At 37.7% G+C, this 62,156-nt stretch overlaps 4 protein-coding genes and 1 long non-coding RNA gene across 6 annotated transcripts; 2 read left to right on the forward strand and 3 right to left on the reverse strand.

Moving 5' to 3' along the window:
* The first annotated feature begins 668 nt into the window (after window positions 1-668).
* rusc2 (RUN and SH3 domain containing 2) lies at window positions 669-29,553 on the forward strand. Of its 2 annotated transcripts, XM_015010022.2 has the most exons (13): window positions 669-1,044; window positions 13,364-15,034; window positions 15,911-16,508; window positions 18,703-19,380; window positions 21,165-21,353; window positions 22,442-22,609; window positions 23,222-23,298; window positions 23,668-23,842; window positions 24,943-25,048; window positions 25,596-25,642; window positions 25,727-26,546; window positions 27,280-27,441; window positions 27,755-29,553. In XM_015010022.2, exons 2-13 carry the CDS (start codon window positions 13,529-13,531, stop codon window positions 27,960-27,962), a joined length of 4,734 nt encoding a protein of 1,577 aa, XP_014865508.2. In that variant the 5' UTR covers window positions 669-1,044; window positions 13,364-13,528; the 3' UTR covers window positions 27,963-29,553. The 2 variants fall into 2 exon arrangements, with proteins under 2 accessions (XP_014865508.2, XP_014865512.2); XM_015010026.2 differs by lacking the exon at window positions 21,165-21,353 and having other exon boundaries at window positions 671-1,044.
* Window positions 29,554-33,987: 4,434 nt separating this feature from the next.
* On the reverse strand, window positions 33,988-38,651 carry LOC106931735 (C-C motif chemokine 3-like). The gene is made up of 4 exons (XM_015010027.2): window positions 38,492-38,651; window positions 35,988-36,105; window positions 35,795-35,912; window positions 33,988-34,398 (listed from the first exon to the last, which is right to left on the reverse strand). Exons 1-4 carry the CDS (start codon window positions 38,553-38,555, stop codon window positions 34,366-34,368), a joined length of 333 nt encoding a protein of 110 aa, XP_014865513.2. The 5' UTR covers window positions 38,556-38,651; the 3' UTR covers window positions 33,988-34,365.
* LOC106931738 (uncharacterized) lies at window positions 38,537-43,300 on the forward strand. Its single transcript, XR_001421120.2, has 2 exons — window positions 38,537-38,626; window positions 42,228-43,300. It is a non-coding gene; the product is annotated as an uncharacterized LOC106931738 (long non-coding RNA).
* Window positions 43,301-48,200: 4,900 nt separating this feature from the next.
* Window positions 48,201-49,493, reverse strand: LOC106931736 (C-C motif chemokine 20-like). Its single transcript, XM_015010028.2, has 3 exons — window positions 49,346-49,493; window positions 48,607-48,724; window positions 48,201-48,514 (listed from the first exon to the last, which is right to left on the reverse strand). The coding sequence occupies exons 1-3, from the start codon at window positions 49,404-49,406 to the stop codon at window positions 48,406-48,408; spliced, it is 288 nt and encodes a 95-aa protein (XP_014865514.1). The 5' UTR covers window positions 49,407-49,493; the 3' UTR covers window positions 48,201-48,405.
* A 1,507-nt stretch (window positions 49,494-51,000) lies between these two features.
* On the reverse strand, window positions 51,001-51,962 carry LOC106931737 (C-C motif chemokine 20-like). The gene is made up of 4 exons (XM_015010030.2): window positions 51,819-51,962; window positions 51,607-51,721; window positions 51,411-51,524; window positions 51,001-51,318 (listed from the first exon to the last, which is right to left on the reverse strand). The coding sequence occupies exons 1-3, from the start codon at window positions 51,877-51,879 to the stop codon at window positions 51,416-51,418; spliced, it is 285 nt and encodes a 94-aa protein (XP_014865516.1). The 5' UTR covers window positions 51,880-51,962; the 3' UTR covers window positions 51,001-51,318; window positions 51,411-51,415.
* Between the last annotated feature and the right edge of the window lie 10,194 nt (window positions 51,963-62,156).

Raw genomic sequence — 62,156 nt, forward strand, 5'->3', positions numbered from 1 at the left:
CTTTTTACTTTTTCTTATTTTTTTTTATAAAGTAATTGCTACTCTTACATGAGTAAAATTTCTGGATTTTCTGGATTACTCACAATTCTCAAATTCACCTGACACAGACACACACAGTTTTTGTTAAAGTTTTTTTTTTATTAAAAAAACTGATTTGGAACATTTTTTAGTTTGCCTATTTTATTTGTTTGTTACTTTATGAATTATTGTCATTTATGTCCTTCAAATACCAACATTTCTACTTAATTTTATTTTTTTTCTTTCTGATTATGTAATTTTAAATATTAAATGATTGATAATTTGATAAGTTATTCAGTACTTGAGTAGCCTTTTTACGAAATACTTTTTTACTCTTACTTTAGTAATTTCTTGGCTACTTTTTACTTTTACTTGAGTAAAAATATGTTGAAGTAGTGATACTCTTACTTGAGAACAATTTTTGAATAGTCCACACACCTCTGGTTCTTTTAAATATAAATACATATATATATATATATATATATATATATATATATATATATATATATATATATATATATATATATATATATATGCATATATATATATATATATATATATATATATATATATATATATATGATGCTAGATATATGATGCTAGATTGGTGCGCTTGGGGGCTCCCTCGTGGTGTAGGGGCCCTAAGCAGCTTTGGGCCGGCCCTGGATAGAATTAAAAACCGTTGTTATCTTTGTGTAAAATCCCTTATTATTGAGTATAGAAGGTGAACTTATCCCTGGATGAGGCGACATGCTTGTTGATAGTCATTTGTCCCAGCCCGGGTCAGATAATCCGGTCTGGGGCCAAGATGGTGACCTCAGGCTGACGTGAGGCTCCGGGTCCCTCCCATCCTGCGATGCTCCTCCGCGGCTCTGCCTGCCTGCCTGCCTGCCTGCAGTCTGTCTCTCAGAGAGAAAACAACATTCCCACACGGAGAAAACTAGCAACCCACCAGCTCGGTCATACACCGCTACACCCGTTGGTTTTTTATCGGAAACGGAACGACCGAAGACTACGTCGGACAAGGTAAAGCGGATAAATGCTGATTTTTGTTGTTTGAACCGCGGGTGGGTGAGGAGAAAAGGCTCCGCTAACCATCATCGAGTCGGAGGTGAAAAAATAATATGATGCAGTCTGAACCGAAAAACACAGCTTCGGTTTCCCCGCTTGAAATATTTTCCGTCTACAGTGAAGTAATTGACGCTTTAATGGAAAGGTGACCCTAAAATTAGCTTGTGGCGTTATGTGTATGAAGGCTCGTTCTAACGGTTTGACACAACACCACCATCTTCATCGATGTTTAACTGTGTATGTTCGGATTAAATATGGCCACCATCTGCTCTGAATTAGATTGTAATTAGTAAGATTTATATTTATACAGTGTATGTTTGTTGGTGGCGCAGAGTTTGCCCCTTCAGCGGCCTTGTCCCCTCTGTTATCTCCATATTGATCCCACATTACTGGAATCATCCTCAGCAACACGCGTCACGTTCAAAAGAACGTACCAGTACGACTTCCGCTCTGGCCGTTCAAAATAAAAGCATGCCAACTTCTATCATTGTTTTTGTTTTTTTGGGAGGGGTTCTATGCTTCATTTTTGTTATAAAGATTCATATGAATTATTATCTTTGCGGATTTTATTTAAAGTGATTATATTAAGTAAAAGTACATTTTGAGCAAAGCAGCACACACCAAAGTAGATTTTAAGGTATTTTCTAACTTCCTTGCAGTATTTTGTAGATAACTGAATGACTGTGTACATAGAGTTACTATTAAAAAAACCTTAAAAAAATATGCTTTTTCATATATTTACATACTGAAGTGTGCTTTTTGAAAAAAAGCACACTTCATGGAACCAAAATCATAAGGCAAACAATCTCTACAATGCTATCAGTTTTTGGGATTCATTATTTGAATTTCATAGATGTTATTCGATAACATAAATCTCCATCCCTACACACCAATGTGGCTTTTACTGGCAGATAAAGATTTTTATTTTGACTTTTTGTGTCCTCAAAAAGGCAAGTTATTTCTACATTAAACACAATAAATACAGTATATGTGTTTTTCTTTTTGGCATGAACAACGTAGGGTTTCAGTTTTGATGTATTAAAGGTGCAAGCTAAACAAAAAAAAGAAAATATGTTACATTATCTGTCAATAATACAATCTAATACAATTTAAGAAGTGTATCCAACGGATAATACTTTAAGAGACAATGGCTTTGTTTAAAATTTATTTTTAAGCTTTTATCTTGAAGGCTGGAGGCCTGTTTTTCCTGTTATATCCCTGATGGTGTCTTGTTGTCTTTTACAGAGAGAGGGATGCAGATTACTCTCTGATCTAAACAGCGTTATGTTTGTGTCAGGGCTGCAGGATTAGCATTAAGCTTTGATACCTAACCTGATTCCCATCAGATGGATCATCTGTGTAAACTGCTGAAGTGATATTATTATTTTTCCTTTAGGGAGTGACTGTGACTGCTCAGATTTAATTTGCTGCTCTTTTTTAATCTCGGCTTTGTTTTGTTTTTTCCTAAATTATTTTCATAAAGCGTAGGAGTTTTGTGTCTGTAAAGCGTCTTATCCTGTTGCCTGTGTTACTCTGTACTGTTAAAGGCAATCAGATAATCTCAGGAGGAATGCAGAGGAATAAAAGGTGATATTGTTATATAAACTGTTTTTGTGCTGGGCTGGTCTGCATTTTGTAGCCCTTCTCACCGTTTGACATTGTTGCCTGTCTTTCATTGTTAGATAATTTTTGTTTGTCTCTCAAGTGCAAACCGAAGAAGCTCGAATTTCATTCTTTTGTATTATTTTCTTTTCAGGTTTTTGACCTTTTTACAGTGGCAATAGATGCACTTAAAACCATTTTTTAAATTTTAGGACAGCTTCTGAAAGTACATAAGCTACTTTATATATTAGTGTCCTGTTTGTTATTATATTGTATTGTTTTATATAGATTTTGTTTTAAATTTCTAGTATTTGTTCAGGATTTTCAGCTTTTTCAAGTTATTTTATTATATTTACTCACAAAAGACTAAATAAACTATTAGGTTTACATATCTCAGGCCACTCATTTTGTGATTATTTCTCTTTTTAGTTTAGTTCCTGACAGGATTTATATGTAAATATAGGGCTAGACAATAAATCAATAAAAATATATATTGCAATAGGTATGGTGATCAATATTAATAGATATTTTAGAATATTGAATGTTCAATATACAGAATATTTTCTGGACTTCGATCCAGAGTGATTTGGTGGAATCAACTAACTCTCTCAATCTTTGGTTACCTAGCAACAACTTGTTGAGTCACTTTACCACCTTTTGCCTCGTAACTGCTTTCAAATAAACAATGTTGTAGAGTGAAAAGTGTGAATAAAACAGGAAAAGTCATGCCACCAGCTTGGCAGTATTTCAGATATTTAAATAAAAAAATCTAATCAACAATTATCAATGAAACTCTTATATCGTGATACGTTTTTCAGTCATGTCGTCCAGCCCTGTTTAAATATAAACCCAAGTTCTTCCAGAACTAAAACGGGAATAAGGCTCCAGCTCAAACTGATGTCTTTTGACAGTGACTCAGCTGTTGTGCATCAGCTGCATATATGTCAGTCACCAAGCCCTGAGTTTGTGTCTGGGTTTTAATTAGCCGTCCTTCCAGTCTCCAACACTGGCCTGCTTGTTTAACCAATGACCATGTGGAGCAAAGTCTGTTGGCACAGCAGAAATATTACAACACATGCAATTATACTTTGCATAATTTTGCCAATTTGTGTCAAGCAAAGCTGAGTAAATTTATTGGCATCCTTGAGGCTGGAAATACACTCAAACTAACCATCCTAACGCAAAAAGTATGTTTTAACTTAAAAATTAAAAACAAGGGGCATTCATAATAATGGACACAATAAGCAATAAATCAATTAATCACATGTTGAAGGCAATAATTCCTATTTTCATGATTTATTGTTTTTCTCTTTTTGCTCATCCTACCAAAAACTGGAGGACAAAAATCTTCATTCTGGTGCTTTGGTCTCAACTAGCCCTTTTTTGAAGGACAGTTTTGTTTACAGAGACATCACAATTCATTTTATTTGTTGTTTTCTTTATTTATTCTGGATATTTAAAATGTCTTCCTGTTCCAGTGTTAAATGTTTGTTATAATTTAAAGTTTATTGATATCTGATAATGTGTTTGCATTATTACTTGTTATCATTACAGGTCAAGTAATAAGTACTTAGTAGTGTGACATTTCTGACATTTGAAATCAAATGCAAAATTACTCCATATATGTTATTTAAAGTTCAAAGCATTTTGGCTCTTATTGTGAAGGGCTGCTTACTTAGCATTAGCTGCTAGCAGCTGCTGGTGGAGGTTACATGATCTTCCTGCTTTGTCAGGTGGTAGATCCATTTTACTAGCTAAAAATATTGTCAATGAAAGAAAATAAGTCTTGGGTTGATTTTGCTATCTGAGACTGAAAACCGTTTTAAAAGGGCTTAATTATGTGTTTTACAGTCACGTAGTGCCATTTTATAGCATAATCAAGTAACTATGTTATATTTAGTTGTGATAAAAATCCTGTATATATCAAATATGACTTAAAAGAAATTTGATTTTCTGATTTAACACCTTGAAATCGGGCCTCTGTCTCTTTAAAAACTCCTACTCTTTCTGAAACTCTGCCTTCAGGAAGTCATCACAACATGACTCCTCAATTGACCCTTTAACAAAGTTTTTATCAGCGTTGCACTGAGGTGTTTGCTAATTGCTCCTGGTTAGTCTGAAGGAGCTGTGTGGGGGAAATGGTTGCCATAGAGATTAAAATACTTCTCAAACATGCATGAAAGAATCAGGTATGTTTTTGGTGAGGGAATAACATTATAACATGGTGTAAAGCTAAAAAAAAAACTTTGATTTTACATGATACTGCCCCTTTAAGAAAATCTGCACTGGAAATGTTACAAGCTGAAATGGGAATTCCTCAAAGAACAGATCCTTTAGTTTCTTCAAAATCAAATCAAACTGTTCTTATAATCATTGAATGTGTCCATTTCCTGTAAAATGTTCAGTATGTCTGCTTTGACCATCAGTGGCCGTCTGAACTGTGTTTTCCCCAACAAAGAAGTTCCTGTTCTAAATTGGGGCTGGTGGTACAGCCAGTTCTCCACTGGTTCTATAAAAGAAACCCACCAATGAACCACAACGTTGGAGCCAAGTCATTACGTCACTAAAAATGCCTCCAATGTAAATGTTAGATCCTTCCTCTTGGTACAAAGACACAGTTATTTAGATAAATAAGAGCAAATATAGATGCTGTTTTAAAGAGCAAGCAGGGATTGTTAATGCAGCATTATTTCTCTCAACCGTCCTGCAAACAGGAGGAACACACTTCAGTTCAAACTGAATTCAGTAACTCTTCCTTGAGATATTAAAGGAGCTGTCAGTGTTTAGAAACAGAGCTGTAGACAATGTTTATAGATGATGCGGCGAGTCTCATTTTATAGTCTTTAAGCCTGAAACTGTTTTGGCTGCAGCTTGTTAAATGTGAGAACGTTATGCTTTTGCTTTGGTTTTGATTATCGGCTTCATTTAAAATGCCATTTTTATAAATTAGCTTGTGTTGTGGGAAACAGCAGCTTATTTAAGCAAATGAAATATATTTAATTAGTATTGATTTACATTTTATGTTTTTATGTACCTATTATTTTTTAAAACTTTATTAAAAATAAAAGTAATTAATGTATTAACTTAGGCATTAGACAGTAAAAAATATCCTTAAATGAGTATTGGTTTAGTTTTCAATTTTATTACTTTTTTTTTTTTACATTTTTATATATTATTTTTTGTCTTTTAATTTATTAAATTCAATTTTTTTTTACTCATGAGTTAGTGGACAAAAGATTTTTAATTCTATAAAATATCATTGTACTGTCATAACTTGGAGCTGCGTAGCTTCCCAGCTCAGCTTCAGGAACCATTCGTGCTTATTTTCTGTTTCTCGGTTTGCGTTTTTTGGTCAAATCTTCCTGCGTCAGTGTCCGCTGAGCTAATCACTGTGGCGTTACAGGATTAGTGCCTCAGCAGCGTTCAGCCAAAGACCTTTTCCTGAACCACCTCTGCATCAGTGTGTCGGCCAACGTGCCTCCTCTCCACTCCGTTCAGCTGTTCTTCAGCGTCTCTCTGGTTATGTAACCGAGGGCCTCCAGAGGTTTGCATGTCTGCCTTCGGAAACGTCTCGGTGAGGGCTGCGATGTTAATCTGCAGTGTCAGGATCTACAGTTTTCAGCGCCACTGAGTGCAGATATGATTCATGCCCTGTTGCGTTTTTTATTTTTTCTCCTGAGGAGTGATTTTCTCTCATCAGCAGCAGAGGTCGGTGAATAACGTCTACGTCTGACTGAGTCTGGCTCCAGAGTTGGTAGTAAATAGTTACAGTTGCTCAAGCACATTTACTTGAGCAACTTTTTTGAAAACAATGTATTTTTAGGAGTATTTTTATTATACTTTTACTTGAGTATTTTTATTATGAAGTAATAAAATGTTCATTTAGTGGATTCTCTACCCACTGAATGAAAAACAAACATTTTTTTAACCTAAAGACACACAGACAGTTTTTGTTAAAGTTTCATAGGTTTTATTGAGAGAAACTGATTTGGAAACATTTTCTTTTTTCTCATTTTATACTTTGAGCTATTGTAATTTTTGGCCTTAAATTCCAACATTTACAATTAATTATACATATTGGCTCGTTTATGTAATTTTTAAATATTAAATGATTTTTAATTTGATCAGTAACCGGGTATTTGAGTAGACTTTTTTTTTTCTTTTTTTTACCAAAACCTAGTTTCATAAGAGAAAACAAGTACATAAATAAATAACCAAGAACAAAACAATTAGTTTTCCACGACTTTTATGTTTGAAAGGAAGCAGAAAGAAGTGAACACTTATTTAATCCTACCCCTTATCTCAATTTAATGAAATATATTCCTTACAGTCTAAAACCTTAGTGATAAAGTTCCTGAAGTAAAGGGATTTTTTTAAATGGGTCTTCCCAGTGTTTCAGTTCCTGATCATTCATGGAGCTTCTGTAGAAATGTTGACTGTAGACGCTGACATTAGCATTAGCGTCTGTGCTGCTGCTACATGTTTAGCATTGAGATGCTAATTTAGGGTTGAATAGCTTTGCTGATAGGCTAACTCCTTTTAGCACAACTTGAACACAGCAATTGTAATTTCCGTCATCCCATTAGATCGTTTTTAGGAGCAGAAATTAACAAAAAAAACGTCTTTGTCGTTAATCTCTGTTTGCAGCAGTTTGTCAGATTTACAGGCAAACCAGAAACACGAACATTAAGGAACCTTTGAATGTAAAAAAAAATATTAATTGTGTTAAAAAAATGCAATCTATAGCTAATTAATCAAACTGAATGCATTAAATCCCGTCTCCGCTGCAAATATATTTCTAGCAATGCTTGTTTTAAATATACTGTGGCTGAGATTCCTGGTAGCATCTATAAATCTAGAGCTTTCTTTACAAACAACTCACACAAATGAACAGGTTTTTCCCACCAGCTTTGAAGCTTAATTGTTTTCCTGAGTCTCTGCTTGCACTGTTGCTCTGATTTAAAGCTGCCCTGACAACTGTTTGGTGGCGGTGTGTGTGCGTGTGCGTGCGTGCGTGCGTGCGTGCGTGCGTGCGTGCGTGCGTGCGTGCGTGCGTGTGTGTGTGTGTGTGTGTGTGTGTGTGTATGTGCGCGTGTGTGTGTGTTTACGTGAATACACCCCGGCCTGCTCTGTATTTCAGGCTCGTTTGTCTGACTGAAGGAGAGCTACGAGCTGCAGGGACTTCATTAATAACCTGTTCACATTCTCATTGTGTTGTTCTGTGGAAGAGAACAGAACAGGAAGTTCACCTCAGTGTGCAAACTGTGCAAGTTTGAGAAACGGTGCTTTAAAACTTTAAATACCTTTTTAATTTTTATTCACCAATCAGTGATTACATAAAACAAACATTACAGACTAACAAAAAGAGGCATTGACAAATAACGACAACAAACATAAAATAACCAACTAAACAAACAAACAAAGAAACAAAACATTTAAACTGATATATTCAGGACAAAGACAAACAAACAAAAACAATGAACTCCTTTAACATGTGGGATATGATATACTTTCTTTTTTACTTTAATTTTGGCAGTTATTTACTGATTTACGTTATTTTCCTGTTCTCAAAAGCACGGTTTACTGTTTTCACTTGTTTTTTTAAATTTATATCATATAACACGCTGCAAATATAAGATTTGTTGTCTTCTGGCAACTGTTCAGATTCCCACTGAACAATAATAGTTGATCTACCATACTTATATTTTTAACAATCTATATTTTTAATGACGACTAACCCTTCATTTTCGGTTCATTTAGATGCAAAAGAGAGATTTTTGGAACAGTTAGAAATATTATGAATCAATTGTTTTGTTTTGTTTTTTTACAAAAATTCTGAGCTTATTCTCAGTTTCTGGCAGAAAATGCTACTTATTTTTCTCCATCTTTTTTTCTCCAGCTGACGTTCCGGGTGAGGGGTGGGGTCACCCTGGACAGATCGCCAGTCTGTCGCAGGGCAACACAAAGACACACAACCATGCACACACACACTCAGGGGCAATTTGGAGAGGCCAATTAACCTGACAGTCATGTTTTTGGACTGTGGGAGGAAACTGGAGTACCTGGAGAAAACCCACCATGCACAAGGAGAACATGCAAACCATGCAGAAAGGCTGAGAATCAAACCCAGAACCTTCTTGCTGCAAGGCAACAGCTCTACCAACTGCGCCACTGTGCAGCCCCTACAATGACCCTAATACACGACATTAGATGTTGTACGTTTACTGTATTAAATGAAAGCCGTGTAGTTTTCAGCTTCTTTTGGGGTCGACTGAATAAATGTACTTTCAGTAATAAGAACAGAATTTGGGTGACTGTCTTTCAAAACGGTCGCTATATTTAGCCAAGATTAAGAAATCTTGGCTGATTTTGTTGCAGCAAAGTCGGTGTTTCCATAAAAGTCTCTGGATAAACTTGGTTTTACCTTTTGTTAAAACTTGCTTATAAAAAGACAAATTATTTTTGTTGTACTTTACATTTTCCTGTTTAAGAAAATTATTTTTACCCTGATTTTTTAAATTAAAAGTCTCCATCTGCATTTCAAGGCCAAATTTAATTTTTGAATTTCAGCTGGGGGCGGCACAAAATCAGCCCAAGGGCCACAAAAGGCCCCCGGGCCGCACTTTGGATCTCCTGATCTAAAGTGATCTCCTGCTGAATGTGAGTTAATATCCTCGCCTGTTGGTGGCGCCACCACATGGTGGGCATTAGTTATGCAAGCTTTTGTAAGCTCCTCAAGTTCAGGCAGACAAACAGCAGAGGAGGGAAGCTGCCGTTAATCCTGGAGGGGAAAGCTGGGATCGAGGTCATGTTTTCACGCAGACGTCCCCGGGGTTGACCGGGATCTCTCAGGGTCGAGTTGTTTTCCTTAAGCAGCAACCAATCAGCTGAAGGTTTAAAGCTGCTGCAACTTTTATTTTAAGAAAAAAACTGCTAACTAGCCTGAGCATTTACATGTTATGCTAGCTGTAGCACAGTAGAGAGCAATTCGAAGGGTGATTGACAGCGCTAAGACCCGCCTCCTGGCTCTGATTGGTCGGTTTTTAGTGAGTACTGGGAGAAGGCAGAGAAACTACATTTTTTCACAGATTATTTGTCTCAGACCATACTGTTACACTACATTTTACATTACATTTTTTAGTATTAAAATAGTTTTAAATAAAAAGTATACTTCTTTAATTTAAAAATAATCTTTTTTATAATTTGTTTAAATAGATTTTGTCTATTGTAAAAAGTTTTTTTACAATAGTTTTTTAATGGTTTTTAAATTCAAAATCATTTCTACAACTATTTTCAGTAAAATATATTTTTATGAAAACAATCAAATAGTTTTTTAAATAAAAAAATATTTTTCTATGACATTTTTTAAAATTAAAGTGACATACTCCAGTTCTGAGGTTGCAAAAAGCAGAATATTTTACGACACTATCCACAATTTTGATTTTAAAACAAAATAACTCTTTGATTTTTTATTTTGTTTGGTTTAGAAATCACTGGATTGTTATCATATCTTAGTAAACTCCAGGGCTTTATCTACTTGGCATCAACCTAACTTCTCCATTTTGTCCCAGTAAGTTGTGACGAAGCCTTCAGGAATGTTAAATTACAGCGTTTCGTCTCATCAGCTCCTCCCTCCAGACGTCTTCAGCAGCGTTTTGGTGAACGGGAGCAGCGAACAAAAGCTGCATTCATCTCCAGCAGAGGGAGGATGTGCAGGCAGACAGATCCAGACTGTTCCTCTGTGGCAGGAGGAGGAGAGGCAGCATGGAGTTCAGACAGAGCAGGATGGAGGAACGACTGGAAGAATGATGGGAGGAATGACGGGAGGGATGACGGATTTAAAGCCACATTCACATCAGAAAACACCCAATTCTGGCTAACAGAAACATTCTGGTCATTTCAGATCATTCTAATGGGGGGACTTTGGGTCCGTTCATCCATTCCTCCTTAACTTTGAGTTTTGAATGTCTGGAGTATCAAACAGTCTGTGGGAATCCTGAAGTTATTTTCTGTCCCTGCTTTTACAGAAGAGGCCTGCTGCTATTTTTATTTCACAAATTTAACTGGACTATATTCTGTAGACGATGAGAACTCTGTGAATCATGTCCATCACCCGTCGGTCTGGACGTGTAAATTGTCTTTTCCTGGTGAGGAAGTGCTGCCTGCTCTCCCTCCGCCGCTCACATATTCCTGGAAGTGCAGCCCTGATGATATAAGTGGGAGGATGTCCTTTGTTTCAGCTTTGTTTCCTCATCCTGCACAGCTCCATTAATAGGTCAGCTTCCCAGCCTGTTCTCATAGAAACTGACTTCCTTATTCACTAAAACCTTTCACTTAAATTCCTTAATTGATATTTTTTCCGTTATAATAAGCGAAGCCTTTTATTTCCCCCACATACTGTTGAGTTGTTGAAACAACTAGTTGCTTCTCTAAGCTGAACTTCTCTGAATCTACTTTGTTGGTCTGTTGTATTTTAGTGGTTTGTTGCTAAATCTTTCCCTTTGTCCAAACAGTCTCTTGTATTTCTTCCTTTTTTTCTGAAGCCGTTCTTGTTTGCATTTTGAGGTTTACAAATATATTTTCAATATAATAGAAGCTAAAATCCGCTTGACACCTTCTTTAAAAAAGCATATAATTTACTCTTTTAATTCTTCACCACTCTGTCAGACACAACCAATCACAGCCAGGAGGAAGATCTTAGCACTGTCAATCACCCTTGTGTACAAGGTGCTCACACCCCTCCCCCTTGTTTTATGCTACAGCTGGTTCACCACAACAGCGCCGAATGCTAAGGCTAGTTAGCTTAGCCACCAATAGCTTAGCTTCCTGTAACGGTAAGTTGTTTATCCACCACTGTCACATTTAGCAGTTAGTACCCGAGGTTGATTGGCAGCATTAAGACCCTCTTCTTGTCTCTGATTGGTTGTTTTTGACCGGCGCTTTTCTTCAGGCGGCACCGGAAGAAGGTGGAGTAGCTCTGTCTTTTCAAGATTCATCTGTCTCATATTTGTCCCAATATATGGACAGTGTTATTAAATATGTAAAAAAAACATTTTCTGTAAAAGTTACATGCTGCGGCTTTAATCCGTTATTTTGAGTCAAAACATCAGACTTACCTATTTAAATCACTAAACCTGTAATCCTCCCGTAACCACACTTCATTATATGTCCAAACACACATTATGCAATCATCCTTTCTGCCCCAGCAGCTAATCTCTTAAGCCCCTTTTGGGTTTCCTTTGTCAAGCATTGTGTTGCTCATTAAGCTAATACTGGAACATCCTGCTAAAGAGAAAATCAGTGGACCGAGACACATTAAAATTGGTTGAAATCAGCTAAATAAATGAGTTATTCACAGTTTTGGATGGACATTTTGTAGAGGATTCACTTCTTTGTTCAAAGCCAAGTCTTCGCTAATAAGGTCATCAAACTGGAGAACCATTCCAGTTGTTATACTGGTTTTAACATGCTGGCATTCAAACCTGCAGGCTCAGGTAGGGAAGTAACAGGACTGCAGGTAAAGTGCTTAATCTGAAATATTATTAATAATGATATATGACTGTAAGAGGGGGGAAAGTAAGTCAATTATTGTTGATTGGATGAGACTGAAAAAAATTCGATATAGTTATTGCAATTTGTTATGTTCATCTCTAATAAAATATAGCATGTAATTATCCACAGTGTCTTTTTTGGGTTTTGTTTTGATGTTGAAGGAGAGAACTGATTGCAGGGTATTATGAAAGTGGTCTTATTTTACCTGGCAACAGAGACGATGATGATGATGTTGGTAAGGGAGATGGTGTCTGTGCTGTTGAGGCAGTGAAATGAGATCATAGTCCTGTTAGAGAGTCAGCTGCTTGGTGTTTATCACGTGATGCTGACTCTCTCTGTCCACATTTAAACACTTTATGCTTGTAGGTTTGTGTAGCTCAGGAAATACTGGAGGACTCCAACGTTTAGATGCATCCCTTCTCCAACAAACGCACCTGAACTCCCTCATCAGCAGTTAGACGCTGCAGAGGCCCGTTAATGCACCAATCAGGCTTTTCCTCGTTTATTATACAGAATCACGGGCAAGATTTAGCTCAAATTTAACAAAAAAGTAATCATTAAACAAAAAATGTAGTCTAAGTTTGTTTTTTTAAATCGATCTCAAAGTTAAGGAATTACAATGTATGTATTAAAGCACATGCTCCTAAACTTGGGATGCTCTGCGCATCGGGATCAATAAAATACTTATTCCATTGGCAGATTATTCCACTTCTAACACAGCATTTTTCCCATGTTATTAGTGTTTTTGGTCTAGTTTCTACTACAAATATCTTAGTAAACTTGAAATGACACAAAACGAACTTAGAAGTAACTTTTCAGAAAAATGTAGGAGCTTGTTTTAAGTTAATTCTTTCATATTGGTAAAAAAAAATTAGATCCATTGGCAGAGTATTTAAATCACAACATGGAAAAAATGTCTTGTTATAAGAGAAATAATCTGCCAGTGAAACTAGAGATTTTTGACTGAAAACAAGCTCTTATATCTTGGTAAAAAGCTACCAGTAAGTTAATTTTGTCTCATTTGAAATGTACTAGAAATTAGACTAAAAATACTTGTTAAGGTTTTGTAAGCTTGCTGCTTCCTCTCCTGATGTCTCCGTCTCTTGTTTTTTTTGTCCAGATGTACCACTCTGACCACGGTGTGGACTTCCCCGACCTCTGCTTCCAGATCCCCGGCGGTCCTGCAGAACTGGGCCCAGCTGAGTGAAAACATCTGCAAACCAGAAAAACCTTCAGCCTCAATCTGCTGCTGTAGATCCGCCTCCTACCTTCCTCCTCTGGGACCATGGACAGCCCTCCGAAGGTTTCTGGAGAAACGCTGATCGTGCATCACATTCCCCTGATGCATTGCCAGGTTTCGGGGGGCTGCGGCGGATCTCTGAAGAGGACCAACCCGTTCAGCCCGCCGGAGACCCTTGGCCTGAGCCGCACCACGTCACTGCCGGAGAGGGATGTCCTGCAGAGGGAGGCTCTGCTCTATAGCAGCCTGATCCAGACCTCCAGTGGCTCCTGGTCCTCCAGCGGCGGCGTGGGGAGAGAGAAGCGAGGCGGCGGCGGGCGAGGCGGGAGCACGGCGAGCGACGACTCATCGTTCACCTCCAGCAACTCAGAGGACCTGCTGATCACAGCTCACACCTTACCCAGAGCCAAGCCGAGGAATAGGAACCCTCTGCGCCGCAATCCGTTCCTCCTGAACACAGACGAAGACGAGGATGAGGAAGACGAAGACGACAGCGACAACCTCCACGGTTACCTGGAGGACTCGTCCTTCCACCTGCACAGCAAGACGAACGCCGCGCTGGACGACGCCATGGCTCCTTTCCTGGGGTTTGCGTCCGAGCCGTTCCTGCTGCATGGCTCCGGCGAAGGAAGCAGTCGGGAATCTCTGAGGGGGGCGTCCTCTGATCTATCCAACCACCTGGACGACCTAGACGTCCTGGGACTGGACAGGGAGCGCCGCCACGGCAGCAGCGGCTCCAACGTATCCATGGACTGCGGCGAGCACGACTGGGTCGATGACGACGAGGAAGAGGACGACGATCAGCCGATGAGATGCGGCCAGAGCAGCAAGACGGGTTCTTACTCGTCCGGCTCGTCCAATCAGCACTGCTCCTGCTGCGCTCTGTCCCAGAACTTCCCAGAAACCTTTGCCGAGCCGTTCCTGGACTTCCAGCAGGGCTACTGCAGCGACTCGTCCTGCAACAGCTCCGAGGGCGTCCTCGTCAACTTCAGCGCCATTTACAATAAGATGAACAATGGCATCCCGGAGAAGCAGCCGCCGCCGGCTGGCACATCGTCTGTCTCCGATCTCCACGGAAACCAGCAGGACGCCAGAGGGGGAGGGGCGTTCTACCTGGACCTCCACACCTCCCCGACCGAGCCGCCGCCATCCTGTTTCTCCAACGCCTTCCCGCTCATCCGAGAGCCGCGCCTCTCCAGCTCCTCTGCCTGCTCCTGTTCCATGGAGCACCAGGCGACCCTCGACCTCGATGCCAACTGCAACTCCTTCCACCCTCCTCACGCCGCGGGGTCATCTGGCGACCTCGCTTCCTGTCTGCAGAGCCAGGCGCGCCTCGTCGTCGCCACCCAGAACTACTACAAGCTGGTGACCTGTGACCTCTCGTCCCAGTCGTCCCCGAGTCCAGCGGGTTCGTCGGTCAACAGCTGCTCCTCGGAGCACAGCAAAGGCAGCCCAACGCCGAGCCAGCCCAGCGAGTACTTCCTGTTCAGGCAGCGAGGCGAGGAGCAGGGGCTGGAGGAGGAGGAGGACAAAGATGGAGCGTCGTCTCGAGTGAGTAGAGAATCCTGATTTATTAGTTTCTGCAGATTATAAACCTTATGGAATCATTAGTTCCTATATTTTGCTTGTAAGTTTGATTTTATTCATTTATTTCAACAGGTTTTTAACAACAAAACAAGCAAACAGTAAGACAGAGAAAACATGTGCATACGAAACCAATTACAAAATAATTTATTTACCACTACTTGTGTGCTTTAAATCTAGACCTTATCTCAATTTAATGAAACATATTTCTTACAGACTCAATAATTATCAAGAATTTGTAATTAAAACCATGTTATAATATCCATGTTTTACATATTGTGCTAAAGAACCAACAGAAAATTATATTAAAAAGATAAAATGGTTACAAACTAAATCTGCAGATAATAATAATAATAATAATAGTTTTCAAGTCTATTAAGATATTTGCACTAGAAACTAAACTAAAATTACTTTGTAAGATTTGGTGATTTTGTAGGGCTATATATACCAGTAGGTGAATAAATATAAAATTGAAAAATGAATAAATAATGATAAAATAAAATGAATGCAGAAGTCGTTCTGATGATTAGGCCAATCACAATAACCAATTTTGATGGACGATAAATTGCAAAGTTATTGCGATAAACGATAGTGTTGTAATCTTGAGACAATTTTCATGTAATATAATGGAAATTATGGCATAAAAATGCAAAAACTTGAATTAAATTTTAAATTCTAATGAACTTTTAACACTGGAGCTGAAGGACATTTTAAATATCCAAATAAATTAACAAAACAACAGAAACAACAAATAAAATGAATTATGAAGTTTCTCTAAGCAAAACTGTTTGTTGAGAACAAGAAGTTTGACTTGTATGTTTTGTTCATTTTCTCCTGATTCAGCGAGATGATGATGATGATGATGAGGATGACGAAAACGAAGAGAAGACGAAGAAAAATGGCGGTCAGCAGGATGCTGAAGCGGCTGGAGTCGCTCCGTCCGTCATCGAAGGCCAGGTGTACGTCAACATTTCTCCTCCGATGGCTCAGCGGAGCGTCATCGGCGGCAGCGGAGCGCCCTCCGGAGGCCGTCCCCGCTCCCGCAGCTACGACCGCAACCTGGACAGGTGTCCGTCTCCGCGGCTCGGCTCGCTGGAGCGCATGCTGAGCTGCCCCATGCGGCTGAGCGACGGCGCCGCGCAGGCCGCCACGCCGCCGCCGCCGCCTCCGCCGCGCGTCACCTCCTTCGCCGAGATCGCCAGGAGCAAACGCAGACACGGCGGCGCAGGCGGGTCGCCGTCCACGAAGGCGGCAGCAGACCCGTTTTCCTCCACCTACTCCACCCACTCGCACTCGTCTGTGGATTTCTCGCCCATCCTGGAGCAGCGCGTCGAGTCCGTCAGTCCAGCTGCGTTGCCGGTGCGCTTCACCAGGTGTTACAGCCAGGGAAGCATCGAGCGCCACCTGGAAGGGGCGAAGGAGAGCCAGACCAAGACAGAAGGTACGTCCCCCCCATTACTCTAAAACAGGGTGTCCAAAGTGTGGCGCGGGGGCCACTTTTTGGTCCCTGACAGCAGTTCAACAATTTTACTAATTTGGCCACTTTATAAATTGTTTTGGGATGAAATTTCCATGGAAAGTTTAAACCGTCAGAAAGTGGGTAACACTATAATTAAAGGGGTGCAGATCAGGCTGACATGAAGGAGTCTTCATGAGTGTTTATAGCTGTTGTCAAGAAGTAATGACATTTTTAATGGACTTTTAATGCAAGTTTTAATGCAACTTTGCTTTAAAAGTGTCATTAATTACCAAATAATAATTTATCTGGGGGTTTTAGGAGCCATTCTATGCCTGAATGATTAATAAGTCACAGTTAAAAGGCTTAAATATGCAGAGGGAAAAAGCATTCCTCAAAAGAAAAATAACTAAGTCTCATTTGACGGTAAAAATGAAGAAATTACACAAACGTTTTCATGGAATATTGCAGAAAAAATAGAAACTGAGTCAGTTCTGCAGATACAAAAATATTTACATGTTGCCTGGGATTTAAATCTAAATTTGTTGAGGAATCAAGTAATTGGGGTTAAAATAATGATAAAAGTTCATGAATATTTTACAGGGTCAAACCTCGAGTGACTGAAACATTAAAGGTTATTACAATCCTATTTCAGCCATGTTATGTCTCCTGTTGCAATGCATTGAAAATAAAATGTTTGGAGTTTGTAAATTTCACTTATAATGAGACATTTTCCCCATGTTATAAGTGGAACTATGCTTTTTGTAAATATCAGGGAATTATTGACTTGAAACAAGCTCCTTGCTGAAAAGTTGCTTGTATGTAAGTTAGTTTTGTCTTATTTCAAGCGAACTAAGATACTTGAACTAAAAACTAGACCAGAAATATGTGGTTTTGTGTTTTTGCAGTGTTTAATTTCAGAGCTTTTTCTCCTCCCTGTATCTGTCTTGATTTAGAGCCATAACAAGCAGCTGTGCAGCTTCTCAGGATCATATATTATTGATCAGATTTCAGTGTCTTAGCAGCTTCCTTTATAAAAAGCTCTGCTAAAGCAAATCGCTCGATAACGATGCTAACAAGCAGCTTCAGGAAGAAGCTCGGCTGTCTAATGGACTCATGAAAGTGTTAAAATCAGAACAGACGGATAATGGAGCAGATTTTACAAACAGAAAGACAGAAGCTTTCTGTCCTGGAGCTCTCTTTGTGATGCAGCTCAACTGCGCCCCCTGTGGCCGAGAGGCGCTGCCGCACCCAGATCAGACGGCGGTGGGCCGGCCTTTTCCGGTGACAAACAGCTTGCGCAACGCGGCTGACGTCACGCACGCTCCTCTCTGTCATGCAGCAGAGAGGATCCATAAACAGCAAGTGAAACAGTTTGTGAGTGGCTGCAGAAAAGCGTTTCTCCCCCGTTCTCCTCATGCAGGGCCTCAGGTTCAGTATGTCTGAGTGTGTTTTCATCTTTTTTGGGTGGAGATTCGTTTCGTGGCCTGGTGAGAGAAAGCATGGCGGTGGTCTGGCTGTCTGACGAGCTAACTTTGTGACTGGGCAGTTTTTGCTGTTTTCCATTTCAGCCTTCAGGCTTTGCTGGAAAGAGTTCAGTCAGTTAACAGGAATATATTTTTTAAATCTCTTTATTGTTGGTTCATAGCTTTAACCTTCTGTGTTAATAATCAGCCAGTTATCCTTTAATTCACTTTAGAGACATAGTGAAACAAGATGTGGGGTCAAATGTTGAGAATCAATATTCGATTTAGTTTTGGTTTCATAAATCATAAGCTGCGTTTTAAGTGATCTGTAATCAGAGTCGAATAGAAGAAGATTGTGTTATTTTATGAGATGTTTGTACTAGTTTAGTTTTTGTGACTCAATAATTTCCATTTTTATGATTTATTATTTTTCTTTTTTCTCTCTTTCTACTAAAAACTGGATGATAAAAGTTTCCAGTCTGGTGTTTGGGTCTCAACTTGCCCTTTTTGTTTACAGAAATTTCATAATTAATTTTATTTGTGGTTTCAGTTGTTTTGTTCGTTTATTTTGGATATTTAAAACATCTTCCAGTTCCCGTGCTAAATGTTAAACTGCTCTTTTTGACTTGTTTATGATGAAATAATTGAGTTTTTCTTTCCCATTGCTTCTGTCTGATGCTAAGCTAACCCGGCCCTGGTTCTCTCTCGTCCAGGTGTTCTGTCGAGCTCGTCGGAAAGCCCGCCAGCGGTGGTCCGTTACAGTAAAGACCAGCGGCCCACCACCCTCCCCATCCAGCCCTTCACCTTCCACCACCAGTTCACCTCCAAACCCCCTCAGCCCAAGCCGCTGCTGCCTCTACTCACTGGCTACGTCTCTGGAATGCAGGCTCGCCCCTGTTCGGGGTCCGGGTCCGGTTCTGGAGGTCCAGTCGGTGAGGAAAGCGAAGAAGCAGCTGAAATCGGACACGGCTATCAGAGTTCCCGCAGCGCCACAGCTCCTCCGACCGAATCAGTCCGGCCTTCGCCTCTAGGGAGCTACTCCCCGGTCCGCCTGCAGGGGGCGCTGAGCTCTGGCAGCTGCTCCACCTGCACCCCCAGCCCCAAGCCGGCACACAGCCTCTCCTGTCCGCTTTCGGCCGGACTCGGCTCGCTTCACACCCCGCCCGCTGGGAGGCAGGGAAACGGGTCGGTGCCGTTGGCTCACACTCCTCCGCCTCCGTCTCTGGGGGTGAAGCGAGGCGTGGTGCCGCCCACGCTGCCCGCTGTGCAGGGACAATGTCTCCACCATAACGGACCAGCGCTTCACACCGACACCCTGAGCCCACTGGGCTGTCTGGACTCTGGAAAACTCTCAGACAGAGGGAAAGGATCTGGAAGCAGAACTCAAAATGGTAGGTTCCAAAATACATCAGAAACTCTGAGGCCTGGTATATCTGGGAAAACAAATATTTTATCAGTTTTGTAGGTAGAAAAAGAAAAGAGTAAATTTACACCAAAACTTTTAATCTCAGAAATTTTCTGAAAAAACAGAAATTTAAAAAAGTTGAATGTTTGTGAGAAAAAACTCTGATATCTTAAGATTAATCTCAGAAATTTTCTGGAAAATAGAAAATGTTGGGACTCAAAATGTTGAAAATTGTCTAAAAAAAACAACATAACAAAACTTCCGAGTTCCATAAATCAAAAATGTTCAACCTTTGAAACTCAAAAATTTTCAAGTTTTATAGAACATTTTTGAGATTTATCAAAAATTTTCTGAGTGTTTTCTACAAAACTTTCCACGTTTCAAAGTCAGAACTTTCCAAGAAATTTGTGAGATTATTTTCAAAATTATATTTTTTTTCTAGCAAATTTTTGACTTTTCAAAGTCAGAATTTTACCAAAATTTTTTTAAATGAATCTCTTAAATTTCTGAGTTTTATCTTGCAAATTTTCACCTTTTCAGCCACCTTGGTCTATGTTTTATCAGGGATGAACTGCTCATGGTCATGTCTCAGCTTTTCAGTCAGATTGCAGCCCGGCCTTTGACTATATCACTCCAAGATCCTCAGTGTTCTTGCATTTGGAGGTGGATTTGCAGCTGTGCTTTGAAACGTTGTGCGTAACCCAGGTGTGTTTGAGCTGAAAGGACATTTTCCTTCAGGATTTACTGCTAGAGAGAAAAATTAATGGTTCTGTCAGCTGCAGCAGGTCAACGCATGCCCACATCATCACTCAACCACCACCGTGTTTCATTGTCAATGTGGTGGTCTTTTTCTGAAATTTTCTATGCGTCATGATTTGTTTGATTTAAAACAAAAACAGAAGAAATCAGCAAGGGGACAAATACTTTGCTTTGGTTCTTTTATCTTTTTATCTGCTGTCTGTTACCTCTGAGCCTTTTCTTCCTATAAATAGTCAAGACGTTTTCTGTAAAAAGGGAAATATTTTTTATGATCATGTTGGTTGCAGCTTTTAATAAATCATCTTCAGTGAATTCTGTGTTTGTTTAAAGGAGACCTATTATGCAAAACGTTTTTATATTTCCATTTGGGTCTCAACTTCTTCTAAAAACAGCCCAAGTTTTTAAAAGAATCAGCTGTAAATTTAGCAACAAGTTCATGTATTTTGGTGTCTGGAAAATGAGCCGTCACAATCAACAGTCAGTGTGCCGTTACCTTGCCAATGCCATCCTGTTACCTAGCAACCCTGGCCGAGCTACAGCATGTTTGGTCAGCTGGTTTTACCGCTGTATGCGCTGTTGGAAAAGACAAGTGCTTTGCTGTTGACTTACCATTTAGAAACCGCTTGCTGCATTCTTGCTGGTTGTGCAGGAGGCTCCACGTCTGCTTGTCAAAGATGAATAATTGAAAAATTGAGCATTAGTTTGCAGCCATTTTCACGTTTGAGTGTAGATGTTAAGTTGGACGGCGTGGCCATGATGAGACACCCTCAAGCATCTCAATCTGGCAAAAATTTAATGAGCATAATAGATCACCTTTAATACTGATGCAAACCTAAAAAGCGCTGCTGCACATTCTTACTGTTCTCTTTTCTCTCTTTTTCTCCTCCCTCTGCTCATGCATGCTGTTCGATGTTCCTCTTTCATCTGCATGCATATTTCATCATTTCACTCCACAAACCTCCATTTATCCTCCGTCCTCACATCCCTAACCCGCTCCACCCACTCCCACAGCGCACCACCTCTCCCCCCAGGCTCTAAAATGGAGAGAGTACCGTCGCCGGAACCCCCTGGGCGTAGAGAGGGCCCCCGGGGGCCACTCTGCTGCCAGCATGGAGCTCAGGAGGGCTGGGGGGCCGCGCCCCGCCCGACGCAACGTGTTCGATTTCCCAACGGCTCCGTCCTCGCTGGGATGGCCCCACGGTGCTCAGGCTTCCTTAACCCAGGGGTGTCCAAACTTTTCCCTGCACTGCAAAAAACACAAAATCTTACCAAGAACCTTTGATCTCGTTTCCAGTGCAAATATCTTAGTACATTTGAAATAAGACAAAACTGACTTACCAGTAACTTTTAAGCAAGATATAGGAGATTGTATTAAGTCAGCAATTCCTTAATAATGATGAGAAAGTACAAGTTCTGCTTGAATTTTATTTAACTTATAATTTATGGGAAAAAAGTCTCGTCATAAGTGAGATAATCTGCCGCTGGAAGTGGTACTTCTTGGGCAACATTAAGAAATTATTGACTTAAAACAATCTCCCAAATTTTCCTTAAAAGTTACATGAGTTAGTTTTGCCTTATTTCAAGTGTACTAAGATATTTGGACTAGAAACCAGCAGTGTTGGGGCCCAAACCAGCAAATTTAAACTGCTGGTGGGCCACAAAATTCATTAAATTAAAAATGGAAAACTTTACAACGGAGTATTAGGGCCACGTTAAGAAATATATTTTTTAAAAAGTATGAGAATAAAATGTAAATGATACTAAATTATCTTCACAATATTAAATTTCCTTATTTTCAAGTTTACTTTATTTTTTTGTCATATTATTAAATATTTAATCAATTGAGACTGCTTAAGGCACATTGTGATGTAAAGCACTTGTGTTTGTGCTTTACGTCACAAACACAAGAAAACATAAACTATATAAAACCATCTTACAGCTGACAAGTCAGAAAATGTTACATTTTAACGAGCGCCATCATCAAATTCATCAATACATCCAATATGTTGGTCAATATTCCTTTATTATGGTCCACAAAGATTCACAACCATAGATTATTTTAAAAAAAACTTTGGGTGATCAACAGTTTTTGGTTCGATTTGCCAAATTTTTACCATTTTTGACTGGTAGTCAAGGGCCAAACCAAATCATTTTAAGGACCACAAATTGCCCCCGTGCCACATTTTGGACACCCCTACCTTAGACAGCATTAGAAAGCTTATAGAATGGCCTAAGCCATCAGAGAGGACGTTACTAAGCAGGTCTTTTATGTTTTTATCTGTTTGCAGCCGGTCAGTCGGCGAAGCTGCAGCAGAGCTACAGCGACTTCCTGCCGGATTATTTCTCCCTGACGGAGAAACCGCCGGAGGAGTTCTGCCTGTCGCCTGACGCCTCCACTTCCTCTTCCTGCTACTCCTCACAGTCCCACGTCTCAGTGGACCTGACGCAGAAGAGAGGTGCGGCGTCTGAAGGGTTAATAGTTAAACGTATTGATGAACCTTTTATTGTCTTTTCAATAACTAAAGGCAAACAGTTTATATTTTTTCAATATAAGATATAGGAGTTTGTATTAAGTAAATAATTGCTGGAGTTGGGAATATTTTCTTTTGCCTGATTTTATTTTTGTTGTTGCTTATATGAATTATTGTCATTTTTATCCTTAAAATACCAATATTTCCTCTTAACTTTATTTGTGGATGTAATTTTTAAATATTAAACAATTGATAATTTGATCAGTTACTCGGTACTTGAGTAGATATTTAACACAATACTATTTTACTCTTTCCTGAGTAATTTCTTGGATGGATACTTTTTACTTTTACTTAAGTAAAAATAAGTTGAAGTCATGCTTCTCTTACTTGAGCTCAATTTTGAGTACTCTGCCCACCTCTGGTACTTTATTTATCAATATCAGAAAATTACCAAACTTAAAACAAGATTTTTTCTTCTTCCGGTTTCATAAGTGAAATAATCTGCCAGTGGAACGAGATCTTTTCTACAGGAAGAAGAGTTGGTGAGATTTTGTTTTACCAACCTGTTCATTTCTGCGTTTCCTGTCGTCCATCCAGGTTTGGTGAAAGCAGTGAACACCGCCGTGGATCTGATTGTGGCGCACTTCGGCACCAGCAGAGACCCGGACGTGAAGGTCGGTCACTTTGTTTTATTTCATGTGTACTGAGATATTTGCACTAGAAATTAGACAAAAATATTTGATAGGATTTTGTTTTTTTTGCAGTGTGAGCAGCTAACGCTTTTCCTCTGCCTACGTCTCCCAGAATGCTGTGCTGTTCTGGATCTGAGTTCATTGATTTATTGAACTTTCTACCAGTTGCATTATCTACTTATACTGATCATGTGTTTACTGTGATATACATTGTTATTGATTTATTATCCAGCCCTAATATCAAGGTATATTTGGTGTTTTTTAAATTCTTTTAAATGGATTAAATGCTGCGATCAGGTAATTATTTCTATGGTGTGTTAATTATAGTTTGAAATCTGTATTTACCACCAGGCCAAACTGGGGAACAGCTGGGTGAGTCCCAACGTGGGGCACCTGATCCTGAAGTATCTGTGTCCGGCCCTGCGCGACCTGCTGCAGGATGGCCTGAAGGCCTACGTGTTGGACCTGATCATCGGGCAGCGCCGCTGCCAGCCCTGGAGCGTGGTGGAGGCCTCCACCCAGCTGGGTGAGTCTGAATACCGACTATAAGGTGTTTTAGAACTTTATATATTTCAAATAGATGCTTCGAAGGTTTGGAAAGGGTTTGTTATGATAACAACGTTTACTGGACGATAAACAGTCCCAGAAGTTATCGCAATAAATGATAAATTCAAGTAATGGCAGGACAATACATTCCTAAAGATCAATAATGAACATTTAACATGGGAATTGGAAAACATTTTAAATATCCAAAATAAATAAACAGAAACAACAAATAAAATGAAATATAAACTCTGTAAACAAAATTGTCCTTCAAGAAATAGTAGGTGAGACCAAACGCCAAACTGCAGATTTGTGTCATCCAGTTTTTTGTACATATAAACTATGCAAACAAAAATCATTGAGTTACTTTTAATTTATCATGTGATTAATTGATTCTTTGCTTATTGCAACAGCCCTAAGTGCCATATAACGTTTGATTAGAAGCCTAAATGTGGAAAATTTTATTTACAGTAGTTTCTGAAGTTAAATGAGATTAAGCTTTTTTGTTTTAGGTTAGTTATAATATGCAAAATTATTAATATTTACTAAATATTAGGAAACAGCATCAAACAGACTCAGACAAAAAATTTAAAACATTTTTTCAGAGATTTTTTTATAACTTTCTTTGTATATTATGTTTAAGCTTTAATTTGAATTGGAAGGGAATTTATCTACACTTTATTTGGATTGTCTCAATATAATGAATATTTAATTTTCCTAATGGGTCAATAACTTATTCATCTGCATAACTGAAACAAAGGTTGGCTTATTTTTATAAAGTTATTGAAATTGGGGGTTGTTTTTGTTAAATTAGTGTTTTGTTCAGTCAGATGAATAAAGTGAGAGAAACATTTCAAAACATAACATTTTGTTATATTTTCATTTACCTAAATAATTGTGATAAATGACATATAATAGTGAATTTAAACTGTCTTCTTTAGTTTATTTGTGTTGTTTTTATCTCTAATGCAATGCTGGAAAAGTTTTAAAAGTGCTTTAATTTTGCTGTTAGAAAAACAGTGGTATTAATCCCGTATGCAATGCTGACAGCAGCGGCTGATTTATTGTTCGTTTTTCCTGCAGGGCCGTCCACTCGAGTTCTCCACAGCCTGTTCTCGAAGGTGAGCCAGTTCTCAGAGCTGACCAGCCACAGCATGAGGCTCAACGCCTTCGTCTTCGGCCTGCTCAAGTGAGTTCTTCAAGTTCGCCTGTTTTCTGTTGGCAGATTTTCACTCTCGCTAACCTGGTAGCTGCTAGCTTGAGGCTGGAGTAAAATGAAATAATTTCAGTGCATGAGACAGATTAATTTTGGTTAATGGAGAACACATGTTGAGAAGGCGGAGCTTCAGAAAGAGCAGGAGCTTCTTAAAGAGACAGAGGCCCAAATTCAAGGCGTTAAATCATTTTTTTAAACATATTTATTCAGTTATGCTATAGAATGGCAATATGTGCCTGGAAAACACATTACAATGCCTTTTTAATGTCTTAAAATCTGTTCAAAACTAAACTAACTTAAACTAAATCATGTGATTAATGAACAAAATTAAGCTAATTTAATTTAGTTTTGAGAAACTAAACCTAAATCGTGTGATTAACAGCATCCAGAAAACATGCCAACCTCAGCTGCAGTGCCGTTGCTTGTGCCCTCTAGTGGCAGAGACTTGCAAAAGTAAATAAAAGTGAATAAAAGTGTCTTTCCTTGCATTTGTAATAAATGTATTATCTTTCTGTTTCAGTATGAAATCTCTGGAGTTCTGGTTTAATCACCTCTACACACATGAAGGTAACACCTCACTGGATTTTCTGTATTTCAGTAATCTTTTTTTCTTTCTGCTTCTCGTTCTGATGTTTCACTTTTGTCTTCCAGACATCATAGTGGCTCACTACAGCCTGGGGGGTTTCCTCCCACTGTCGCAGGGGCCGTGCAAGCCCCTCTTTGAGGAGCTGCTGCTCCTGCTGCAGCCGCTGTCGCTGCTCCCGTTCGACCTGGACCTCCTGTTTGAGCCGCACCTCCTCCAGAAGGGCCAGGAGCAGCTGCGGCGCAAGGAGCAGCTGCGCTCGGCGGGGCCGGCCAGCCGCTCCACCTTCCAGCTCATGAGGGGCTGGAGCACCACCGTCAGCGACGTGGCGCGGAGCGAGAGGCCGGGGCTGAGGCGCGAGGGAACATGGCCGGGGATGGAGCGGGACGGAGCGACGGCGGGAGCGAGTCTCTGGAAGGAGAGGGCAAAAGACGTGAAGGAGCGAGACCGGAGGAAGGAGAAGGATCCGGGGCACAAGCAGGCCGGGTGGTGGTACCAGCTCATGCAGTCCTCCCAGGTCTACATCGACCAGTCCGCCGAGGGATCCAAGTTCGTCAAGGCTGAGAAGAGGAAGAAATCCTCAGAGAGGAGGCAGAACCAACCGCCACCAGCAAGAGAGGGAGTGGTGGAGGGCGCAGAGTCTGAGGGCGAGCGAAGGGCGAGCGGAGGGGAGTCCAGAGGAAGGCCGTCGTGGATGGGCAGCCCGCCGGAGTCCATCCTCAACCGGGAGAAAGACCCGAACCTGGCGGAGGACACAGGGGTAGAAATCCGGGACGAGAGCCCCTCACAGGGCCAGAGTCTGCGCTGGGGGCGACTCTTCGGTTCCACCGTCGGTTCTCCTCAGAGAGCGGAGTCAGCCGAGCTCAGAGCCAGGGCCCAAAAGACGAGGTGAGAAAAGTAAAAAGAACATTTAAAAAGTCTAAAAGTAATCCCTTAGAGGGCCCCTCTCCCCATAGCAACACGTCGACACCAGATGCTTTATGGACAACCTTGAGTATGTGTCTGGCAGCCACAGATTCGCTGATCATAACATGAATATTAAACGGGCAGCATAATGTAAAATCAATGTTTTCGAGCTTTTCGTCATGTTATAATGCGATTCCCTCATCAAAAACATGACTGAAGTTTTGCCTTGATTCTTTCATGCATGTTTGAGAAATCCTTTAATCTCCATGGCAACCATTCAGCTGTGGAAAACACCTGGTGGTCCTAGCCCCGCCTTCGAGGTGCAACTCATCCTCTCTTTTAAATCATACTTGATATATTTAATATTTTTATAACAACTGAAGGTAACAGTTATTTTATTGTGCTATAAAATGGCACCATGTGCCTGGAAACCATTTACTGCATTCTTGTTGGTTGTGCAGGAGGCTCCACTTCTGCTTTTCAGAGATGTGCAGTTGTATGATTACCCATCAGTTTGTAGACATTTTCACGTTTAAACGTTGCAGTATTGGTGAGACGTCTTCATTGAATTCTGTGTAGCCTCGCTATGGCTGAAGCTACACATGATACGCTGCTAATATACCCTTGCTAGCTTTTTTTTCAGTAAGATTTTTTTTTTCTCTGTTGAACAAACTTTTCCCCCTAATTTAGCTCCATATTTATATTTCTACTCCAGGCCTCCATCAGGTTGGCTCTCCTTGGACCGGTCTATTCTGGACCTTGTTGCTGTGACCATTGGAGCGGGCGGTGCGAAGAAGGCGGAGCCTCCAACTACACCGACTCACGGCCAGACAACGGTGCCGCTTCCGCTAACTGAAACTAAACAATCGTCTTCTTGGTAAACGCATTTCACATGTGCCAGAAAATGTTGCAGCTGTTTTCACTGGGAACTTTTTTTTTTTTTGACCATCTGTTGCATTTCCTCTGATATGGCTCATGATTTCACACGTTTGCATGTATGAGGCAGAGGCATGATGTTATCTTGCCTCTCACCCAGTGACAAATGGAAATATCCTGCAAGCATAAACACGTAAAGACGATGGAGGGATGGAGGGATGGAGGGAGGGAGGGAGGTAGGGATGGAGGGATGGATGGATGGATGGATGGATGGATTTAAAACTTAATTCAGCTTCTTGTTTTGCTTTTTTCAGTGAAGTCCGAGCATTGTGCCATCACCTCGCCACCGACCCCGGCCAGCTGAGCTTCAATAAGGGCGATGTACTGCGGGTTCTGAGGAAGGCCGACCCCGACTGGCTGCTCTGCTCGCTGGGCTCCACCCGGGGTTTGGTCCCCATCATTTACGTGACGCTCAGCAGCATGGAGGACAGCCGCAGCGAGACCGGACTCAGCCAGCTCTGATCAGACTCTGTTAGCGAACGAACACTAAAACACGAAGAAGACGCACCGACGTGTGCGAGGTCCAACCACAAACTCACAATCAAGGTAACATCCAGAAAAAGACAGCATGCTTACATCCAAACGAAAACCAAAAGAAACGACGACAAACAAACCCAAAGACTCTCTGATGCTCTTCTTCTCAACACCTAAACGCTTAGCTGTGCTAGCATTAGCATTCAGCCTGGATATCACTCATCTGGACACAATGTGAAGGAAAACTCACCACACCTGGCTGCTCTGTCGCTGTGCTGTTTAAATGTTAGCCACAAATCATCATAAAGAGACTTTCTTTGAGATTCTGTTGCTTGTTAAGTGCTGATTTTTATTTTTATTCCCACGAAAGACAATAATCAAGGAGAAAAGCAGGAATTTACTCGTTAAAATGTTAATTTTACTGCAACAGTTGGTTGAAATCCAGATAAAAAATAATAATTTGCAGTATTTAAATTTAATTCAGCTTGAAGGCGTCTCCCTCTCTGCTGTGCTGCAGGCTAAGTGGCCCCTCCCTGCAGATTTGCACATTTTAATGTTTCGTTTACAATCGTTGTAGATTAAACAAACAAAATGAGAAATAAAGTTACAGAAGCTTCTGGTTTCTACTTTAAAAGCATGAAATCTTGCTTCCTTCTGCAGCGATCGTGCTTCACTTTTACAACCTGACAGTTCTGGGGACAACTGTAGTGAGTTTTATGTCTGTATTTAATCTACTGGTACATACTGTAAATGCATTTATGGCTCATTTACACAACCTGTATTTATTTATTCAGCTATTTAAGTAACTAAAGCTACAATCTAAGGTTCATCAGTTTGAATATTCTTCAGATTTTGTGTCATATTTTGTATTTAAAGGGGGAAATGTTTCTGCCTTAAAGCACTTAAGAAGGAGGAGAAAAAGATGATGAACCACCTTCTATTGGTCCTGATATTAGAATATATTTTCTATATTCTTTCACTTTTTCCCCACATTTCTGTGAAGATACTAGATGGGGAGATTTTTGGATGTTTAAAGGGAAATGTGTGAAATGTAGCCTTAGATAAGGTCCTCTAATACAAACCGATTATTAAAAGTGGCAACATTAATGTAAATTTATTAGATAAATGAATGCTGGCATGTTTTTTTTTTCTTTTTGTTTCATTGTACAGTTTTTATTTCTAACATTCAATTGTGTTTGAATTGTAAATATATTTAAACTCTTGGGGTTTGTTTTTGCCATAGAGCTCTACAGTATGTACGTATGAATGTCATTAATGATTTATCAGTGCATTTCATATTTTATACAGAAAGTATAAGCTTTAGATTTAACGCTAACACGCTGCTGACTCTAATCCGTGTCGTCCTGGAGGTCAGAGTTCACATGTGACCCATAAACGTGGTGGTGATTCAGCCAGAGTAAGCAGGAAGGAAGGATTGCTGCTCTTCGTCTCGCTGGCTGCCTGTAAATACCTTCAGCATCAGTGACACCGCTCCTCTGTCCGTGTGGAGCCTATACGATGTACGGCATTATCAAACTACTATGGATGTTAAATAACAAAGTGCTCATGTGATCACAAACTCATCCGGCTCCTGTGTCTTTATTTATGGGCAGTTTCCCATCTGTACACTGCAAAAACACAAAATCTCACCAAGTATTTTTCGTTTCTAGTGCAAATATCTTATTACACTTAAAATACGACAAAACTAACTTAAAGTAACTTTTCAGCAAGAAATAGGAGCTTGGTTTAAGTCAGTATTTCCTTAATGTTTTTCTTTTTTAATTACCAGTTCCACTGGCATATTATTTCACTTATAACAAAACAAAAGAGCAGCAAATACTGCAAATATTTGCTATACATGGGAGAAAGGGTATGTCCTGCCATCTTGAAAAATGGATGTCATTCTAAAATTCAACCAGCTAAGGAAAAACATAAAATCTGAGTGAACATGCCAACTTTTATGGCATCCAAAACGATGGCCATCTTGAAAAATTGGTGTCATTCTGAACATGGACATGAATATATATCAAAATTAATTGTTTAAAATACCTACAGTAAAAGGAAATTAAGTTTTTTTATATCTCGAAATGAAAAATGCAGATAGAATTACAGAATTGTGTCAAGGGTGTACAGAAAATGGATGGATGGATGCTCATAAATGCACACCTTTCATCAATGTCAATACAACTGATTGGATCAATCTTTTTTTTTTTTTGTATCAAATGTAAGCATTGTGCCCCAAAACAATGAAGTAATCACATCAAAATGTTAGAAATGTTGCCTTTAGTGTTTCCTTTGATTTCCAAATATGTTAGTATGTTAGAGAATAACAGGCATTAACTTAAAATACTTTGTAGAACGGCGCTTTTTGAAGTTCGGTCCATTTACTCCTATTAGCTTAGCGGCAGATCTGTCACATTCAATATGGCGGACGCAACGGGTAACGGCCCAGCCGCTCAACGAGGCGACTACAATGAAAAACACCACCTGAGGGGTGAACATGCTAACTTTTATGGCAGCTAAACTACGACCATCTTGAAAAATGGACGGCATCCTGAAATTCAACCTGCTAACGGGAAATATGAATAACATACACCCTGAGGGGTGAAAATGTTACATGCTAACTTCTTTGACAGCCAAAACGGCGGCCATCTTGAGACATGGACTTCATTCCGAAATTCAACCGGTTCGGCTAATAGGAAACGTGTAGGTGAGCAGCATGCTAACTTTTATGTTTGTATTCACACTTGAAAGATTTTTACTGTAATATGGTGAACTGTTTTATAGGTTTCGGACTTGAAAATAATTAACAGCAACATTTTCTAAAGAGAGCAAATAAAGCGTTTAAAGCAAAAGGGCGCTTTTTGTAGTTTAACATTCCGTTATGATTTTCTGCTATTTATTTTATTTTATTTTTATAATGTTCTGTGTTGCGTCCACAAAACTACAAAAACCCGACATGTACTACACTGACGCAATATGATGAAACCCACCTTAATGTTTTAGCTTGAGCAAAAACGCAATTCTACCACTAGATGGCGCCATTATTTTACTCTTTATCTCCTAAGACTTGACGTAAAACAAAATACACACAACTCTTCTACTCTTTTGACACAACGGCTTTTTTATCCACTTTACCTGATCTGATTTACGTCAGATATGTTCATGAGAACCAGATTATTCTCTGCTCATTAATCTGAATATTTTCCTTGAATTACTTTAAAATCTGGGGTAGAGTTGGCAAAAATTGCACTCATGTAAGACTACTTCAACATGTTTTTACTCAAGTAAAACTAAGAAGTAGCTGTCACAAAAAACACCTTTAATGTTACACTTTAGATAAGTGCAACATCTCAAGTTATCATCAGTATTTATGCTCATTAAGAACTTTAATGTTGTTCAAGAGGCTTAATACTGTCACAACACATGGAGGCCACAAGAGGGCGCTGGAGACTAGAACCGGAACAGTTAGCAACGTTAAACCAAAGCATAGTTGGAAATGAGATTTGGCACAGAAGAAGAAAAGAGTTACAGAATCAGCAGCCTCTTTTTAATTTCTAATTTTGATTGTAAACATATAAGGTTGATTCTATGCTCTTTAAGGGGATTTTTGGAGGTTTATTGAGAGAGTTTAAATTCACAATCATGAAATTAAGTTTTATTTGATTGAAGCACATTTCATCAACAAGGCATTTCAAATGCTTTAAATAATAAAAACACAAAAATAGTTATAAAAATATCATACAATCACTAGTTTAGAAACCAGTAACAAATATTACATCATTACACATCAAATATGCTGGTCAATGTTTCAAAAGCAATTCTAAACAGGTTTTAGTCTAGATTTAAACAGACTCAGTGTTTTGGCTGTTTTGCAGTTTTTTGGAAGTTTGTTCCAGATTTGTGAGCACAGAAGCTGAATGCTGCTTCTCCATATAAATTTGCCGATAATTTTACTTGCATCAAAATCAAGGAGTTATTTACTTCAAACAAGCACCTATATCTTGCTAAAAAAATTACTTATAAGCTAGTTTTGTCTTATTTAAAGTGTACTAAGACATTTGCACTAGAAACTGGGCCAAAAATACTTCATAAGATTTTGTGTTACTGCAGAGCAAAAAAAGTGAGCCATTATTTCCAAAGCAAACAAAAAACTAAAAAAAAAAAAAGCTAAAACTGTGTTTTTATAATTAACTTTGAGGCATTTTGAAATAAATGCAACCAGTTTTATTCAGTTATCATTCACACATCCAGCTGCAGTTACATTTTCTGCCTGCAGGAAAACCTGCGTCTCCAATATAAAGTTGTGCTTTCTTCTGTGGAAAAATCAAACCTAGCTTAGTTGGGAAACCATCGTTGTGGTTCAGTGTTTATTTGGTGTTTCAGGCTGACTTTGCTCTGAGCCATTTCTCACAACCGCATTCTTCAACCACCAAGGTTGAACATTAACAGGCTGCTGAAATAAATCTTGAGGCACAGAAAGGTTTCTTGTTCAGGGAAATTCTCAGGAACCTTGTTTTACTCTGACACAGTCTTCTTCTGAGGAACTCCTTCTGCCTGTGAGGCAACTAGTATGTGGGATGAAATTTGAATAAGCCTGAAGATCTGCCAAGTTGCTCTGCTAATATAAAAGCTTTTACTCCAATTCATGTCACCTTGCTTCTGTTTGAGCAGACAGATTTCTGATGTTTCAGTTAGCAAAGATCTGTAATTTCTGCTAAGTTTTGCAGTGGTATAAAACATAAAGCTAGTAATTTATAGGATCTGAATGACAGAATGAACCAAACAGTGGAAGAAAGGCACTTAATTCTTGCATAAAAACATTTAAATTTACCAGAGAAACTGAATAAAATGTGATATTATTTGAATATTTCACTGTGGGAAATGCTCTGTAATGGTTGTACTTCATCTAAACTGTCAACCATCAACGTTTTCCTGGACCTGTCCGTCAAGACTGACAGGTTCTACCGTGGCGTTCCGCAGGGTTGAGTTCTGAACCCACTCTTGTTTTCTTTTTCTCATCCTTCTATTATCTGCCATCAGTCAGGGGTTTTCCAACATTTATCAAGTCTATGCTGATGACTTACAGCTGTATTTGTCTTCTAAGCCTCAGGAATGGAAAGATTGCCCAACTTACTCCACTGTTTGACGTGAATTAGTTTAATTATCTTCTAATTATCTTGTTTTAAATGTCCACAGACCTTTAAGAACAAAGAATAGGACAAAATACTGAATTTATTTACATATTTGTTCTTATTGCGTCAAATTTCTTATGTGTGCACAAAGTCCTGACCACAAAAGCTGATTCTGATTCTTCATAACAGCAAAAAAGAAATCTTAGCTATATTTCATTCCTCTTTTTGGGTTTCTTGTTAAATATTGTGCCCCAGTTTTTTTTCTTTTAAGAAATATTTCTACATCATGATTCATGGTTTCTCCTTGAATTTCTAGAGAAAATAATTATTGCACCAACAATGGCACTGCCTGGAAAATGAGCAATTTTTCTGCTCTGAACCATTAAATCCAGTAAACCAATCCCACTGATTTTGTTTTCATTTCACTCTCTCACAGTAAGTTTTTTTTGTTTGATTTATTTTACTCATGTTGTGAAACAGTTGGTCTCTGTAACTTTGTCTTTCTGACTCTGTAGACTTTTAAAAAGCATTTAAAAACTTTTTGTTTTGTCTTTGTTTATGACGTTATTCTTTAATTCAAATAATTTTTTTTATTTATTTACATTTTATTGGGCCATTAGCATGTGCAAACTGCTTTCCCATTTTTTCCACCATAGTGGAAACTTTCTAATGAAAGAAAATATAAACCTTTCTCCGGTCTGCACTTGTATCAAATTTCAAACATTTTTACATCTTTTTGGGTGCAACAGAAAACAGAATACCACAAAAAAGCCTTTTAGCCTTTTCACACAGTGTATGTAGTGATGCTGTGAGGATTATTAACAAATTTCAGTTCTAGTAAATAACAGAGTGTCACCTGCAAAGAATCAAACACAAGCTTCTGGGGAAAATAAAAAGGTTTTAATTAGAGATAAAAATTCACATCAAAGTTACAGTAAAACTTCCTCTGACTAAAATGTAGGCTAGCTTATGTGGCTACACATGTGTTAGCTTAATTTAGCCTTCTAAGCTAATACATGTTAGCTTAAATGGCTACACATTTAACATATTATCTCTCTCTGAAAGACTTTTTACAAACAGGAAAGCAGTAAAAAAATAAAATTCCTTCAGGAGGTTGTTTTTAGATTGCAGCTCAAATTAACATATTTTTATAAAGATGAAATGAAAAAAACAAAAGGTTTTATTTCGGTAACAGGAGAAACGTTTAGCTGGATTCGTGTCAATCACTGGGCATTCTCAGGGAACCAGAGGCTTTTTTATTCACGCTTCACTCCAAAACAGCGATTGCCCTGGAAAAACACAAAAAATAGAAAAAAATTCAAGAATTTCTAAAAAATTCTTGAATTTTATGTTCATATGTTCAGCTCTGCAGGAAGTTGTGCAGAAAACTCCAAATGCATGTTTTTCCACAGCAGAAAAGTCTATAAAGTAACATTCATAGAAGCAGAAGTCATTAAAATATCTGCAAACCATTAACAAAAGAACAGTGAAAATGTATCTTCCTGCAATTCCTTCACGCTTTGGTGTCTTTACACCATGAGTCACAGCCATTTGCGGTTTTACACCCAATTGAAGTGAGGTGAGGCTTGTCAAACCTTCAGCTAGAACAAACACTACAACCAACACTGGGTGTCACTTTTCACCATAAATGTTCAGAAATTTTAGAAATATTTCCTGTCATACAAACTTTAATGGGAAAAAACAACCACTGTTTTGAGCAAAACCAATGAAATGTATATATTGTTTGTCTAATGACTTAAAATCCAAATAACTTTCAAGGTCAAAAATGTAAACAGGCAAAAACAAGAGGGAGTAAGCATTAATAAATGTATAACCTGATTTTTTAAAATAAAAACTTAATTTTGTTGCCAAACATTAATTGCTGTTTCAAAAAACAAAATAAAAAGGATTTTTTTCAGCTAAATTTAAATATATGATAAACTGAACCAATAAAAGTGGAAATTACCAGCTGTTTCACTATAAAATAATAATTTAATGGATAATCTGTTCTGTATTGTAGTGACACACCTGGACATTTCTGATGATTATGTTAAACTTTAACCTGAAGACAAACTGAAACAAAAACAAAAGGTTATCTTTAAGTCAATAAAAGATTCATATCTTTGACAGTGCTTATAATAAGAAAATGTGCTTGAGTTCACTTTTTATTGATCTAATTGGAGAATAAATAATTGAATACTTTCTGAAACTAGAACTATTACAGATCATGGCAAAGATTCAAATGTGTAACTCTGTGCTTTTGTTAGTGTCATAAAAACACAAATAAAAAAGAACATGTAGAAAATTTGAAAAACGTTGTAGGTTTTGAAAGGTGTGCGAGTTGTTAAAGCCACCAAAAATAAAATATTTTTCTTATTTATGACTAAAATCCAGACCAGAGTCCTTTTCCAGGCATCTGCCATCTGGAGTTAGAGATTAGGGTGATGGCAAAGAGGCATTCCCACCTCAAAGAGTTGGAGAGAAATGCTATTAATATTTTGTGTTTTTACAGTATAAATATAAAATTCCAGTCAAACAGGCTAAGTGATGGAGACTCTTGTAAGAAAAGTTGAAACCAAAGCACTCCAGATTATTTAGAATATTTCTGTTTAGATAAAAAATTTAATTTTACAATACAAAACAAAATCCAAGATACTCAATTAAATCAGAACCTAGATGAGTTACCTGGTACTTCTGGTTTTTGCATCTTTTCTTCAGGTGGTCCACGTGCTTCATCACGTCTTTCACCCACCTTTCTTCCTTAGTCGGGGCGCAGAGTTTTCTCCCATGTCTGGTCACCAGGCTGCAAGAACAACCAAAGCTTTACCTTCTGGTTTCCACTCACTGATCAGATGGTCAGGATAAAATAAAAACTCACATTGTGGCATCAATCGAGCAGGCTTTGGCCTGTTCACGGTAATCTGCAATCAATCTTTTGTCGATTGGTTGGTTTGCTACCGACAAGCAGCAGTCCACGGGAACCTGCGCCTCAGTCACTGAAGGGCAAAAAATTATCACATCAAAATTTTATTCTTCATTGGACTTTAGAAAATTTAGTATTTCTTTTTATAATTTTCTGAAATTTGTTCTAGCAAACCTTTGACTTTTTAAGTTCAGAAATTTTCTTTTATTTTCTAGGAAATTTATTAGATTAATCAAAAAATTTCAGAGTTTTTTTCTCTAGATTCCTGTTTTTTCTAGAAATATTCTGTGATTGATCTTTTCAAACTTAGAAATGTCCTTGTTTTGTGGAAAATTTCAGAATTTCTAGAAACCTTTTGACTTTTAAAGCTCAGAAAATTCCATGTTTTTTCAAAAAAAAAACATTTTTTTGATTAATCTCAAAATTTCAGAGTTTTTTTTCTAGCAGATCTTTCACTTTTTAAGTTCAGAAATGTTCTTGTCTTTCTAAAAAAATTGAGATTAATCTCAAAATTTCAGAGTTTTTTTTCTAGCAAATCTTTCACTTTTTAAGTTCAGAAATGTTCTTGTCTTTCTAAAAAAATTGAGATTAATCTCAAAATTTCAGAGTTTTTTTCTAGCAAATCTTTCACTTTTTAAGTTCAGAAATGTTCTTGTCTTTCTAAAAAAATTGAGATTAATTTCAAAATTTCAGAGTTTTTTTTCTAGCAAATCTTTCACTTTTTAAGTTCAGAAATATTCTTGTCTTTCTAAAAAAATTGAGATGAATTTCAAAATTTTTGAGTTTCTCCTATCAAACGTTTGACCTTTCAGTCTCAGAAAGGTCCTTGTTTTTTTTTTTTTTTTTGTAGAAAATGTTTGAGTTTTTTCCAGGAGATTTCAGATTTGTTTTCTAGCAAACATTAAACTTTTAAAGGTCAGAAATTTGCTAGAAAATTTCTAAGATTAACTTAAAAAATTCTGAGGTTTTTCTAGCAAACTTAAGACTTTTTAAGCTCAATTTTTTTTTCTAGAACATTTCAGATTTTTGGCATAAATAAATTTACTCCTCCTTTTTTCTATCTACAACGGCCCTAAAACTTTGTCGTAATTTTGCAAATCTGCAATGAAAACTTTTTTTGAGTCATGTGATCAACATCCAGATGTTACTACTGGCAGAAACGACAAAAAGGATGACAGGAAGTGGTAGAAGGATGATGACACTCCATGTTTTTTAATGACTTATTGCTTAAACAAACATATTCACATGTAATTTTAATTGATTTTCTTATTTAATGGGAACACTCCATTAGAGAAATTATAATTTGTCAACTTATCAATACATTTTTGAGCACATTTGTAAACAAACTGTCGCTGCCTCGGACTGAGCAGTCTCTTGGCTTCAGACTGACAACAGCTGAAGGGAATTTAACTTTTACAGCCTCCTTGTGGCATACAGAGCGTTACAAACCCAGGTGGGTGTGTTTGTGATCATCTACAGTCCAAACTGTTCATCAGATTTTCCCCCACAGGAGTTTAGTTAATGTAAAACTAACACAGAGAGATTAAAGCTGTTGCAAAACACCATTGTCTGCTTTTCTCTCCCTTTGAGATTACGAATGCATGTGAGGCACGGAGGGCTGGTACTTTCCAGGCCTTCTCAGGTTTTACTGGTGATGTTTTATAACTCTGATGTGAGACTGAAATGAATGTGTGAAACGGCGAAGCGAGCGCAACGTAAAACCTTTTTAAAGTTTTGGTTACTAGTTTTTAGCCACTGGTAACCATTTGTATTTGCAGTTTTTTAAAACTATGAATATTTCTTCATATATTATGCTTTTTAGGCTTTCTAAACTTTTAAATAAAAAGCAAAACATTGCAAGTTGTGAAAATGACAGGAAATTAAAGCTGTGAAAACAACAGGAAACAATATGCTGTCCAAATCTAGACGCTTTCAGAAGTATGACTGAAACAATGCCTAAACATCAAGTTAAATTGATATTTAAACAGTCAGTGCAAAGTGAAATAAGTTTATCTATTATTTCTAGCTGAGGGGAAATCCAGCACCACACCTTGAAAGATGCAAATCTCTCTTTCAATTCGCTTTATTGTCCTGCTTTCTCAACAAAAAGACCAAATTCTCCTCAGATTTCAGTACAACAACATTTACTTTTTATGTCTAAGGCATTTTTTCTCCCCTATTTTCATGCATACGTTTAATAAAAGTGAGATTTTGTGTGACAAAAGCAGAAATATTTCAAGCAGAACCTTCAAACGCTGAAGCATTAAACCGAATCAAGGCGCTTTCTTTAATTCTGTCAACAGCTTCTGAAGTTTGGATGAGTTCCAAGTGAGTTTTTCTTTAAACTTCTGCTTCCTTCCTTCCTTCCTTTCTCTCTTTTATCTTTCTTCCTTTCTTTGTGTTTTTTGTCTTCCGTTCTGCGTTTCAGATTAACCGAGTAAAATGTCTTGTTGACTCACCTGCGGAGCAGCAGATGATGAAAAAGATGCAGAAGAAGAGCTTGGCATCGCCCCAGGGAGTCATGTCTGCGGTCGCTCTGGAGGCTGACGAACTCGCTTCTCCTAGCAACACGAAAGGAAATCCAGCAACTGAAGGTCTCTGAGCACGAGCTTCTGGCTTTATACTGTATAGCACTGGTCACTTTCAGTTTCCTTTTACAATAACATGATCCCTGCGGAAAAACCCCACTCCTCTGACCGGGAAGGAATTTATTATCCTTTACAGAGCTCTAACCAGGGCCAATTCTTGATTTTGATCATGAATATATATTTGCACAGTAGCCCTATGGTTTTGTTAGGAATAAAAGCCTGAGGAAAATGCAAACTCAAAGGATATTTTCACAAAACTTTATCTGCAACCTTTGTTTTCCAACTTTAGCAGTTTTATAATGTCATTTGTTCCCAGCAGAAATCAGTTCCTGAATGTGTCAGAGGTTTATTAGGGGCTTCCTACCTTCTGTGCACTGCAAAAACACAACTTTGTAACAAGGAATGTTACGATGTTGTAACACCGAAACAAATAGTGTTTGCACTTTTTAGGGCAAATATCTTTGGCCTCTTGAAATAAAACTAACTTAAAAATAACTTTTTAGCCAGAAATATGAGCTTCTTTAAGTAAAAAATTCCTTAATATTGATTAAAAAGTTCTAGTTCCACTTAAAAAAAATGTTATTGAGTTAAAGCAAGCTCTTATATTTTGCAGAAAAGATATTTGTAAATTAGTTTGTCTTGTTTTAAGTGAACTAAGATATTTGCACTAGAAACAAGAGAAAAATAATTGGTAGAATTTTGTGCTTTTGCAGTGCACAGGTCTGTAAACAAAACAATGCTGTTTTAGTTCGATGAGCATTTTCATTGACTTAAAATTACGAAAAATTACAAAAATAAATTTAATTAATGGAAACGTGCCAATGTAGAAACAAGTCAAGTTTCTAGGTAAAAAGTGTTCCTTTTGGCCGTTTTGAAATTAGTTTCTTTTGCAAAGCTGCAACAGAAACACTATTTTTCCAAATCGTGATCAACAACTGCATGTTACTACTGGCAGAAATGACAAAGAAGACACAGGAAGTAGTTGATCATTTTTACTGATTTTATCACATAAACACATTTATTTACGTATGATTTTATTTGCGTTTCTTACTTAAAGGTAATTGCAAAATTGTGTTTTGCTCACATTTGTAATGGAAATGCAGCTACTGACTGAATCATTCAGGTATGAAAAACATGTCTCACTGTTTGCTTCGTTTTGTCTGGCTATAAAAAACACAAACAAAACGTTTCATCGAAGGAAAACAAGGTGATTTCCAAAGCTGAAAGATGTGCATCATCTGGAAAACTTTTAGGTCCGTTTCTTATAACTTTAAGATGTTGTTCATACGTGCAAATGCAAGAAAATGTTGGAAATTTCGCTAAAGATTGATGTTGTTTTGATGAAAATGAAGAAGTGCTTCTTCTTCTACACTTCTCTACTTCTCAATTCTCAGGAGAAACTGTGTCAGCCTTTCTTCTTAGCTGCAAACATACAGAATCTTCCTGGAAATACTAAAATTTCTTTTATTTGCTTTTATTACTGCAGTGTTTGTGCTTGATAAGACAATCCAAGGCTCGAGTTTGGTAACACGTCACGTCTCAGATTAACACGGCAATCATTTTCAGCACTTTAACACACAAAAAGTGTCTCCAACTTTAATCCATAGATGCAAATCTGTAAAGGTAAATACACTGCAAAAACACAAAGTCTTACGAAGTATATTTGATCTAGTTTCTAGTGCACTTGAAATGAGACAAAACTAACTTACAAGTAACCTTGCAGCAAAAGAGTTTATTTTTAGTCAATTTCTTAATATTGATGGAAAACGTTCTAGTTCCATTGGCAGATTATTTCACCTATAACAAGACATTTCTTTCCATGCTAATCTTCCAATAAAACTGGCACTTTTTTGTCCTGTTTTTGTCTAAAAACTAAACATAAATACTTGGTAAGAATTTGTGTTTTTGCAGTTTAAGAATGGCAAAGGAAACATGTTGAAACTGGGCTGATATTTCTGTTTGACATTAAAAACAGTCACCAGCTGCGTATATTAATGCTGCAGTAGTTTAGTAGTTTTCATGTGTCAGAGCTTCAGTGCAAGAACAAAAACAAGCTGCTTCCTTCACTGTCTGGCCTCTGGACAGAACTGAAAACAACCCTGACAGAAAAACTGCAACTAAATCCTTGAAATGTGAGGGAAGTTGCTGACTTTAGAGGAAAGTGAGAATTTCTACTCTTCTGTTTTCTGTGAACGCCAGACTGCAAATGTTTCCTGTTACATTTAGCATTTAACACTTCCGGAAGATATAAAAATCCTACATTGAGCAGAGGTTCTTTGGTTTGTTTTCAATGAAATAAAACAGGATTGATCAGTTCGATACTTACACGTGTAAGTATCGAACTTTTATATATATATATATATATATATATATATATATATATATATATATATATATATATATATATATATATATATAAGTTACATACTGCAGCTTTAAGTCAACAGCGTGTTATTCTTTTCACCGCCACCATAAAACAGATTTAGAGCGTCTGAACTTTCTTTTTTTCAAATGTGACCAGTGGCATAATGCTTTAGCAGCAAATTAAAAGTTTTTATTCTGTCTCTCTGTTGAAACCTGAAGTATCAGTCAAGCAAATTCAAATTCCAAAATATTTATTGATCCCAAAGGGAATTTTAAGGTCCATGTCTCCTGTGAGAAAAGTCCAGGAAAATGCCTCTGGGTAAACCATTTATGCTTAAATTAAAGTTGCTTTACATTTTTACATTCTAAGCAAGAACAAAATAAATAGACTGAATACTTAAATTGAACCAAAAGGCTATTCACACTTGCACAACCAGATCATTGCATTTTTATTTGTTTCAGATTTTTCCTTTGAACAAGTGACATTTGCAGGATTTATTTCACATTGGAGGTGGAAGAAAAGTTTTAAAATATTATTTTTTACATTGCAAAACCTAACAGATTTTTCAACTGCACATCTGGTGGTAACAGTTGGTATCGTTTAAGATTTCGACACAGAAATATTATCAACACTTTTTTCTGAATGTGCAAGACAAAAAAAATCTTACTTTTTGGTCTAGTTTCTAGTGCAAACATCTTAGTGTTTTTATTTCAAGAGTAACAACATGCAAGTAGCTTTACAACATATAGGAGTTTAAGTCAGTAATTCCTTAATACTGATGAAAAAATACTTGCTCATTAGCAGATTATGTAAATGTTTCCAGTGTTATAAGTGGAAAAATCTGAAACCAGTACTATTTAAAGTTAATATTAATGAATTATTAACTTAAAACAAGCTCACATATTTTGCTGAAAAGTCACTTGTATGTTAGTTTTGTCTTATTTCAAGATATTTGCACCAGAAACTAGACAAAATTTGTTTCTACTGCAAAATTACTTTAATCATGTTGCAGTGCCCCTAAGCTTTTTCACCATTTAACTTAGCTAAATCCCTCACACTACAACTCCTCCTTACTGTACTTCCTTGCACTGATTTGTTTATTTTATTTTTTGCACAGTTTGACCTCACAGAGGATGACACAAACTGATACCGAAAGCTTGGATGTCTGCAAACAAGTTTTGCTTACTGAACGCGAGCTGGAATCTGTTTGCTGATATGAAACCTCTTGATTTCTTCTCACAGATCTTCATTCATGAACCAAATCCTGCAGCGATGTCACGCCCTGTGGACTGGAGACGCATTCAAGCTTTCTTTTTCTTGTAAATCGATGCTTGAATGTCTTTCTGCCGCCTGTATTCAGCAGCTGGGAAACTCCCGGCTGAAGCATTGACGGTAAACTAGGATAAAGCTGAAGAACCAGAAGTGCTGCCTTTAAAAAACTAGATTGTAAAGGGAACCAGTGGTAAATGTCCCTTTTGTTTGGTTGGACTAACTGGAAGGTGCAGTTCTTATCTTTTTGATGGCTTTATAATGCAGTGATTATATCAGCAGTAAGTGCTGTGCAAACATGATCCTTTTAATCATTTATTTGTTTGAAGCTGAGGATTATATGAGATGAATGTCAATACAATATTACGCATTTACACGCCTCAATATACTAAGGTCAAGTTGTGCACATATTTAAGGAAGATGAACTTTCTCTGCAGTTTCATGACCTCCTTTATGTGAACTTTTGAGGGACTTTCAGTTCTAGATATCACTCAAAAACAAAATCAATTCCAAAGCCTCAAGTTAAGCAGTTTACCAGAGAACCAGCTGGTCTGACATGCAGTAGCACCAGGATAATCATTTTAGGTTTCCATTATAATTTTATTGCTTTTGTAATTTAATTAGTTTTTAAAGTGTTTTTGCTAGTTTTTACTTATTTCTACTTAGATCTTTAGTTTTTATAATTTATTAGTTGTAGTTGTAGTTTTTTCATTGAATTTGATTGGGTAATGAATAACATTTTCAATTATTTGCTGTTATTCTTGAACAAACTAATTATGGAGTTTTCTCACAACTTTTGCTGTCGCCATTTTGCAGGTTAGCATAATTTGCCGACAGCTGGTGTAAACGTCTTATGTTTGGAAAAAAGTAAATCTATTCTCAGTTCAAAAGGCTAATAGATTTAAAAACACAAAGACAAAGAATCTTGTATCTATAATTTCAGTATGTTTTACTTTTAGAAACACACGATATAGTTGCAGTTATATTTTCCCCCGTTAATTATAGTTTTTATTTGTTCCAGTTAATAAAAATATTTGTCAATTTCAGATTTTTAGTACCACTTTACACAATTATTCCACCAAAACTTACATTAAATATACTTTAGAAATCAAGTTGCTCTTTACCGACTGTCAGGAGATGCATTAACTTTGTTAAATTTAAACTTTTGGTCCAAGCTGAAGCTAGTACAGAAAACACAAGTGCATTAAGTCGGACAACAAGACATAACCTGAAATTTCGGACACAAGACTGAAAACATGTAGCCAAAATGAAGAATCCAAATTCCCTGAAATTGACAATTAGATCAGCTTCCTGCGTCTAAAACAATAAAATCTTAGAATGCAGCCTGGCAGGCCTGGAAGTTGGTATGACTAGTGGAAAAAACCCTCAGGGTGAAAACCGGGGGTGGCGGAGATATTCAGATATTCACTGAAGTAGAACAAACCCGTATAAATCCCAGTTCAACCCGAACCTGTTCTGTTTAGACATGTCAGCTTAAAGTCCTGATTCAGCAGTAAAAATTGCTCCTGTTTCCGTCCAGACCAGCCATTCAGACGCTGAGGTTTTCATTCAGTCTACCCAGACTCCTCCAAACCGATTCTAATTATCGCTCAATTTTAGTTAAAGTCAAAACCAGATTAATGTACCAAAAGAACTGACAAGTAATCCCAGAAAAGTCAGAGAAACGTTTTAATGCTCTGAGTGTAGATTGCCACCGCTCCAGTTTTAAAGTGCCAGTTTTATTTATGGTTATGGTTATTTATGGTCACTCCGGTTACTTTAGTTTATTACTTTATTTTGAACATATTTGGACAATAAAAGAGTAAAAGAAACATCACCACCTGCAGCATCCTCATCTTCAGCACCACCTGCAGCATCCTCATCTTCAGCACCACCTCCAGCATCCTCATCTTCAGCACCACCTCCAGCATCCTCATCTTCAGCACCACCTCCAGCATCCTCATCTTCAGCACCACCTCCAGCATCCTCATCTTCAGCACCACCTCCAGCATCCTCATCTTCAGCACCACCTCCAGCATCCTCATCTTCAGCACCACCTCCAGCATCCTCATCTTCAGCACCACCTCCAGCATCCTCATCTTCAGCACCACCTGCAGCATCCTCATCTTCAGCACCACCTCCAGCCTCCTCATCTTCAGCACCACCTCCAGCATCCTCATCTTCAGCACCACCTCCAGCATCCTCATCTTCAGCACCACCTGCAGCATCCTCATCTTCAGCACCACCTCCAGCCTCCTCATCTTCAGCACCATCTCCAGCCTCCTCATCTTTAGCACCACCTCCAGCCTCCTCATCTTCAGCACCACCTCCAGCATCCTCATCTTCAGCACCACCTCCAGCATCCTCATCTTCAGCACCACCTGCAGCATCCTCATCTTCAGCACCACCTCCAGCATCCTCATCTTCAGCACCACCTCCAGCATCCTCATCTTCAGCACCACCTCCAGCATCCTCATCTTCAGCACCACCTCCAGCATCCTCATCTTCAGCACCACCTGCAGCATCCTCATCTTCAGCACCACCTGCAGCATCCTCATCTTCAGCACCACCTCCAGCATCCTCATCTTCAGCACCACCTCCAGCATCCTCATCTTCAGCACCACCTCCAGCATCCTCATCTTCAGCACCACCTGCAGCATCCTCATCTTCAGCACCACCTGCAGCATCCTCATCTTCAGCACCACCTCCAGCATCCTCATCTTCAGCACCACCTCCAGCATCCTCATCTTCAGCACCACCTCCAGCATCCTCATCTTCAGCACCACCTGCAGCATCCTCATCTTCAGCACCACCTGCAGCATCCTCATCTTCAGCACCACCTCCAGCATCCTCATCTTCAGCACCACCTCCAGCATCCTCATCTTCAGCACCACCTCCAGCATCCTCATCTTCAGCACCACCTGCAGCATCCTCATCTTCAGCACCACCTGCAGCATCCTCATCTTCAGCACCACCTCCAGCATCCTCATCTTCAGCACCTGGAGTATTAAGATTTTTCTTTCGTTTATTCTGATGATTAATAATCAGATAGAAAAATTGGGCAGATTTTTAATTCCACCACTTCAGCCGTTGTGATTCAACATTAGAAATACTAAAGACAAATAACTAAATAAACAAATAAAATAAAGACAAAATTCAGCTCCATTTTGAATAAAAAATAAACACTTTATTGCTTAAACATATAATTCCTTTAGTGAACAATTGATAGCAAAGGATTCATCTGCAGCTAAATAAATTCTTCTAACGTGAAAAGCTCAGTTTTTCAAATCAGTGTAGAGCTGATTGGTTGATTATATTTCATTAACCAATTAATAATTGGACAGCAAAAGATTAATGTGAAATTGTTTCATAAAATTTGAACCAGGTGAAGCTAAAACTGCCACTTTGGGAGTTCTGGGTAGAACATATTTACAGACAGTGAAGGTTTCTGTTCATCTTAATGCATAAATATATTTACAGTTTTGGCTTCATTCCTGCTCTGAGTTTTTCACTAAATGGCCTTTTTAAAAATCTCTTTACTCCAGTTAATGATTAACTAATTTCTAATTAGTTGACGATTATTTTAACAACCGATTCATCATGATTATTAGAGACTTAAGACTTGACTGGGACAAAAGACCCAGACATGACGTTTATTACTGCAGGACTTATTTGGAATCGGGTAAAGAGATTTGTTTGTTTCAGAACCCTCCACATAGTAAACCACCAGATCCAGCATCCTCATCTTCAGCATCAACTCTGCAGAGCTTCACTCTGGTTTCCACTCTGGCACATAAACCTCTGACAGATTCAGTTCATCATTTTTAGAAAATGCCCTGCATTTCTTCCATCTGACCAAAACAACTTTCACTGGAAGCAGGTTTAAGACTTACTGGCAACCAGTCCCACCAGTTTCACTTTGAATGAATGTGAATTCATTTTGGGTTTGGCTGAGACTGAGGCCCACTGTCAGACTGCAGCTGCACATGATTTGTTCTGGATTTGAAAGGTTGTAAATTCATGTTCAGCGTTAAGATTTGGCTGATTGAAGGGCAACAAAGTCCTGCAATGTGGGAAACTCCGCAGGACCCTGTGAAGACCCCCCGGTCTTTGGCCCAAAGGTCAAACTGAGTGAAAGCTCTTACAGGGGTCAGAGAATCTCACAAGGCCTTCCTGTTTCCAAGAAACGGGTGCATGTTCCCAGAAATGCTTGGAATAATGCTAAGAGCTGATAAGAGCCAACAGTCTGCCGGAGGAAATAAGAGAAGAAAAATACACAAAGCTGCAGAATCCAGTCATGGTGAGGAAACGTAGTGAAGAAAGAGTTTCTGGAAATATAGGAATAAATCAATCAGTCACATGATTACACGTCAAAATGTTTCATTTATAATGTTTCAAAAGTAACTGTAAGCAGCTGGGTTCTTAGTCTGGATTTTAAGGCACTGCGTGTTTCGGCTGTTTTGCAGTTTTCTGGAAGTTTGTCCCAGATTTGTGGTGCTTAGGAACTGAATGCGGCTTCTCCATGTTTGGTTCTGGTTTTGGATGCAGAGCAGAACCAGAAGACCAGAGAGGTCTGGAAGGTTGCTATGACAACAGCAGATCTTTAAGCCGTTCAGTGATTTATAAACTAGTGATTTAAAGTCTGTTCTCTGATTTAAAGTCAGCCGGTGGAAGGACTGTAGAACTGGGTGATGTAGAGCTGATTAATCGGCGCCTAAATGTCTTACAAACTTCCTGAGCATTTTCAGCAGTGAAGCTCTTTATCGGGTTCTTCATGCCTCTTTGTGTCTGTTTTGAATGTTTAAGTGTTTTACGGGTTTGATGTAAAGGAAAGACCCAGAGGAATCCAAACATTTACAGGAATGTGTTCATGCAGAAAATCCCAAACTGCAAATACAAAGGGACTGATTTTCTGTTTATGTGGGGATGGAAATGAGGCGTGATCTGTAGTTTGATCTGCAGCCTGATCTGCAGTTTGATCTGCAGCCTGATCTGCAGTTTGATCTGCAGCCTGATCTGTAGTTTGATCTGCAGCCTGATCTGTAGTTTGATCTGCAGCCTGATCTGTAGTTTGATCTGCAGCCCGATCTGTAGTTTGATCTGCAGCCCGATCTGTAGTTTGATCTGCAGCCTGATCTGTAGTTTGATCTGCAGCCTGATCTGTAGTTTGATCTGCAGCCCGATCTGTAGTTTGATCTGTAGTTTGATCTGCAGCCTGATCTGTAGTTTGATCTGTAGTTTGATCTGTAGTTTGATCTGCAGCCCGATCTGTAGTTTGATCTGTAGTTTGATCTGCAGCCTGATCTGTAGTTTGATCTGCAGCCTGATCTGTAGTTTGATCTGTAGTTTGATCTGCAGCCCGATCTGTAGTTTGATCTGTAGTTTGATCTGCAGCCTGATCCAAACCGATTATAGTTCAACACCGAAGCAGGCGGACAAATGTTATCTGCTTTGCCTCCAATTAACTAAATTAACTGAACATCTGTTTTTTAGTGTATTTTAATTAGTTTGTACTTGTATATTTATGTTATTTATTCCATCCATCGTCTACAGCAGTTTGAGTTCATCACAAGGCAACATAGACCTTTTATTTTTATTTATTTTATTATTAGATTCATGTTTCCATTTATGCATTGATTGATCCATTTACCCAACAAAAACATAAAATAAAAATAAATGTATAAAGTTACGTTCTGGAAGTGATTCTGTCCCAGGTTTATTTTATTCATTAGACAGTTCATGACAATATTTTGTTCATTCAGTTATTTGTGTATTTTAATTTCAAACTTTTTTTTTTACCTTTAAAAATACTTCTTTTAATATCTATATATTTCTGTTTTTTTTTTATTTCAATATCGTTTTGTTTTATGCATTAATTTTATGTCTGTTTTGAGTTCAGTGATGTTTGCAGCTGTTCTGACAAGTTAAGATTTAAAACAGACAAAATAGAATCAAATGTTTATTCAACATATTCATGAAACTTCTTTTTCTTTTTTATTACAAAATCATAAAAACTTTAACTATTAGCTTTAGCTGTAAAACAAAGTTTTAATATAAAATAAGACATAAAATATATGGACTGATAAACCAAAGAGTATCTGTGAGGCGATGCATCAAGGATGAATTAAAAAAAAACACAGTGATGATTCTTTTAGTGATGATTTCTCCTTTTCTTCTCCAAAAAGTCGATGAGTTTCTGCACTCCTGGATTCCCTTCAGCAGGAACCACACACAGCTTCATGTTTCTCCGGTTGACAAATCTGTAAAAAAGAAAGAAAGAAGGCAGATTAAGAGATGAACTAGGAGTCTAAATGTTCCTTTTTCTGGCCTGATTAGTTAAATCAACACTCACACAGTGGCGCTGATGTCGCAGCCCTTCCCGGCTCTCTGGACGCTGTAGCTCACCAGGTTTCTGGGGTTCAGACGCTTTTCACTCTCCACTCTGAGGCAGCAATCCACCGCAATCTGAGCTGCAGAAACATGAAGCAAGGCTGTCAGAACGACTCAAAAATACCCCCAAAATTAAAAAGAAAGCTAAAATCACGCCAACAGAGTGACCCTTCAGCAACAAGGCAGTTCAAAAGTGCTTTACATCTTAAAAACACAAAAGTCACCAATTGACAAAACAGCAACAAACATTACATTTTGACGATTGGCATCACCAAAAACATCAAATATTGGTCAATTTTTCATTTATTATGGTTCAAAAGCAACTCCAAACAGCTGCGTTTTTAGCCTTGATTTAGAGGAACTCAGTGTTTCAGCTGATTTGCAGTTTTCTGGAAGTTTGCTCCAGATTTTGTGCTGCTTAGAAGCCGAATGCCAAATTCAGTAAATAAAAGCTGATCTGGTTGCCGCAAATTTGGCTTATTAGTAAAAAAATAAATAAAAATAAAAATCTGGATTGCTGTTTTTTCTACTGTGATAAAAAAAAGAAAACTTTGTCAGCATTTTAAATTATAGGAAAATAATAATTTTACACAGAAAAATAAAAAAGTCAACCACCTATGCAACATTTGTATCATTATTGAACTGCAAAAACTCAGCACCAGTTTGAACAATAAAGACATAAAAATCTTTCTTCCTCTTACCTGTAGCAAACTCAACGCAGACGAGTCCCAGTAAAATCAGAGCTGCAGCTTTGGTGGCCATTTTTCTGTGCTTTCCGGTTGGATCAGAGCGAATGTTCAGGATCTGGAGCTGCAGGTGCTTTTATACAGGTGTGGACAGATAGTGAAACTTTCAGCAATCCCTCGCTGACTGGAAGTGGGGACAGGTGGCAACACACATGTCTGCAGGCATTGTGTTTAGTCTTCCATGGTTCAGTGCCAAAAATTCCCTAAAGTTTGGTTTTTGCATGGTTCCCGGCTCTCAACAGGAGAAAAACGTGCGATTAAAATGGACAAGGCACCAAATAAATGTAAACATTGCATTTTTGTTGGAAATTTAAGCTAATTGTAATTGAAAATAGTAAATTTAGTTGATGGGATTTGTTGGTTTAAGAGCAACTTTGCAAGCTGCACTGCAAAAAAAACAAAATCTTTCCAATAATTTTTGGTCTAGCTTCTCGTGAAAACATCTTATTATACTTATAATAAAACAAAACTAACTTTCAAGTAACTTTTCATCAAGATATTGGAGCTTGTTGTAAGTAAATAATTCCTTAATATCAATGAAAAAGTTCCATTCTTTCACTTGTAACATGGGAAAGACGTCACCCATCTAATCTAAATCAGATATTCAGAGAATGACCAAGTACAGAGTTTGCTGGAATAGCAGCATGATACATTTATGGTTTGTTTGGATTACTTCTCATAATTCAATCAGATTAAAGTCAGAAATTAATCTCTGAACTGAGCGTTTATCTTTTGGGTCAAAGTCTTTCTACAGAATCTGCTTTTGGTTCTGCATAGATCGAAACTTTAATATTTGCTTTTAACCACAACTGGAGATAATTTCAGTTCCTTAATAAAACTAATTCAAAAGTACAGCTTGATATTAAATATGTATTTTTTTCTTTTTTAAATCAAATCTGATCATAAATCAAATGAAGTGTTTTGTAATCAGCGGCTCTTTTTCCATTTTGATACTTGTTTTGAAAGGAGTTACTTTAGTTTGGCTGTTTCCTGTTTTCTTTTTTGTCTTTGATTTATTATTGATTTATTTTCCTTAGTTGCTGGAACTTTATTGTATTATTTTATTTTTGAAAGTTTCTGGTTTTACTTTATTTATTAATTTGTTCGTTCAAGAATAGGTTGTTAAATTCAGCCTTTTATATTATTGTTGTTTGTAGAGGATTTTTAATGTCCCATTTTATTTTATTTTAAAGTGCTTTTGTTCTTTTTTAATTATTTTTATTTAGTACTCTTTTTCTTTTAATTTTATTTATGTATTAAAAATCTTTGATATTGTTGTTTTAAAAGGAAATTATAGAAAGACATATTTTGAATTATTTATTTTCCTTTGATGTCACTAATTTTATTATTTTATTTTTATTTTATTGCATTATTTATTCAAGCTGTTTTGTAATATTCTCTGCTGAAATTGTAATTTTTCATTTTTTTAAGTTTTAGTTTTCTTTTAAATCAAACATTATTCATTTCCACTGTATTGTACTGTTGTTTAAGAATTTCATTTGCTTTTTTTGTTTATTCATTTATTTACTTTCTCATTTCATTTATATTAAGGATTCAGAAGTTGTATAGAGGAAGTCAAGACTTGTAAAAACATCACACCAACCAAAATGTACAAAATGATATAAAACAGTTTATTTAAACTCTGTACAATAAAATAATCACATTTTGTCACAACAAACCATCCTGCAGCATACAGTACAGTGATAAACTGAGCCAGTTCCTGCTTCAGCCATGCAGTTCAGGCAAGTTAAGGCAATTGTTTCTGTTTCTGTACATGTCAGAGAAATTCAACAGAAAGAAAACAACAAAAAGAGGAAACAGAAGTCTGACACCATAAATTAAAATAAACTTGTGCAGAACCAAAACAACTTGTGAGTAACTTTACAAGTTTGATCTTTTCACCAGTTTTTCCATCTTTTCTCCACGTTCTGTAACCAAAGAGAGCAGAAAGTGAGGAAATGCATTTCAAATAACTTCAATAAATCAAAAAAAAAAAAAACAGAGGGATAAGTTGTTCTACCTGTTCTAGTTTGCAGACTGTCTCCTCTTCTCCAAAGTCCTGATGAGGTTTTGCACCCACTGGTTTCCCTCAGGGGGAACGACACACAGCTTCATGCCTTTCTTATTCAAAAACCTGCAAAACCAGATGGAGAAACATCATTAAAATCCAGCAGAACTCTTAAGAAAATAACTGGTAAATCTGAGCAGACACTCACACAGTGGCGCTGATGTCACAACCCGAGCCGGCAACCTGAAGCTTGTAGCTCACAATGTTTTTAGGAATCAGACGTTTTTCACTGACGCTCAAGCAGCAATCCATCACAATCTGGGCTGCAGGAACACAAAAAGTAGCAAAAAATTAATGTGATTAATGTTTTTCAATTAGAAAATGCAGGCAGATTTCAGAAAAATTGAATTTTTCTCTTACCTGTTGCAACATGGAAGCAGATGAGACCCAGGAAGAGCAGAGCTGCAACTTTGGAGGCCATTTTTCTGGAGCGTTTTCTCTTCTTTGGAGAGTTTCTTCAGGAGAAAGTTGCTGCTGCTGTGACAAGACGAGTGAGCTGCAGGTGAATTTATACAGGTGCAAGAGAAAGTGAAAGTTTAAACAGTCCTCATTGACTGTAAGTGTGGACTTTTGGCAACAGATTGGGACAAGCTCAGACACGTTTTAAAAAAAATCCCCTAAAAGAGGTTTTTACATGTAGCTCAGATAACATGCAGCGATCTGCTCAACCGTGTAGTAGATGCTGATTTAGATGAAGACATGAGAAGCTATAAAATTAAACAAACTTGTAAATAATGTGCATGTAACTGAGATACATGAAGGAAATTCCTGAAGGAATCATGCATGTAGAATAAGTAGAAGTAGAAATTATTCCCAAGAATATTTTTAAAAATGCATATAAATCATCCATTTTTGCTAAAAAAGCATAAATCCTTTTAGTATATGATGTGAAAACAGAATAAAATACTCCTCTTTTCACATTTTCTGTATTTATTGGTTTGTTCTCATGCACTCTAAGGGTTTCCAAACTGTGGCTCAGGGGCCATTTGTGGCCCTTGAGGTGATTTTCTGCAACCCTTAACCACAAAAAAAGGAAAATTGCAACTTGGTTTTCTAGCGCAATGTTTGAGTTTTAAAACATTCATAAAAGAAAATAATACCTTTCCTGCCTTTCGAAAATTATGCTAATCTTCTAAAAGGCTCGTATATCAAACATGTTTTGCACATTAGTTCAATTTTATTACCAAATATTCAGTGATTTTTCAAGTGCAGATTTTGGTGTATGCATTTTGTAAACTTGGTAAAATTAAGTAAGATGTTTTTTGAAGAGTGAACGTTCACATTATTGGGGCTCTTTGAGCATGAACCAGCCAGAATATACAACTGGTTATTTTATTATAAAGGCAAAGAAGGAGGAGTAGATATCTGCCAAAAAACTCAAAACTCTTGTGATTAAACTCAGAAATCTGCCAGAAAAAATGTTGACATTTCTGAGCTCTAAAAGTGAAAAAAAAAACAAAAAACTGAGAAATGTTGAGATTAAGCTCAGAAATTTTATAGCAAAAACATGAAAAATGTACATACAACTAAAATTTTAACTTTGCAAATATAAAAACTCAAACTTTTAGATTAATCTCAGAAATTGTTGAGAAAAAACTTTACATTTTTCAACTTCTGGAATTTTTCTGAATTTGCAACTTAGTTCATAAATTTCAACTTTTTTTCTGGAAAATTGCTGAGATTAATCTCAAAATTTGGCGGAAATTTACGTCTCCTCTTTTTCGATCTACAATGACCCTAAAGCGCCTTAATACACCGTCACCTTCGTGCAACTGGATTATTTAGTCAAATCTATTTTTATTATTTTCCTCCAGATCCACCTTCCAGTCTAGAGGTGGCGGCAAAGAAGAAGAAAAAGAGTTCTGCTACTGGGGTTGATGCTACCGCTAACTAGCTGCTAATGCCCTAGCTAGCTGGGTAGCTAGCTAAGTATCTTTGGTGCGTCTGTTATGGATAAGTGCAAATTTGTCATCAGTTGGTTGGACGAATTTTGTACATTTCTGTGGAAATACGAATAAAGGTCTTAAATTACATTTATAATGATCCTAAAAAAATGTTACGTTTTCAATTTCAGTTGGTGAAACTCAGTCAAGTTTGCTTCCGCATGCGCACAACGCAAAAAGAGGATTCTTCTAATTTACTTAAGAGGAAATGAAACCTGGATTGTATCCTGGCTGTGATTGATAGGGAACGCTTACTGAGTTCATTGTATGCTTGGAGCCATTGGAAAAGCGGCAGTTATCAGAGCTTTTATCAGGAAGTGTTGCAAAAGATCGATCTCGTTCTCACCATTATCTTCGCAGAAAATTTCCCCACATTCTTTTCATTTGTTGTTGACTGTGCGGTCGGGGATTTCTCCTGTTGGCTAAACAACTGGCACCTCTCCAGTTCTTTGTGACAGTGGCTTGTTTTAAGCGTTTTTACACAAGGTTGGGCGTGCATCCGTGCAGATTATCATCTGGGAGTGGGGAGACAGTTGATCGACGGGAGAGGCACTTTCCCGACACGACCAGATATTCTGCCAGCAGTGATGCAACTTTTCAAAAGGGTGTGAGAGGGATGCAGACATGAAATGATCTGCCTCTAATTTAGTTGTTTTCTGTCATTAAACACTAAAACTGCTTAGTTTTAGTGTTTAATGACAGAAACACTAAGTTAGTTTTAACTAACTTAAATGTTAGTTAAAACATTTTTCATGTTTTAACTAACATGAAAAATGGCCCAAATGCAAAATAAAGCAGTTTATTCAGTCAACATGTCATTTAAAATAGCAAGAAAACTTGTATTTGTATTTTTTGTAGATTTTTCACATAATAAGTCATGCAACGTTTTTTTTTTCCTCAAATTTATATGTTTGCATGTTGTGCCTTGCAGAAGAAATGTGAATACAAAAACACTGGGTCTATTTTATTATGTAGGTCAACTCTTAGTCATCTCTGAACAATCATCATTCTCAACATCCACCAGCAAATTACTCTTGGGCACTTAAAACCACAGCCTAGACCAATTAATTTTGGTCTAGTTTATAGTGCAAGTATCTTCCTACACTTGAAATAAGACAAAACAAACTTTCAAATAACTTTCAGCATAATATTACTGCTTATTTTAAGCAAATGATTCCATAATTTTGACTTTAAGAAGTACTGTGTAGCTGGTAGATGATTTCACTTATAATAATTAATTTTCCTCATCTCATATTTAATGATCTACCAATTGAACCAGAATGTTTTCATCAATATTAAGGAATTATTGACTTAAACAAGCTCCTGTATCTTGGTGGAAAGTTACTTGTAAGTTAGTTTTATCTTATTTCCAGTGTACTAAGGTATTTACACTAGAAAATAGACCAATATACTTGGTAATGGTGTGTTTTTGAAGTGTTTTGTGGGTTTAAAGCCTGTTTAAAGCTCAAGCTTTTCAATGTGTATTTTCTGCCTGATTTTTCTGCAGATACTCCAGTTTCCTCCTACGCTCTGCTAAGAATGCAAGATGTTTCACTGATCCTGCAGGGATTAAGGAGTCTACAGAATGAATGGATGAGTTGAAGCATGTGCATTATTACTCATCGTCTGTTTCCCTTTAAAAAAACATAAACAACATAAATCCTACTGTTCTTCTTGTCACATTTAGACATGGAACAAGTAATTTAACCTCCTTACTTATTCACCACAAGGTATGAAGTCCTGCCAAGACAGGAAATATTCTATAAAATAAATAGCAAAAGTCACAACCTATTTTCTAGAGATGTGCCGATCAGGTTTTTTCCTGCCGATACCGATCACCCATGAGGGCCGATCACCGATACCGATCACCGATACCGATCACCGATACCGATCACATAATTTTTTTACTTTTATTTTTTGTCAAACACTACCGGTTACATTATGTGGAAAAAGGAACCATGAATTCACCTTAATTTAGACAAAAACTTGTTTTTAATAACTTTTTTCAAGAAGAAAACTAAACAAAACAGGCATTGTGCAAATTGTACTGCTATTGATAATACTACCTTTAACAGACTGATAACATATGAAGGCTCTGAAGAGGCTAAATAATGCAAAGAGCCAAAATAAAACCTCTCAACATTGCCAAAAAATTCAAGTATAAAACTTAACATTCAAAGGCAAAAACAGGATCCATTACAATAAACAATTCAGATTTACTGAATGAAAACTTCCTGTTAGCATGGCGGCTAGCTGATTACTGCTAGCTCTGATTGGCTGTTTCTGACTGAGGAGTAATTATGCAGATCAGGGAGGAGATGGATTATTTTTTTTAGAGATTATCTGTCTCATGTTTGGACAGCGACAGTTTTAATATGTAGGTAAAATGTATTTTTTTAGGTTAGATGCTGCAGCTTTAAGCAGGTTCGGTGTGAGAGTCACTACCAGGTGGAGCAGCAGCGAAGCTCCGTCTGTCAGATATTACTACCTGTAGCGTAGCAGCGGTTCAACAGGAGAGCAGAACCAGCGTCTTACATCGCAGCTCTTAGACTTAAATAATTTCGCGGGTTATTTGTTTAGCTTTCTGACCGTCATGCTAATCCGGGTGAGTGTTTGTAGCTGTGCGCTGCTTTACCTGCTCTCTGATCCTCCATATGTCTTTTTTACTGCAGTGAGCCTCGATGTAGCCAAACTCCGTCAAGTATCTCATTGTTTTTATGTCGTACTAGCTTAGTTGTGTTGATGCATTTTGACATGCTTCAATTTTCCGCCGCAACACGCAAACTTCCCCATTCACTCAGTGCGTTATAGTTCCACATCGCTTAGGATTTGTTGCTGCGCGTTTGCGCAGAGTGAAAGAAAGAGGAGACCAGCTGCACAAGCAGGCTGGAAATGAGATGATCGGTATCGGCAACAAGAGCCAATGATCGCCGATCACCGATCATGCACTTTTTCACGAAAATCGGCCGATTATGATCGGTGACCGATCGATCGGCACACCTCTACTATTTTCTTAATGTACTATAAACTCCTCTATAAACTCAAAATTGAGGAAAAAAATCCTCTGTTTTAATATTGCTTTATATCACACTGCAAAAACACAAAATATTACCAAGTAATTTTCTCTAGTTTCTAGTGCAAATATCTTAGTTCACTTGAATAAGAGAAAACTAACTTACAGGCAACTTTTCAGCAAGAAATAAGAAGAGAAAAAAGGAGCTTGTTTTATGTCAATATTTCGTCAATATTCATGAAAAAGTACAACTTTCAATTTAAGATGATTTCACTTATAGCAAGATACTTTTCAGATTATTCCACTTTACTTCACAGTACTTTTCCTGTCTTATTTCCATAATTATGACTTTAATTTCAAAATTATGACTTTTTTTCTCATAATTCTGTCTTTAATCTCAGAATTATTTTACTTGAATGACGTCGTTGCAGCAGATCGGCTCTATTAGCCAAGTTAAACCTGCAGCGTTACATTGCTCAGCAGTTTCTTCTTCTTTGGGTTAACGTTTATGAATATTGAGATATTCTGTATTTGTAGGACAGAGTGGCACCTTGGCATCGCTTCAACATTCCTTCAGAAATGTTAATTTATACGTTTCCGCAGCAAAGTGTTGTACTGACATCAGATCCAGGTCTCAATCTGCCTGTAACATGTTATTAACTCTGATTACATTCAGCACCACTCTGATGATTTACAAGATGAGGGGGTGGGAGGGCAGACGGATGGGCTTTATGCCAAAGTTAGGGGTCACATTTAAATTCATGTCACTTATTTTATATCTCATATACCTCAGTTTATGATGTCATATTTCTGAAATCTGAATCCAGCTCTCAACATTGGCAGATTTATGCTTAATGGGGCGTATCGATGTGAAGCTACATGTCTTGAAGCAAATCTAACCGTGTGATGGGTCGGAGCAGGTTCTGAAACTTAAAGCTCTGCCAGAGTTTCTGTCCTTGGCTCAACTCCAAACAAAACTGTTTGGAAAGCTCAAGTTGTGATTAAATTTCACCCAAAGTACATTCAGACAGAAGTTTATCTCAGTACAGATCTCATCGGCTTGACAGCTTTAAGAAAAATGTAATATGACAATGTTTACAGCTGTTGCATGAATGTAAACTTGGATTGTCACAAAAGTTTATTGGACAATAAATTGACCCAGACGTTATTGTGATAAATGATAATATTGTTGTTTTGAGACCATATTTTTGGTGTAAAAATACAACAACAAAAAAATCATAAAGATCAATAGACGTTAAATTCTGATGAACATTTAACAGCAACATTTTAAATAAAATAAACAGAAAAAGCAAATAAAGTTTATTATGGAGTCTCTTTAAAGAAAACTATCCTTCAAAAACAGGCTGGTTGAGACCAAAGAACCAAACTGAAGACTTTTCTCATCCAGTTTCTGGTAGAAAGAGAGAAAAACAATAAATCATACAAATTGAAATCATTGAGCTGGTTTTAATTGATCATGCGATTTATTGATTTATTGTGCTTATTAGATTCGAGTGCAAATATCTTACTTAAAATAAAACAAAACTAACATTTTTCACAAGAAATAGAACCTTGACTTATTTAAACAATTCCTTTAAAAGCACAATTTCATTTATAACAATATATTTTTTTTCATTTTATAAGTGAAATAGTTAAGTATAAGTATTATTTTCCATCAATATTAAACAATTATTGATCTAATACCTGGTGGAAAGTAACTTGTAAGGTAGTTCTTTCTTATTTCAAGTGTACTAAAATAATTGCATTAGAAATTAATCCAAAAATACTTGGTAAAATTCTTTTTGCAGTGTAATTTGCTGGTTGAATGATCACTGTACAGAGTGTACACCAAGAGTTGACTCACTTAGTGCAGAAACAATGCAGAAAGTTGTGATAATCCTCTGTGCATCCTCTTTGACATGAGCTGCCTTTTGGTTTGATAAATCAGTTCAGCTTAAGCTAGCAGAACAATAGACACCTTTGAGTCGACTTAGAGTAAAAAATGAGATGCATGATCATCTATTTTCCTTTAATTTTCCGCTTACACCCCGAGGAAAACTTCCTCCACCTCTGGCACCGTCCACCACAGCTTGTGGAGTTCCCACGTGATTTTCAGGAAACAGAGACTTCAAAGTTAAGGTTTCCGCTAAACTAAAACAAACTTTCCCGCCAGAAAACCTTGTGAATGTAATAAATATTAGCTTTGAGAATTCACAGTTCAAGAAAACGGAGACCACAGGAGTGAAGACAGTTTTTCTTTCACGGCTAGGGGGCGGTGGGAGATGGAAACCGACTCCCATCGATGTGTTCGCAGCTGCAGCTTTAATAGGCTGCTGGATGCTGAGCAGTGGAAAGTCATTTATTTTACTACCGGACATGTTTGGATTGGGCCAAACACGGTCCGTCTGGGGCCTCTTCATGCTTTCCCTTTCTGTTTTTAGCCAGAATAACACTGCAAAAAATAAAATAAATCTTACCACTTAAGATATAAAACAAGTGACTTTTTAGAGATATAAAGGAGCTTGTTTTAGATCAGTGTTTCCCAACCCTGGTCCTCGAGGCACACTGCCCTGCATGTTTTAGACATTTCTCTGCTTTAATATCCCTGATTCAGCTGATTGCAGTTCAGCAAACACTTGACAATTGAAATCACCTGTGCTAAAGCAAAGTAACACCTAAAACATGCAGAGCAGTGAGCCTCGAGGACCAGGGTTGGGAAACACTGTTTTAGGTAAATAATTATTTAATATTGAAGAATATTAAACTGGTTCCATTTGCAGATTAATTCACTTAGAACAAAATGTTTTCCCCATGTTGCAGGTGAAACAACCTGCCAGTGAAACTTGGCCTTTTTCCATCAATTTAAAAGAATTATTTACTAAAAACAAGCTTGGCAATCCTGGTCCTGGAGGGCTGGTGTCCTGCAACTCTTAGACGTTTCCCTGGTCCAAAACACTTGAATCACCTCCTAAATGCAGTCAAGTTCTCCAAAGTCCTGCTAACGACCTCATTATTTGACTCAGGTGTGTTGAAGTAGAGGTGCATCTAAAAGTTGCAGGAGACCGGCCCTGGAGGACCAGGATTGCCCATCCCTGTTCTATATCTTCCTGGAAAATAACTTCTAAGTTAGTTTTGTCTTATTTCAGGGGGACTAATATATATATTTGCACTGCAAAGCAGTGAAAAATAAACACTAAGAAGAGTTTTATCTCAACAATACAGCAAAAAAAGAAGTAAACTGCAACCAGAAACTTAAACTAATATCAGTTAGATTGCATGATTTTAAGTTTTAAAGTGCATCATCCATCAGGATTTATTTGCACTTACCAAGTATTTTTTAGTGTAGTTTTTAGCCCAAATATTGTAGTAAGCTTGAAATAAGACAGAAGTGACTTACAAGTAACTTTTCAGCAAGAAATGGGAGGTTTTTAAAGTATTAAGTTTATTAAGTATTCCTTAATATTGATGAAAAAGTACGAGCTAAAAGTGAAATAATCTCCCTCCTGATCGGTGGATCTCTGCAGCTCCTCCAGAGTCACTCATAAAGTATTACCTTTGCACTACATATAACGTACACTTCTTTAGCAAACTGGTCAAATGAGAACTCCCAAAATAACTTTTCCTTATCTAATTCATTGCGAGAACAAGCAGGTTTTGTTATCAGTGGTTTTGAGCGCTGAACCGCAGCGATGAAATCCAAACAGAGGCCTCTTTTCATCCTGCAGACAGGATCAGTTGTTTTCACATTTCAGATTTCCTAACATCTGGCTCAGAGTGAAAGTAGATTACATCTCGTTGTGCTACCCATCAGTGAAGCAGTTAGGCTGTTTTCTAAGAAAACATACAAGAAGTTGAACTGTGATGGATAAACTGACATTCGTTCAGCTGAACTCTAAAGGTCCAACTTTTCTGCAAAAACAGAATTATTACTTTTTTCCTCACTTTTCTGACTTTTCTTTCTCAGTATTTTGAACTTAATCTCAGAATTCTGACATTTTTTCTCAAAATTCTGACTTTTAACTTAAAATGATTTAAAAGTAACTTTTCAGCCAGATAAAAATGTTTAAGTCAATAATTTGTAAATTAAAAAGTACTAGTTCCACTGGCAGATTTTTTTCACCTAAAACAGGAAAAAGGCCTCGTTTTACGTTAAATAATCTGCCAATGGAACTAGTACATTTTCATCAATATTAAAGAATTATTGACTAAAAACAAGCTTACCTGTCTTGATAAAAAGTAACTTATAAGTTGTCTTATTTCTTCAAGTGTAGTCAAATATTTGCACAAAAAATGAGACCAAAAATACTTAAGATTTTGTTTTTGCAGTGAATCTCTGGTACTTGACCTCCACACAGTCAGTTCATTCAGTTCACTTATAACGAGACATTTTTCCCGTTTCAAATGAAGTTATCTGCCAATGGAACTGGTTCATTTTCATTAGTATTAAAATAATTACTGACAAGTAATTATTCCTATATCTTGCTGAAAAGTTACTTTTAAGTAATTTTTGTTTTCTTTTAAGTGAGCTCAGATATTTGCACTAGAATGACTACATGACTGTTTGCTGCAAACACAAACCTTTTGGTTAAACCACATCCTAGTATCATTTTATTTACCAGTAAATGAAAGTTAGAGGATTAACCCTTTAGTCAATCACAGCATCATTTTATTATTTACCAGTAAATGAAAGTTAGAGGATTAACCCTTTAATCAATCACAGCATCATTTTATTATTTACCAGTAAATGAAAGTTAGAGGAGCGCTGCAGAAAGAAAAAATGGGAGCCAAAGTTTCGTTTCTGTCCTTGCTTCTCAAAGTTGCATCAGCGTGTTTACGCTTCTTGTTCAAACTTGTTTAGAGGAGGTTTGAAATGCCGCCAGAGATGTCTGGTGTCGTTTACTGGAGCATTATTGTTCTTTTTGTTTAGATAATCACAGACTCTGTGGGAATTTTCCACCAACCACCAGCTGAATAGTTGGCGGTTGGCTGAAGCCAGCCGCCCGTCCTGCAGGCTGCGGTTGGTTTGGTGTCGGTGCTGGGAATACGCTGCCTTAGGGATGCTGGTTCTGGCACGTGTGGAGCTGCTCTCACTCCCAGCCTGGCTTTTTTCTCAGTGTTTGACTTTAAGGCTCAAAGAGGATGAAGAGATCTACACAATGTGACAGGTGCTTTATCTGCAGCTGATCCGGTTTGAGCAGGGTCAGTGCAGGAGAGCGATTACGGGAAAGGATGTGGGCCACTGACTGAAAATAATTTACTTTATCTCAGAATTCTGACTTTTTTTTTCCAATATCCTGACTTCAATCTGAAATTTTAGATTTTAATCTCATTATTCTTTTCTTTTAGTATTGGCCCCAATCTTCCTCCGTAAGAGACAGCTCTGCATCCATTTTCTTTCTCAAACTAAGAGGTTTGTTGTAAATCTACTCGGTTCTAATAAACTCTGAATCTAAACGACCAAACCGGCTGATTGTTCATCAGACCTGAGGAAAATGATAATTAATTTATCTAAGCTCTGAAAGAGACAGAATGTCAAATCAGTCCCCTGACATCATGACTTCACAAACCAGACAAATAGTTAGCTGTTTAGATTCAGCTGTCAACTCTAAAAATATTTGGATGGTTCAATAGACTTTAATAAATTAAACCGTTGATTAATAACCTGCTGCAGGACCTGATGACATGTGAAGGAAGACATCGAGCCTTTCGAATGATTTAAAAGATGTAGACCTTAAAGGGGCG

The sequence above is a fragment of the Poecilia mexicana genome, unplaced genomic scaffold, assembly GCF_051168715.1.
Source record: "Poecilia mexicana isolate PSO_F unplaced genomic scaffold, ASM5116871v1 scaffold_9, whole genome shotgun sequence".
NCBI lineage: Eukaryota > Metazoa > Chordata > Actinopteri > Cyprinodontiformes > Poeciliidae > Poecilia > Poecilia mexicana.

Coding starts and splice junctions, on each gene's coding strand:
- rusc2 (XM_015010022.2), top strand. CDS start 13,529: ATGGACAGCCCTCCGAAGGTTTCTGGAGAAACGCTGATCGTGCATCAC. Junction 22,610..23,221: donor GGACCTGACGCAGAAGAGAG/GTGCGGCGTCTG, acceptor TCGTCCATCCAG/GTTTGGTGAAAGCAGTGAAC. Junction 27,442..27,754: donor ACTAAACAATCGTCTTCTTG/GTAAACGCATTT, acceptor TGCTTTTTTCAG/TGAAGTCCGAGCATTGTGCC.
- LOC106931737 (XM_015010030.2), bottom strand. CDS start 51,879: ATGGCCTCCAAAGTTGCAGCTCTGCTCTTCCTGGGTCTCATCTGCTTC. Junction 51,722..51,818: donor CTGCTTCCATGTTGCAACAG/GTAAGAGAAAAA, acceptor GTGTTCCTGCAG/CCCAGATTGTGATGGATTGC. Junction 51,525..51,606: donor TGTGACATCAGCGCCACTGT/GTGAGTGTCTGC, acceptor CTGGTTTTGCAG/GTTTTTGAATAAGAAAGGCA.
- LOC106931736 (XM_015010028.2), bottom strand. CDS start 49,406: ATGGCCACCAAAGCTGCAGCTCTGATTTTACTGGGACTCGTCTGCGTT. Junction 48,725..49,345: donor CTGCGTTGAGTTTGCTACAG/GTAAGAGGAAGA, acceptor ATGTTTCTGCAG/CTCAGATTGCGGTGGATTGC. Junction 48,515..48,606: donor TGCGACATCAGCGCCACTGT/GTGAGTGTTGAT, acceptor TCTTTTTTACAG/ATTTGTCAACCGGAGAAACA.
- LOC106931735 (XM_015010027.2), bottom strand. CDS start 38,555: ATGACTCCCTGGGGCGATGCCAAGCTCTTCTTCTGCATCTTTTTCATC. Junction 35,913..35,987: donor TGCTCGATTGATGCCACAAT/GTGAGTTTTTAT, acceptor TTGTTCTTGCAG/CCTGGTGACCAGACATGGGA. Junction 34,399..35,794: donor GCAAAAACCAGAAGTACCAG/GTAACTCATCTA, acceptor GTGTTTTTCCAG/GGCAATCGCTGTTTTGGAGT.